We start from the raw sequence: 72,089 nt of genomic DNA on the forward strand, positions 1-72,089 counted from the left end.
TGTTTTGCTGCCTCTCTGGATCGCCAAGTTCCACAAGACACGAGTACCACGAGGACCGTTGTTCGCCAAGTACCATGACGACGAGGACCCCCAAGTTCGTCTATCGCCGTCAAGTGTACGACTACACAACGAACCGTGAAGTTCCACAAGATAACGTGTACCACTACCGTCGCCCCGAAGACGTTGGATTCGTCAAGTACCTCTCCGAAACAACGTGTACAACTACTTCCACTACCGTCGCGAGAACGACTACTTCCACTACGGCCCGTGTACCACTACTTTCTTCGTCGAACTCGACCCGCTCCGAAATGCACGCTTCGAAGGTATAACCCCGAGATGATCACTCGTGGACCGAATGCATGTGTTGAATGAGATGTCCGTGTTTGCACCGTGATCAAATTGTCGCTTGCGATGCCCCTCTTTTGCCATGCCACCAACATGTGGGACACCCGGTATCCGGGATCACTCCACCACATCCGCACACTTCTCGTTTGCATCGGTATCTCAATCAAGTTACTAGAACCGATATGTTGTCGTGGCATCATTTTCGGATTCGTTGCCGTGGCACCCATTTTGTTCCGCCATGGTGACCAAATGCTTCATAACATGCTCATGTCAACATTTTCATAAAATTGCTTAAGACTTGCATATGTCATCCGCATCATGATAACAACATTTAAAATGTTTAAAATTGTGTTTGCATTATATTGCTAAATGACATATGGGGATTTTCCGGAATTATCGTTTGTTGTTTCTGGCCTCACTTAAACTTGCCTAGATAGTTAGTTTATTTATGCTTCACCTCTTGCCATGTTTATAACAACATGTAATATTGTTGTGTTCCTAAACAAGAGAGAACTAAATAATTGATGTGGTGTTTTGTCAATATGCAACTCGTTGCATATTGAGCTCCACTTAACTTGTAGTATTGTTTGTTGCACTTTGCCATGCCATGCCTCATTAAACCGGACATGCATCATGCTTGTTGTTCATCATGTCTTGTCTATGTGTGGTGTGTTTACTATGTTGTGTGCTTCTTCTTGATAGTTCCCGTTTTGTTGCGATCGTGAGGATTCGTTCGACTACGCTTGGTTCGGCTTTATCCGGTCTTCTTCTTCATGGACTCGTTCTTCTTCCTTGCGGGATTTCAGGCAAGATGACTGCTACCCTGGATCTCACTACTATCATTGCTATGCTAGTTGCTTCGTTCTATCGCTTTGCTGCGCTACCTATCTTTTGCTCTTCAAGCCTTCCCAAATTGCCATGTCAGCCTCTAACCTTTTCACCCTTCCTAGCAAACCGTTGCTTGGCTATGTTACCGTTTTGCTCAGCCCCTCTTATAGCGTTGTTAGTTGCAGGTGAAGTTGAAGATTGCTCCATGGTGGACAGGATTTTGTTGGGATATCACAATATCTCTTATTTAATTAATGCATCTATATATTTGGTAAAGGGTGGAAGGCTCGGCCTTATGCCTGGTGTTTTGTTCCACTCTTGCCGCCCTAGTTTCCGTCATACCGGTATTATGTTCCTTGATTTTGCGTTCCTTACGCGGTTGGGTGATTTATGGGACCCCCTTGACAGTTCGCTTTGAATAAAACTCCTCCATCAAGGCCCAACATTGGTTTTAACATTTGCCACCTAAGTCTTTTTCCCTTGGGTTCTGCAGACTCAAGGGTCATCTTTATTTTACCCCCCGGGCCAGTGCTCCTCCGAGTGTTGGTCCAAACTAGAGCACCGTGCGGGACCATTCCTTGGCAACTTGGATTACGTCGATACCTGTACGCTTCGCTTATCCGGTGTGCCCTGAGAACGAGATATGTGCAGCTCCTATCGGGATTTGTCGGCACAGTCGGGTGGTCTTGCTGGTCTTGTTTTACCATTGTCGAAATGTCTTGTAAACCAGGATTCCGAGTTTGATCGGGTCTTCCTGGGAGAAGGAATATCCTTCGTTGACCGTGAGAGCTTGTGATGGGCTAAGTTGGGACACCCCTGCAGGGTATAAACTTTCGAGAGCCGTGCCCGTGGTTATGTGGCAGATGGGAATTTGTTAATGTCCGGTTGTAGATAACTTGACACCAGATTCGAATTAAAACGCATCAACCGCGTGTGTAGCCGTGATGGTCTCTTTTCGGCGGAGTCCGGGAAGTGAACACGGTTTTGGGTTATGTTTGACGTAAGTAGGAGTTCAGGATCACTTCTTGATCATTGCTAGCTTCACGACCGTTCCGTTGCTTCTCTTCTCGCTCTTATTTGCGTATGTTAGCCACCATATATGCTTAGTCGCTGCTGCAACCTCACCACTTTACCCCTTCCTTACCCATTAAGCTTTGCTAGTCTTGATACCCATGGTAATGGGATTGCTGAGTCCTCGTGGCTCACAGATTACTACAACAACAGTTGCAGGTACAGGTTATGCGATGATCATGACGCGAGAGTGATGTTTGCTTGTTTTGGAGTTCTTCTACTTCTTCTTCGATCAGGGGATAGGTTCCAGGTAGGCAGCCTAGGCTAGCAGGGTAGATATTGTTTGAGCTTCTGTTTGTGTTTCATCTGTAGCCGGATGTTGATCTTATGTATGTTGTATTGATGTACTCTTGTGGCATTTGTATGCCTTGTATGTATCCCCATCTATTATGTAATGTTGATGTAATGATATCCACCTTGCAAAAGCGTTTCAATATGTGGTTCTATCCTTGGTGGGACCTTCAAGTCTCTTTAGGATAGTATCGCATATTGGGCGTGACAAGTTGGTATCAGAGCCTCGACCGACCATAGGAGCCCCCTTGATTGTTGGCCGTTGTTGAGTCTAGAAAAAACTATTTTGAGTCTTAGGATTATATATATCGGAGAGTAGGATTCTTTTTACTCCTCAGCCCCCTTCATCGCTCTGGCGAGGACTCCTGACGTAGATGTTTTGTCTTTCCTCACCTCAGATTTCACTAAAAAAATTTAGGTTCACGCGGGTATCTTGGGATCGTTCCGATATTCTTATGACGAGAACATTGTTCTTGGTGCCTCCTGACATTTAGGGGTTGTGGCAGTGTCCCGGGGAGTTGAGCTCCGAGGTGTTGTCGTCATAATTTTATCGTTGCAGTTCTGGAATACCTGAGTTTTGCCGACGTCGAAAATCTCTTTTATGCAGTTGTTGGTGAGATAACCTCGACGCAACCCAGTACTGGGGAGTTCGGGAGTATTGCCATAGCTCGTATAACGGATGCTTTTAGAAGGTTGAGGTACACGATTTCCGGAGTTTTCTTGGTTATGTGTTGAAGGATGGATACAGCTGGATGTAGGAATTGTTAGTTTGGGTGAGATATATTGCTTCCCTTGTATCCCCAAAACCAGATTGCATAACCAGAAAGTTTCGGGAGTTTATAGGTGGGAGTTCAAGTAGCTCTTAGAATATCTTTCCGACAGATGCATGATATGGGATTGGGTAAATCTCTATCATTGGTATTTGTTCCGGCTTATTTTACAAGCCAATCCTTGTTTTGTTTTGTTGTGGTATTCAAGTTGCTTCAATGTCAAGTGTTGATTCCATACCTTTTAAGCGGTGTTCTCATATTTCTATGGGAGTACTAATCCTTTTGATCATCGAGATTGTCATGTCAATTCTTTCCAACCGGTGTGCTTCTTTTCAAGTGGATCCGATCATTTTCAGCATCCGCAAGATCAATTCTAAATTTTCTCAACGGTGTTTGTTTCATTCGTCCAAGTTGTCTTTGTTTTCCCGCCCTCCCACCCTTTTTCTTCAAAGACTCAGATTTCTTAATCGGGTATCCATTTTATTGATGGCAAGACTCTCCATTCTTTTCCGTCAATGTTCTTATCTGGTGATCCCTCCTGAAGATGCTCACGAGCTTCAAGTTCATCATCCTTCGTTTTTTTTCTTCTCCGGTGGATCCAATTCAAGCTTTTAGTGTTGATCATATTCCTTTCCTCGTGTCAAATGCTTTCTCATGCCGGTGCACCTCTCAATAACTTACCTCTTGCTATTCATTTGTTCCAGAGTGTTGAAGATATCTCAGAAGATTTGTGTTTCCATTCTTAATCCGTTCAAGCCATTTGGAGATCGTTATCTCATTCAAGCTATTTAATTCTACCGGTGCAATCTCTATTTCAAGCAATACTTCAACGATGTTTCTTTCGAGTGGGCCCTAACCCACAGGTCTTTTTCCAGGATCTTACCTGACTCTTCTAATTTTCCCGGAGCTATTCCCAAAATTCTTTTTGAAGTTTGACGTAGGAATGAATTTCGTCAGTCATATGTTTTTCAAGATCATTTTTAAATTCTTTTCATCTTTGGCTCAACCTTTTTCTTTTAATCCTTCCGGAGTGTCTCAACAACTCATGGTGGTGTTTCTCATCGTCTTTCTCAACACTTGAAGACCGAGGAAGAGATTTCTCCTAAAATCTTGGTCCATTCTCTTGAAGATTCATGGTTCTAGCTTCATGCCATAATTCTTCATTCTCAGCGTGTAGCTATCGTTCTCCAAATCTTATCAGTGAATCGTTCAAATATCCTCTAATCAGTTCATGATCTCTTCGTTCTCAGGTATCTAAATCCCCTCGAGTATCTTCATTCGTTTTCCAACTCTTCCCGGTGAATTGTGCCTTTGCTACTTTCATTTTGAATTCTTACGGTGGTTCATTCAAGATTTCACTTCCTTCGTTATCATATCAAATATTCGTTGTTCCCAAATCCCACCGGTGGTTCCATCAATACCTTCTGAAGTTTACACTATATCCCTCTTAATCCTTTCTACGAGAATAAGTAGTATGCCAAATCCGTTGCTTGTCATCAATTTAAATTGGTGAAGGATAGGCATAACGTAATTCTTATTATTGTTTCATCCAAGTGATTAATTGTTTCCTTTGGAGTTTGTTCTTGAGGAATAAATTCTCGGTTCTAAGATCATCTTTTCTTTTCGGAGTTCCAAGTTCTCTCGGTTATATCATCGCGAAGCTCCATCTAAATCATGGCAAGGCTTCACCTTGTGTTTTCAACTTCCCTTTATTTTTATCATCCTTTTATTACCGGAGTTCTTCATGGAGGCTCTACATGGTGTTTCGTCAAGGATTCTTTTCATTCTTCAATTATTCTTCAAGATTTCTCTTGAAGTTAAGATCAGCCAAGCTATACTGAAAATTAAACATGGTGCTCAACACATGTTTTGTTTTGAGGAGTTCAAGCATTCTTCATCGTGCATCCCAAAGTGCAATTCTTTCTACCTTTTGAGGTGGTCTTATGTCATTCTTGACAATTTCACTTCGTGTTTCATGATTCACAAGTTGTTAAGAATGAGATATTTAAATCCATCATTTTCTCCTTGTTCAAGAGATCTTTTCAACCATCAACCTCGTTGTTGGAGTTATCTTGTGTCATATTTCACCTAAAGCCTTCCCTAAGGAATGTTGCTTTTGTGGTGCTTATCAATGATCCAAGTTATCTCTCTATCATCTTGGTGGAAGAAATTTTTCATCTCGTCGGTGTTATCAATTATCTTATTTGTTTCCGTAGTGGCAGAATTTCGCCTCAATTTTGAGATGTTTTCCATGATCCCACTACAAGCTTATTCGTTTCGTTGTTGGTTTTCCAACAACCCCGTTTTAACCTTCTTGGAAGGGTGCTTTCCAAACTCATTTGTGGCAGAAGTTGGCATTTTCTTCTCCATTCTGTTATTCCAATGATCTATCTTCTATTCTTTCTTCCGGAGGCATTGTGATGTTGCTCTCGTTGACCCATCATCTCGTTTTGTCAAGATCATGTTATTTTCTTGCTTATCCATTTAACCGGAGTGTTGTCTTCTCATTCAAGTTCTTTCATCTTATCAAGTTTTGCCTCTCGTTTCAACCAGAGTGCTTCCAATTCCTTCTTGTCCATTGTACTCGTCATTCATAGCTTTACAACCTCCAAGGTTCACATGGTGTTCCTTGTTTCTATTTTCTACCGCAGTGCTCTCAATTATGTTCAACTTCGTTGTGTTCTTTCTTTCAACTTTTCAACCTCTCAAGGTTCTTTGGTTTCACTATTTTGTCGAAGAAGCAACTTAGTTCTACCTCCTCTCTTCCTCTTCCGTTTCTCTCCGGTGCCATCCTAGATCTCGGGACGAGATCCTCTTGTAGTGGTGGAGTGTTGCAACGCCCCGAGACCGACGCTTCAGAAGACTTCCATATTTTCGTGATCAACCGTGTGTTTCATTTATGCTTGCTCTTTTATTTTTGCATTGCATCATGTCATTAATCTTTGCATCTCAACTCAATTAAATAAATTGCATAGATCTTTTGATCTATTTAAATCGAGGGAATTCACATGGTGATTTCTCTTTACAACATATAAAAGTCTCTCAATATTGTTAGGGAGCTATATTAAATATTCCACTAATTTGGAAATCACCATAACACACTTGCAAATTATCCCAATGCCTTTGTTATCTTAATTCTTGGTTTCCAACCTTGCCATATATTCTTTCATCATATTCCGGAGCTCCACCAAAAATCCGAACATTTTTGGACCTTCCCAACCCTCACTTCTTATTCAAATCATTTGAATTTAAATCAAATGAGTTTGAATTTAAATCTTTCAACCAGGGCCTTTCTATTTTTCTTGGATCAAGCTCAATTTTGTGAGTCCGGGAAAATTATCTGCCTGCCCAAATTCTATCTCTACCTTCCGTTCTTCTTCTTTTTCTTCATTGACATTTTTCTGTTTTTTTGGGAAAAAGAAGAAGAAGGAGAGCAGCCACAGCTCGGCCTTCTCCCAGTAGTTGGCCCAAGGCCCAGCCGCAGCCTACCTAACCCAACCCTAGCGCTCGCCTCCTCTCCTCTCGATCCCTCGCTCTCTCCCTCGTTCCCCTCCCTGCGCCGTCACACGCACGAGAATAGCTCCCGCTCCCCTCCTCATCGCCCTCGCACCCCTCGCCCGTGTCCTCTCGCCTCTTCTGCTCACAGCCGCCTTGGCCGCAAGCACCAGCAGCTCCCCTCGCGCCCCTGCACTGAACTCCTCTCCTGTGCTCCTCCCATGGCACCCGTGCAGGAGCTTTTTCCTCGACCTCGCCACCTCACCAATAGCAGCAGCGTCGCCCCGTCCAGTTCCGCGTCGGTGACCTCCCGCTCCGGATCCGCCTCCCACGACCGCGACCAGTGCTGCGCCTCCACGCCGTCTTCCACGCCCGGCCTCTCCCTCGCCTCGCTAGTGCCCGTCTCCGGCCACCATGAGCGCCACCAGTAGCAGCTTCAGGACGTCCCCGCTGCCAAGTCCCTCGCTGCCTCTCTCTGCTACACCTTGTGCGACCTCCTACCTCGTTCCCACGCCGCTCGTCACCAAAAGCCAGCAGGAGGAGCCCGGCCCCGCGACATCCTCTGCTGCACCTCCACCGGCCGGCAACCTCACCTGAACCTCGACGGCGAGCAGCCCGCTAGGACATGCCAGTCCCGCTCGGAACCAGCCTCCTCCATGCGACAAGTCCCGCGGCCGTCACCCCTGCATCGCGCCAAGTCCTTGCATCGTGCCCCTGTTGCTGTTGATGCCAAGTCCAACGACCATCGAGCATGGAATTCGCCAAGTACCACTACCAATACCTCTGAATTCGCCAAGTACACCACCGGCAAGACTACAACACTGTAACGGCAAGGTCGACTATGTTTTGCTGCCTCTCTGGATCGCCAAGTTCCACAAGACACGAGTACCACAAGGACCGTTGTTCGCCAAGTACCATGACGACGAGGACCCCCAAGTTCGTCTATCGTCGTCAAGTGTACGACTACACAAGGAACCGTGAAGTTCCACAAGATAACGTGTACCACTACCGTCGCCCCAAAGACGTTGGATTCGTCAAGTACCTCTCCGAAACGAACGTGTACAACTACTTCCACTACCGTCGCGAGAACGACTACTTCCACTACGGCCCGTGTACCACTACTTTCTTCGTCGAACTCGACCCGCTCCGAAATGCATGCTTCGAAGGTATAACCCCGAGATGATCACCCGTGGACCGAATGCATGTGTTGAATGAGATGTCCGTGTTAGCACCGTGATCAAATTGTCGCTTGCGATGCCCCTCTTTTGCCATGCCACCGACATGTGGGACACCTGGTATCCGGGATCACTCCCCATCTCTTGCATGTTCCGCACATCCGCAGACTTCTCGTTTGCATCGGTATCTCAATCAAGTTACTGGAACCGATATGTTGTCGTGGCATCATTTTCGGATTCGTTTCCGTGGCACCCGTTTTGTTCCGCCATGGTGACCAAATGCTTCATAACATGCTCATGTCAACATTTTCATAAAATTGCTTAAGACTTGCATATGTCATCCGCATCATGATAACAACATTTAAAATGTTTAAAATTGTGTTTGCATTATATTGCTAAATGACATGTGGGGATTTTCTAGAATTATCGTTTGTTGTTTCCGGCCTCACTTAAACTTGCCTAGATAGTAAGTTTATTTATGCTTCACCTCTTGCCATGTTTATAACAACATGTAATATTGTTGTGTTCCTAAACGAGAGAGAACTAAATAATTGATGTGGTGTTTTGTCAATATGCAACTCGTTGCATATTGAGCTCCACTTAACTTGTAGTATTGTTTGTTGCACTTTGCCATGCCATGCCTCATTAAACCGGACATGCATCATGCTTGTTGTGCATCATGTCTTGTCTATGTGTGGTGTGTTTACTATGTTGTGTGCTTCTTCTCGATAGTTCCCGTTTCGTTGCGATCGTGAGGATTCGTTCGACTACGCTTGGTTCGGCTTTATCCGGTCTTCTTCTTCATGGACTCGTTCTTCTTCCTTGCGGGATTTCAGGCAAGATGACCGCTACCCTGGATCTCACTACTATCATTGCTATGCTAGTTGCTTCGTTCTATCGCTTTGTTGCGCTACCTATCTTTTGCTCTTCAAGCCTTCCCAAATTGCCATGTCAGCCTCTAACCTTTTCACCCTTCCTAGCAAACCGTTGCTTGGCTATGTTACCGCTTTGCTCAGCCCCTCTTATAGCGTTGTTAGTTGCATGTGAAGTTGAAGATTGCTCCATGGTGGACAGGATTTTGTTGGGATATCACAATATCTCTTATTTAATTAATGCATCTATATATTTGGTAAAGGGTGGAAGGCTCGGCCTTATGCCTGGTGTTTTGTTCCACTCTTGCCGCCCTAGTTTCCGTCATACCGGTATTATGTTCCTTGATTTTGCGTTCCTTACGCGGTTGGGTGATTTATGGGACCCCCTTGACAGTTCGCTTTGAATAAAACTCCTCCAGCAAGGCCCAACATTGGTTTTAACATTTGCCACCTAAGCCTTTTTCCCTTGGGTTCTGCAGACTCAAGGGTCATCTTTATTTTACCCCCCGGGCCAGTGCTCCTCCGAGTGTTGGTCCAAACTAGAGCACTGTGCGGGACCATTCCTTGGCAACTTGGATTACGTCGGTACATGTACGCTTCTCTTATCCGGTGTGCCCTGAGAACGAGATATGTGCAGCTCCTATCGGGATTTGTCGGCACAGTCGGGTGGTCTTGCTGGTCTTGTTTTACCATTGTCGAAATGTCTTGTAAACCGGGATTCCGAGTTTGATCGGGTCTTCCTGGGAGAAGGAATATCCTTCATTGACCGTGAGAGCTTGTGATGGGCTAAGTTGGGACACCCCTGCAGGGTATAAACTTTCAAGAGCCATGCCCGCGGTTATGTGGCAGATGGGAATTTGTTAATGTCCGGTTGTAGATAACTTGACACCAGATTCGAATTAAAACGCATCAACCGCGTGTGTAGCCGTGATGGTCTCTTTTCGGCGGAGTCCGGGAAGTGAACACGGTTTTGGGTTATGTTTGACGTAAGTAGGAGTTCAGGATCACTTCTTGATCATTGCTAGCTTCATGACCGTTCCGTTGCTTCTCTTCTCGCTCTTATTTGCGTATGTTAGCCACCATATATGCTTAGTCGCTGCTGCAACCTCACCACTTTATCCCTTCCTTACGTGTTAAGCTTTGCTAGTCTTGATACCCATGGTAATGGGATTGCTAAGTCCTCGTGGCTCACAGATTACTACAACAACAGTTGCAGGTACAGGTTATGCGATGATTATGACGCGAGAGCGATGTTTGCTTGTTTTGGAGTTCTTCTGCTTCTTCTTCGATCAGGGGATAGGTTCCAGGTCGGTAGCCTGGCCTAGTAGGGTGGATATTGTTTGAGCTTCTGTTTGTGTTTCATCCGTAGTCGGATGTTGATCTTATGTATGTTGTAATTATGTACTCTTGTGGCATTTGTATGCCTTGTATGTATCCCCATCTATTATGTAATGTTGATGTAATGATATCCACCTTGCAAAAGCATTTCAATATGCGGTTCTATCCTTGGTGGGACCTTCAAGTCTCTTTAGGATAGTATCGCATATCGGGCGTGACAGTAGGACTCCCCCTTGGCGTGCCCTCCTTGGCAGGCCGCCCCTCCCCTTGGCTCCTTTATATACAGGGGCAGGGGGGCACCTCTAAACACAACAATTGATCTCTTGATCTCTTAGCCGTGTGCGGTCCCCCCTCCACCATAGTCCTCGATAATATTGTAGCGGTGCTTAGGCGAAGCCCTGGGATGGTAGAACATCAAGATCGTCACCACGCCGTCGTGCTGACGGAACTCTTCCCTGATACCCTGCTGGATCGGAGTCCGGGGATCGTCATCGAGCTAACGTGTGCTAGAACTCGGAGGTGCCGTAGTTTCGGTGCTTGATCGGTCGGGCTGTGAAGACGTACGACTACATCAACCGCGTTGTTCTAACGCTTCCGCTTTCGGTCTACGAGGGTACGTGGACAACACTCTCCCCTCTCGTTGCTATGCATCACCATGATCTTGCGTGTGCGTAGGAATTTTTTTGAAATTACTACGTTCCCCAACAGTCGCATCCGAGCCAGGTTTTATACGTAGATGTCATATGCACGAGTAGAACACAAGTGAGTTGTGGGCGATACAAGTCATAATGCTTACCAACATGTCATACTTTGGTTCAGCGATATTGTGAGATGAAGCGGCCCGGACCGACATTACGTGTACGCTTACACGAGACTGGTTTCACCATTACGAGCACTCGTTGCTTAAAGGTGACTGGCGGGTGTCTGTCTCTCTCACTTTAGTTGAACCGAGTGTGGCTACGCCCGGTCCTTGCGAAGGTTAAAACATCACTAACTTGACGAACTATCGTTGTGGTTTTGATGCGTAGGTAAGAACGGTTCTTGCTCAGCCCGTAGCAGCCACGTAAAATTTGCAACAACAAAGTAGAGGACGTCTAACTTGTTTTTGCAGGGCATGTTGTGATGTGATATAGTCAAGACGTGATGCTATATTTTATTGTATGAGATGATCATGTTTTGTAACCAAGTTATCGGCAACTGGCAGGAGCCATATGGTTGTCGCTTTATTGTATGAAAAGCAAACGCCCTGTAATTGCTTTACTTTATCACTAAGCGGTAGCGATAGTCGTAGAAGCAATAGATGGCGTAACGACAATGATGCTACGATGGAGATCAAGGTGTCGCGCCGGTGACGATGCTGATCACGACGGTGCTTCGGAGATGGAGATCACAAGCACAAGATGATGATGGCCATATCATATCACTTATATTGATTGCATGTGATGTTTATCCTTTATGCATCTTATCTTGCTTTGATTGACGGTAGCATTTTAAGATGATCTCTCACTAATTATCAAAAGTGTTCTCCCTGAGTATGCACCGTTGCGAAAGTTCTTCGTGCTGAGACACCACGTGATGGTCGGGTGTGATAGGATCTACGTTCAAATACAACGGGTGCAAAACAATTGCACACGCGGAATACTCAGGTTAAACTTGACGAGCCTAGCATATACAGATATGGCCTCGGAACACGGAGACCGAAAGGTCGAACGTGAATCATATAGTAGATATGATCAACATAGTGATGTTCACCATTGAAACTACTCCATCTCATGTGATGATCGGACATGGTTTAGTTGATTTGGATCACGTGATCACTTAGATGACTAGAGAGATGTCTGTTTAAGTGGGAGTTCTTTAGTAATATGATTAATTGAACTTAAATTTATCATGAACTTAGTACCTGATAGTATTTTGCTTGTCTATGTTTGTTGTAGATAGATGGCTCGTGCTGTTGTTCCGTTGAATTTTAATGCGTTCCTTGAGAAAGCTAGGTTGAAAGATGATGGTAGCAATTACACGGACTGGGTCCATAACTTGAGGATTATCCTCATTGCTGCACATTAGAATTACGTCCTGGAAGCATCGCTGGGTGCCAGGCCTGCTGCAGATGCAACTGACGATGTTAAGAACATCTGGCGGAGCAAAGCTGATGACTACTCAATAGTTCAGTGTGCCATGCTTTACGGTTTGGAACCGGGTCTTCAACGACGTTTTGAACGTCATGGAGCATATGAGATGTTCCAGGAGTTGAAGTTAATAGTTCAAGAAAATGCCCGGATTGAGAGATATGAAGTCTCCAATAAGTTCTATAGCTGTAAGATGGACGAGAATAGTTCTGTCAGTGAACACATACTCAAAATGTCTGGGTATAATAATCACTTGATTCAACTAGGAGTTAATCTTCCTGATGATAGTGTCATTGACAGAATTCTTCAATCACTGCCACCAAGCTACAAGAGCTTCGTGATGAACTATAATATGCAAGGGATGGACAAGACTATTCCCGAGCTCTTTGCAATGCTAAAAGTTGCGAAGGTAGAAATCAAGAAGGAGCATTAAGTGTTGATGGTCAATAAGACCACCTGTTTCAAGAAAAAGGGCAAAGGGAAGAAGAAGGGGAACTTCAAGAAGAACAACAAACAAGTTGCTGCTCAAGAGAAGAAACCCAAGTCTGGACCTAAGCTTGAGACTGAGTGCTTCTACTGCAAGCAGACTGGACACTGGAAGCAGAACTGCCCCAAGTATTTGGCGGATAAGAAGGATGGCAAAGTGAACAAAGGTATATGTGATATACATGTTATTGATGTGTACCTTACTAATGCTCGCAATAGCACCTGGGTATTTGATACTGGTTTTGTTGCTAATATTTGCAACTCAAAACAGGGACTACGGATTAAGTGAAGATTGGCTAAGGACGAGGTGACGATGCGCGTGGGAAATGGTTCCAAATTCGATGTGGTCGCGGTCGGCACACTACCTCTACATCTACCATCGGGATTAGTTTTAGACCTAAATAATTATTATTTGGTGCCAGCGTTAAGCATGAACATTATATCTGGATCTTGTTTGATGCAAGACGGTTATTCATTTAAATCAGAGAATAATGGTTGTTCTATTTATATGAGTAATATCTTTTATGGTCATGCACCCTTGAAGAGTGGTCTATTTTTATTAAATCTTGATAGTAGTGATACACATATTCATAATGTTGAAGCCAAAAGATGCAGAGTTGATAATGATAGTGCAACTTATTTGTGGCACTGCCGTTTGGGTCATATTGGCGTAAAGCGCATGAAGAAACTCCATACTGATGGACTTCTGGAATCACTTGATTATGAATCACTTGGTACTTGCGAACCGTGCTTCATGGGCAAGATGACTAAAACGCCGTTCTCCGGAACTATGGAGCGAGCAACTAATTTGTTGGAAATCATACATACTGATGTGTGTGGTCCAATGAATATTGAGGCTCGCGGCGGGTATCGTTATTTTCTCACCTTCACAGATGATTTGAGCAGATATGGGTATATCTACTTGATGAAACACAAGTCTGAAACATTTGAAAAGTTCAAAGAATTTCAGAGTGAAGTGGAAAATCATCGTAACAAGAAAATAAAATTTCTATGATCTGATCGTGGAGGAGAATATTTGAGTTACGAGTTTGGTTTACATTTGAAACAATGCGGAATAGTTTCGCAACTCACGCCACCCGGAACACCACAACGAAATGGTGTGTCCGAACGTCGTAATCGTACTTTACTAGATATGGTGCGATCTATGATGTCTCTTATTGATTTACTGCTATTATTTTGGGGTTATGCTTTAGAGACGGCTGCATTCACATTAAATAGGGCACCATCAAAATCCGTTGAGACGACGCCTTATGAACTATGGTTTGGCAAGAAACCAAAGTTGTCGTTTCTTAAAGTTTGGGGCTGCGATGCTTATGTGAAGAAACTTCAGCCAGATAAGCTCGAACCCAAATCGGAGAAATGTGTCTTCATAGGATACCCAAAAGAAACTATTGGGTACACCTTCTATCACAAATCTGAGGGCAAGATTTTTGTTGCTAAATTCGGATCCTTTCTAGAGAAGGAGTTTCTCTCGAAAGAAGTGAGTGGGAGGAAGGTAGAACTTGATGAGGTAACTGTACATGCTCCCTTATTGGAAAGTAGTTCATCACAAGAACCTGTTCCTGTGACAACTACACCAATCAGTGAGGAAGCTAATTATATTGATCATGAAACTTCAGATCAAGTTACTACCGAACCTCGTAGGTCTACCAGAGTAAGATCCGCACCAGAGTGGTATGGTAATCCTATTCTGGAAGTCATGTTACTTGACCATGGCGAACCTACGAACTATGAGGAAGCGATGATGAGCCCAGATTCCGCAAAATGGCTTGAGGCCATGAAATCTGAGATGGGATCCATGTATGAGAACAAAGTATGGACTTTGGTTGACAGGCCCGATGATCGGCAAGCCATCGAGAATAAATGGATCTTCAAGAAGAAGACTGACGCTGATGGTAATATAACTATCTACAAAGCTCGACTTGTTGCGAAAGGTTTTCGACAAGTTCAAGGGGTTGACTACGATGAGACTTTCTCACCCGTAGCGATGCTTAAGTCTGTCCGAATCATGTTAGCAATTGCCGCATTTTATGATTGTGAAATTTGGCAAATGGATGTCAAAACTGCATTCCTGAATGGATTTCTGGAAGAAGAGTTGTATATGATGCAGCCGGAAGGTTTTGTCGATCCAAAAGGTGCTAACAAAGTGTGCAAGCTCCAGCGATCCATTTATGGACTGGTGCAAGGATCTCGGAGTTGGAATAAACGCTTTGATAGTGTGATCAAAGCATATGGTTTTATACAGACTTTTGGAGAAGTCTGTATTTACAAGAAAGTGAGTGGGAGCTCTGTAGCATTTTTGATATTATATGTGGATGACATATTGTTAATTGGAAATGATATAGAATTTCTGGATAGCATAAATGGATACTTGAATAAAAGTTTTTCGATGAAAGACCTCGGTGAAGCTGCTTACATATTGGGCATCAAGATCTATAGAGATAGATCAAGACGCTTAATTGGACTTTCACAAAGCACATACCTTGATAAAAGTTTTGAAAAAGTTCAAAATGGATCAGGCAAAGAAAGGGTTCTTACCTGTATTACAAGGTGTGAAGTTGAGTCAGACTCAATGCCCGACCACAATAGAAGATAGAGAGAAAATGAAAGATGTTCCCTATGCTTCAGCCATAGGCTCTATCATGTATGCAATGCTGTGTACCAGACCTAACGTATGCTTAGCAATAAACTTGGCAGGTAGGTACCAAAGTAATCCAGGAGTGGATCACTGGACAGCGATCAAGAATATCCTGAAATACCTGAAAAGGACTAAGGATATGTTTCTCGTTTATGGAGGTGACAAAGAGCTAGTCGTAAATGGTTACGTCGATGCAAGCTTTGACACTGATCCGGACGATTCTAAATCGCAAACCGGATACGTGTTTATATTGAACGGTGGAGCTGTCAGTTGGTGCAGTTCTATACAAAGCGTCGTGGCGGGATCTACATGCGAAGTGGAGTATATAGCTGCTTCGGAAGCAGCAAATGAAGGAGTCTGGATGAAAGAGTTCATTTCCGATCTAGGTGTCATACCTAGTGCATCGGGACCAACAAAGATCTTCTGTGACAATACTGGTGCAATTGCCTTGGCAAAGGAATCCAGATTTCACAAGAGGACCAAGCACATCAAGAGACGCTTCAATTCCATCCGGGACCAAGTCCAGGTGGGAGACATAGAGATTTGCAAGATACATACGGATCTGAATGTCGCAGACCCGTTGACTAAGCCTCTTCCACGAGCAAAACATGATCAGCACCAAGACTCCATGGGTGTTAGAATCATTACTGTGTAATCAAGATTATTGACTCTAGTGCAAGTGGGAGACTGAAGGAAATATGCCCTAGAGGCAATAATAAAGTTATTATTTATTTCTTCATATCATGATAAATGTTTATTATTCATGCTATAATTGTATTAACCGGAAACATGATACATGTGTGAATACATAGACAAACTTAATGTCACTAGTATGCCTCTACTTGACTAGCTCATTAATCAAAGATGGTTATGTTTCCTAACCATAGACATGTGTTGTCATTTGATTAACGGGATCACATCATTAGGAGAATGATGTGATTGACTTGACCCATTCCGTTAGCTTAGCACTTGATCGTTTAGTATGTTGCTATTGTTTTCTTCATGACTTATACAAGTTCCTATAACTATGAGATTATGCAACTCACGTTTACCGGAGGAACACTTTGTGTGCTACCAAACGTCACAACGTAACTGGGTGATTATAAAGGGGCTCTACAGGTGTCTCCAAAGGTACATGTTGAGTTGGCGTATTTCGAGATTAGGTTTTGTCACTCCGATTGTCGGAGAGGTATCTCTGGGCCCTCTCGGTAATGCACATCACTATAAGCCTTGCAAGCAATGTATCTAATGAGTTAGTTACGGAATGATGCATTACGTAACGAGTAAAGAGACTTGTCGGTAACGAGATTGAACTAGGTATTGGATACTGACGATCGAATCTCGGGCAAGTAACATACCGATGACAAAGGGAACAACGTATGTTGTTATGCGGTTTGACCGATAAAGATCTTCGTAGAATATGTAGGAGCTAATATGAGCATCCAGGTTCCGCTATTGGTTATTGACCGAAAACAGTTCTAGGTCATGTCTACATAGTTCTCGAACCCATAGGGTCCGCACGCTTAAGGTTTCGATGACAGTTATATTATGAGTTTATGAGTTTTGATGTACCGAAGTTTGTTCGGAGTCCCAGATAAGATTACGGACATGAAGAGGAGTCTCGAAATGGTCGAGACATGAAGATTGATATATTGGAAGCCTATATTTGGATATCGGAAGTGTTTCGGGTGAAATCGGGATTTTACCGGATTACCGGGAGGTTACCGGAACCCCCCGGGGGCTTAATGGGCCTACATGGGCCCTAGTGGAGGGGAAGAGAGGAGGCAAGGGGTGGGCCGCGCCCCCTCCCCCCTAGTCCGAATAGGACAAGGAGAGGGGGGCGGCGCCCCCCCTTTCCTTCCTCTCTCCCTCCTCCTTCCCCCTTTCTCCTACTCCAACTAGGAAAGAAGGGAGTCCTAGCGCCCTCCTTGGCCGGCCGCCCCCTCCCCCTTGGCTCCTTTATATACGGCGGCAGGGGGCACCTCTAGACACAACAATTGATCTCTTGATCTCTTAGCCGTGTGCGATGCCCCCCTCCACCATAGTCCTCGATAATATTGTAGCGGTGCTTAGGCGAAGCCCTGCGACGGTAGAACATCAAGATCGTCACCACGCCGTCGTGCTGACGGAACTCTTCCCCGACACCCTGCTGGATCGGAGTCCGGGGATCGTCATCGAGCTGAACATGTGCTAGAACTCGGAGGTGTCGTAGTTTCGGTGCTTGATCGGTCGGGCCGTGAAGACGTACGACTACATCAACCGCATTGTTCTAACGCTTCCGCTTTCGGTCGACGAGGGTACGTGGACAACAGTCTCCCCTCTCGTTGCTATGCATCACCATGATCTTGCGTGTGCGTAGAATTTTTTTTGAAATTACTATGTTCCCCAACAGTACCTACACAAATCTGAAGGACATTTTGTTGCCTGATTTCTTTTAGATTTTTCATATCTGCGAGGAGGACGAATGGGCCCATCCTTGCTCTCTGCTCGTGGTGGCTTACGAGGAGTAGGAGAAGCAGATTCATATTTGTGTCGTTCCTCTTCCTCCGAGGTTCATCATGCAACTATAAGTTTTCTGTCCATAAATTTTTGTTGTTCTATTCGACAGACTGCATTTGATCTTTATTCGGATTTTTCTATTATTTCCTCATCGGATCAGTTATCCATGGCACTGAAGGTACAAATGATCTAATTGTCCCTGCTGCCATCCACCGAGTCGTTGATGCCTATGCTGGAACTGTAACTGCATCGGCCTGGCTCTGTCATTCCGCCTAAGGGTGGAGTGGTGGACACTGGCCCGCCGGTGAATGGATTTTAGAGGCCGCACTCTAGCCCGGGCTGGACCTAGAGGACCGGCCAACCATCACCGGCGACGACGTTCGCCAGCGCCGCGGCGAGGTGGGCGACGTGCGCGGACGCTGGCGGCGAGGTGGGTGTGCCCTGCTGCTACTGCTGGTCGTGCGCGTGCACGTGGTCGTGGCTGGTCGTGCCCTATTGCTGTCGGCCGTGCCCTGCTACTGTTGGCCATGGACGTGCATGTGGACGTGCTGGCCGTGCGCTGCCGCTGCCGGCCATGCCCTGCTGCTGCTGGCCATGCATGCCATGGCGTCGTGCCCTGCTATTGCCGACGTCCACCGCGTGCGTGGGGCCTACTACGTTACACAATACAGATATATGTGCCTACTCTCGAGTCTCGACTCCGCAGGTTTGTTCTCCTGGGAGCATGCGGCTGCTAAAATCGCCCTACATGCACTACATATTGGCTTGTTGTCATGGCCTTGCCTTCGACTTCACAGTTTCCACATCATGTTGGTAACCTTGATGAAGTGGTTAAATGGTTATGAACCGAAATATTTGAAGAATTTCGAGTTAAAACATTTATTTATTTTTTCTCGAATACGCAAAGCTTCATTCCATTGATAGAAGAAGAAGAAAATTCAGTACAGGGGTACAACACATGACACGAACGCAGACAGGCGTGAACATGGTGCCCGGAGCAGAGAGACAAGGGATGCTCGGCCCAAACAGAAGATACATCACAGCTAAACCCACCAGACCCGAGCCAATAGCGGCGCTACCAAAACCAACGAGAACTACAACATCGTCCGAGCCAGAACCGGGGGACACCGCGAGGGAGCAAGATAGTGCCTTCAAGGAGAACGATGCCGAGACTCCGTCATTATCCGGTCCGAGAGACCCGGACCTAGGATTTCCCCCGAGCTCGAAGAGGGGCCCAACTAAAGAAGGCCTTGGCAGCGCCTCCAAGGAGGAAAACGACACCCGCGGGCACCATCGCTGCCAGCACCGGCGAGCCGAGCAGGGTGTCCCCCTGGCCTGAAGTTGAGCGATCCCATAGCCGCCGAATCCGGGATCGAAGATGGGAGGCCAACGCTGGTTGGAATCACCGAGTCATGGGGGGTTGGTGGGGCTGCACCTGCCGTCGGAGGGTGGCACCACCTCCACACCCAAGGGCACAGGATCTGGCAAAAGGGGAGTCTTTGAGGCGTAAATGGTAGGGCAGGCGACGAGGCGAACCACGCGGGAGGGTCTTGCCGCGACGGCGTCCAGCAACGCCGACAAGCACAGACTGGAAGCACGCAGATCCGAGCTGTCGTGGCCTTGACCGTTGGGATCTCGGCGAGCCAAGTAGGTTGGAAGGGACGCAGCTACCCGGTCGTCGGGCCGGAGCAGCCCAGTGGAGAACGCCAGCAGCGAGGGACACCGGAGAGACGCGGGCCTGTAGCCGCCGGGGCCAGAACAGCACCAGCAAAGACCCGCCGCGAGGGGTCCCGAGCCAGCCACAACCACGTACACGTCACCACCTCCATGCGAGAGCCGTCACCGTTGCTTGGGAGGAAGGGCCGCACGAGAGGGCAGGCCGCGAACGCCCCGCAACCGGCCGTCGCCGTAGACTGCAGGCTCTAGCAGCAGCTGGAGGGGGAGGCCCAAGAATCGCCGAAAAAAGACCAGGTCGTGGCCAGAGAGGGAGGCGCGAGGGGAGGGGCACCGCGCCGGCCGAGGATGGCGAGGCACGGGGACCGCGGCCGGCCAGCGACGGGCGGGGCCAGGCCGCCCCGGGGGTGGCCGGATCCACCCCCGCCAGACCAGCAGGGGAGGGTGCCGCCGGGGCTGGACGGGGTGGCGGGCGGAGTGTCGGGGGGCGTTGGGGGCGCGAGGGCCCAGATCCGCCCCGCCGCCACCTTCCTGGGGCCCGGCCCGGCTTCGCCGGCGGGCCCTCCGGTGGCGGCTAGGGTTCCTCCCGTGCCTCCAGAGGAGGGCGACGCGGGGGGCAGGGGGGCGATGGGTCAATCTAGTTAAAACATTTATATCTCCATGATTTGGTGTATTAACTTTTATTTTTGCAGAGTGATGGTTAAAAAAATGAGATTAAGATTATGCCTTTTTTGCAGATTGCTTTATTAATTCGTTGCATTTGTGAAGGTTCTATTGCAGCTCATACCTAATAAAGTTAACATGAAGATCTCCTTTCCAGTTGTGTTGTGTTGGTATATCCCTTATCTTTTTTACTTTTCGAGTCTACTCTTATCTCATTTCAATTTCAAGGTGCAGCAACATTTTCTCCAAGAGTGTCGAACACATCCCAAGTACATAGCAGGAGTGTTAGCCCCATGTTGTCATCATAATCATAGATGGGCTAACTGGATTAGAATACATACCATGTTCTACTGGTTATGGTTTCTAATAATCGATTTCTATAGAATAAATCAGATAAGTATCTGAGTCGGCAGATTATGTAGGTTTCAAATCAGCTTCCTTTTGCAGCTTTAAGAGGTAAATAGCTCAGCTATATATTGATGATTCCTTTGTCTGTTTAAATGATATCGTGTGGCTGCGCATGCCTCTCTCTCGGTGGCTTCATTCCCAACTTTCTGGTGTGCTTTTTCTTTCCTATCATTTCTCATTCTCAAATAATCATATGTGGTACTTCTAGCACCGCATATTTTCTAAGCAAAATAATACATGTTACAGTTTTAGTTAAATATGCATTCATTTTATTTTTGTGGAAAGTATGTATTCATCTGTGGGTTGTGAAAAAAATGGCAGCTAAATTCCAAATAGCAGTACACCAATTTGTTTGTCAAACCCCCAAAACATGTGTTATCATTACAGTTTGCTGTTGAATATAGTATTGCAATATTTGGGTGGTGAATTCTCCAGATTTTGTATGATTATTTCTTTTGACTTCAGAGCACACAATAGCGGAAAGCAATCTCTAATTCATATGGCCATATTTTATTCTCTAATTCAACAGGGTTAACTCTACAAGATTTTACATTTGGGTACAAGTGAATTTAAATGCCTTTTTTGAACATATATAGTCTAAACTAAAAATACCCGTGACAAACTTCAATTGTTTCAATGCTCTATTGCTCTTACAAAAGCTAGCTTGACTGCCGTGGACAGAAACACATAACTATGTCTTTTCGAGGGTACGCCAATGGCGTACCTTAGCTTTATAGAAGGGAGAGAGATATGTACAAGAGTTTACAAAGAGCCGGCTGGGCTACAACCAGCCCGACCGAGCCACCACTCCACGCACACACTACTCGACTACTCTAACATACATTGCTCTCCAAAAGCTCCTGCCGTGGCCCACATCCTCAACTCATCAAAGATCGTGTCCACCGTGCCTTGTTCACTTTTGATCTGGCCCGAACCAAACACCCTCGCATTCCTTTGTTTCCATAACGTCCAGCAGATGAGCATGACAAAAGAATCAAACTCCTTTCTAGCGTGCTTTAGAAACCGCTTTCTAGTGTCCGACCACCAATGCGCCAAACCGGAATCGTATGTTGGGCAAAGCTCCGTGTGCAATCCCATCCTAAGAATGCAAGTGAACCAAACTTGCCTCGAGAACACGCATTGCAGCAAAATGTGATCCACCGTGTCCTTCTCTTGATCACAAAGAAAGCATTGGGAAATTTGATCTTGTAGGTTATGCCTCACTCTTCTGTCGGAAGTCCATAGCCGGTATTGGACTGCTAGCCACATGAAGATTTTGCACGCCAGAGGGGCCCAGCACTTCCAAATAGCTCCAAAGGAGTGGAATCTAACTCCTCCCTCGCATAACATCTTGTACGCAGAGGATGCAGTGTACGTTCCCGACGCATTCCAAGCCCAAATCGGACTGTCCTCGGACTGCTCATCCAGATGCACCTCCTCAAGTATCTCCCAAAGGCCTATAAATTGGGTAAGGCCTTCCGTACATAAGTCACCGATCACATCATGCATCCATGAGTGCATGTCAAGTGCCTCTCGGACACATCTCCTGTTGGCCACTTGCGTACGAACCGACTTTGCCACCAACGGAGCGACCTCTGCAATGGTAGCACCCTGGATCCATCTATCCTTCCAGAACAATGTTTTGTCCCCATCACCAACTCTCCATTTCACCAAGCTACTGAACACTTGCGCAACCGACTTGTCCGCAACTAAAGAAAGCCCTTGCCACGGCCTGGAGGGGTCCGTGCGCCTGAGCCATTCCCACCTCAACCTTAGAGCAATGCCGTGTTTGTGTAGATCAATGACGCCTAGCCCTCCCATGAGCTTCGGCCTACATACTCTCGCCCAAGCTACAACACATTTACCTCCCTTGATTTCCTCGGTCCCGGCCCAGAAGAAGGCCCTACATCCTTTGTCCACTTTGTCAAGAGCCCATTTTGGCGCTTCCGCAACCATAAGGTGGTGGGTGGCCCGTGCTCTCATGACCTGGTTGACGAGAACCAGCCTGCCTGGTCTAGTCACCAAGCCCCTTTGCCATCCTGGCAACATGTGGAGGGCCGCGTCCACCATAGGCTGCCATTCCGATCTTTTCAACTGCCATATACTCAACTGCAACCCAAGGTACTTACAAGGGAAGGTGGCAAGCTTCCAGGGCAGCGCCGATTTCACAATATCCTCATCCTCCGGCTCTGCCCGAATCAAAATAGCCGCAGATTTAGCAAAATTTACTCTCAGTCCAGAGGCAACTCCAAAGATGGTAAGAGATTCTCTGACTAACGCCAGGTCCGGCCGTGTGGGTTTGATGAACATGACCACATCATCGGCATATAATGACAGCCTCTGCACCAGGCTGCATCCAAGAATGCGACTCATAACTCCAGCTTCATGCGCCTTGATAATAATATGTGTAAGGATATCCATGGCTATAACAAAGAGCAAAGGGGAAATCGAATCCCCTTGCCTCAAACCTTTAGCATGCATGAACTTATCTCCCGCTTGCCCATTCACGATCACTCTTGAGCTAGCCGTCGTAAGCATGGTGGCAATCCAAGAAATCCACCGCTCCGAAAAGCCCTTAGCTCGCAACACTTCAAACAAGAACGGCCATGACAAAGAGTCAAAGGCTTTAGTGATGTCAAGCTTGAGCAGAACACCTTTGGCTTTCCTTTTGTGCATCATCCTCGCCACTTGTCTCACGAGCAGAAAATTGTCGTGCAAGCATCTCCCTTTTATGAAAGTTGACTGATTCACCTGGACAAGTTCTCCCATACGCGGCCTAAGCCTCGAGGTAAGAAGCTTGGATGCGATCTTGGGCATGCTATGCACAAGGCTAATCGGGCGGAAATCAAAGACAGAAGAAGCATCCGGGGACTTCGGCAAGAGAGTGATGAGGGCTTGGTTAAGCCTCCCAAAGCCCCTCCCATTTCCAATGAACAGCTTATGAATAGCGGCCATCAGATCCTCCTTGATCACTTCCCAGGATTTTTGAAAGAACAAACCAATGAACCCATCCGGACCCGGTGCTTTATCGGAGGGGAGATCCTTAATGACAGCCCACACTTCCTCTTCAGTAAATATCCGGTCCTGCTCCGATAAATCCACATGCGGGACTCCAAGCCCCTCCAAATCTAGCGAGTACTCTCTAGCAACGTCCTTGCCCAACAATTCCTTGTAGGCATTGTAGAAGGCTTCCTCCTTGCCTTTCTGATCCGTGATGGTGCGCCCTTCCATGTTCAAGTACGGTATATAGTTTTTCATCCGCCTCCCATTCGCCACCAAGTGGAACAAGCGTGTGTTAGCATCCCCTTCTTGAAGCCAAATGATTCTAGACCTTTGTCTCGCAATGGTCCTTTCTAAAGATGCCAGCCCAAGCACCCGTTGCTTCAGAGTTCTTCTGAGCCATCTCTCCTCCTCCGTGAGCCTACGATTCTCCATGGCGCAGTCGAACCGCAAGATAACAATGTTTGCAATGGCGATCTGCAACTTGATATTACCGATCTCTCTTTGCCCCCAAGAGGCAAGGGCTCTAGCCGTGTTGCGAAGTAACACATCCAACCTCAAGAAAGGATCCGTAATATCGGGGTCGCAAACCCACGCCTCCTTTACGGTATCCAAAAAACCTTCCATTTTAACCCAAAACTTCTCAAAGCGGAACCTCTTTTTATAATGCATTGGCTCATGGAGTGTGAGATGTAAGGGGCAATGATCTGAATGCTCCGTGGACAGGGCTTGCAACAAGCAATCCGGGTGATCTATCTCCCAATCCACGGATACGAACGCGCGGTCGATCTTGGTAAGCGTGGGCGTCTCCCTTTCGTTGCTCCACGTGAACTTTCGCCCATGCAAAAATAGCTCCTTGAGCGCGTTGTTATCCACGAAACGCTTGAATTTCCCCATCATTCTCCGGCCTAAATTGGAATTATTCTTATCCGCCGCATATAGAATAAGGTTAAAGTCTCCAACCACGAGCCAAGGCCCTGGACAGAGCGATCTTCTTTCCGAGAGCTCATTCAGGAAATTGATTTTATGTTCATCCTCTTGCGGCCCATATACTACGGTAAGCCACCAAGGTGTCCCCTCCTTCGGCGAGACAAACCCCGTGATGCAATGAGAGTCATTGACAAAGTTAGTAACCAACACCCACGTGGTGTCCCAAGCAACAAAGATGCCTCCTCTCGTCTCCGACGCCGGTAGATAGGTGAAACCATCATAGTTAGGCCCCATGCATTGCAGGATTACATAGATGTTCACTACCTCTAGCTTGGTTTCTAAAATACATACAATCGCCGCGTTCACCGAGTCAACAAAACCTCTAAGGGCCTTCCTCTTGGCCGGGTTGTTAAGGCCTCTGACGTTCCAACACACCAACTCCATAGCGTTGACGGACATCAGAAAATTGATGACTCCAACACCGTCACCACCCTCGACGCTACTGCGCCATGACTGGCACCTCCATACCTGCCTCCCCTGCTAGATTGAGGGGTATAGCCTTCCATGCCATGTCCATGTCCATGCCATGTACTCCCTCCGTACCAAAATAGTTGTCGCTGGAGTAGCTACTCCAGCGACAACTATTTCGGTACAGAGGGAGTATTATTCACCATTGCAAAGGGAAATATAAATGTACCATCAGATCTTTATTTGATGTTAACTTTTCATCAAGTATTATAATGTGCTCCTTCCAAGCAACTTACGAAAAGTAGAATTTACATGTCCTGCAGCAACGCGCGGAGTATCATCTAGCGACAAATAAAACCAATGCCCTTTTCCTAGGTATACCCACACCGGTTTCCAGATCTTGCTTACACACACTTAATGATAACGACTGAATTAGAAAACCCCGCACACTGCACACACACGACACGCACACTTGTATTACAGGCACCACGAAATCTACAGTAAAGCAGTGTTGCAGAAATGGAAAAACTTCCAAAGCAGCTGAGGCTCTCCTTAGGGCAATGCCACCCGAGAGGCCTTGCAGTTCTCCACGATGACCTTGGACTTGGTGTACAGGGACGTCAGATGACCCTGCCTCTGTGAGAAGGCCTGGCTAAAGAGCCTGATATCCTGCTTGAGCTCCTCCATCTTGTACCTCTCGGTCTCCAGCTCCTTAAGCAGCCCCTCTTTCTCATGATTTGTGTCGTGCTTCGACTTGGCGAGCTCTTGTCGCAAGGATGAGTTTTCCACCTTGAGCAGCTCAAGCTCCTTCTCGAGAGTTGTGCATCTTGCTTTTGAATCCTCGAGCTGTTGCCCATCGGAGCTGCATGCAGTTTCTAGCCTAAGGCATCTCACGTCAATAGGCTCCTCTAATGGCACAACCTGTGCGGACAAGACAAGTATTGGCAGCGACAAAAGTGTTAGTCTGGTGGCCAAATTTAGCAGCTCAATGACAAATTATCATTTGCAATAAAAAAAAACTAGCAATGGCGAATGGAGTTTTTTTTTTTTTGGAAAGCGGCCATTTCTGGCTTTCATTTCATTAAGCAGGAGAGTGTGGGAAACAATGGTTGATCAAGCGATCAAAGGGGTGAAAAGAAGAGGTACACTGCCAGCTTAGCGGGCTCCTAAAGTAGCCCGTGGGACTAATCGCTATCTCTCATGGTACGTCCCCAAAGGGGTGCTCAATGCATTTGGCTACAGCGATCCTCCATTGCTCCATGTCCCGACGACAGGCTTCAGTGACGTTGTTGACACTTGGGGTCTTTCCTCTGAAGGTGCATGCATTGCGCTCGATCCAGATGTGCCAGATGACCAAGGAGAGCATCGACTGGTTCCCTTCTTTGTGCCTGGTGTTGCTCCGCCAACGATCAACTGAACCCGCTCAGCAGTGGATGCTCCACTGCTCCAGCTGTTGTGCCCCAGTGCACTGCACCCAGTCCAGGTAGCCACCGTGTTCCAAACTTGGGTGGCAAATGAGCATTCCCAGAAGAGGTGCGATGAGGTCTCGAGATGGCGCACACAGAGCTGACAGAAGTAGCGATTGTCCCAGCCGCGACGCTGCAGTCTGTCGTTGCACCATAATCTGTCCAAATGCAACAGCCAGAGCAGCATTTTCATCTTGCCCGGAGCCCATGCCTTCCATAGAGACGTCTTGAAGTTCAGTGCTGGGTTCTCCGCAAACTGGACGTCGTAGGCGGAGCGTGCTGAGTACTTGCCGGAGCTGCATGGGGTCCATCTGATCGTGTCCTCCCTTCCTTCATCAGAGTGTGATTCCAGCACTTCTTAATTCTCTGGCCAGCTGCAACACCATGTGGATGATGCTACCAAAGTTACCGTGGCGAAGGTCGAGGATCCATCTGTCCTGGAGCATCGCGTCTCGGACTGATCTGTTCTTGCGGATGGATTGAGCGAAGAGCGCAGGGTATGCCGTGCAGAGCGGCCTGCCGCCGAGCCAGTTGGAGGACCAGAAAGACGCCGTTGCGCCATTGCTGATGGTCACCACCGTGCAGGCCGCGAATAGCGCTTGATCAGCTGCATTGCAAGGGGTGCCCGAGCCAACTCAGGGGCGGCCCGGCTGCGTCCAGGCAAGCCAGAGCCAACGAGGCCGCAGCGCACGACTGAAGGCCGACAAGTCATGGATGCCCAGTCCGCCTGCGCGCTCCGGCCTGGTGACCACTTGCCAAGCCACCTTGCACTTCCCTCTAGTGAGCTCCTCGTCCTGAGCCCAGAAGAATCACCGCCGGACCTTGTCGATGTCCTTGAAAAACTTCTTCGGTGCCCGCAGGACAGGGATGGCGAAAGTAGGCATGGCCGAGAGCACGCATCGCACAAGTACGCGCCTGCCCGCGATGGGCATCAGCCTACCCTTCCAGCCCGCGAGCCGTGCCCGGATTCTATCTAAGATGAACTGCAGGTGGACTAGTTTAAGCTTGCCAATGGTGATCGGGAGACCTAGATATCTAGTGGGTAGAGCCGCCATGGTCCCTCCAAAATTTTGCAGCACGGTGACAAGATCGATTCCATCACAGGCGATCGGAATGGCCTAGGATTTTGCCAGGTTCACCTTGAGGCCCGTGGCCTCGCCGAAGCAGTGAAGAATGCGGAGGAGCTCGTCTATCTGGTGTCGCACCGGGTTGATGAAGATTACAGCGACGTCGGCATAAAGGCTAGTGCGCATGCGCGCGGCCCGCCCAGGGATGGATTGGAGGTGGCCGTCCCTAGTGGCGGCTTCAAGAAGGCGATGTAGAGGGTCGATGTAGAGGATCGCCCTGTCGAAGACCACGTCGATGCAGAATGTTGTCCCCTAGGATTCCATTGAGCAGGCATGACGACATGAGGTTGAGAGGAGAAGGGCCACCCAATCCCTCCATCGCGCCGGGAAGCCCATTTTTTGCAGAAGCTCAAAGATGTATTCCCAGGAAACACTGTCAAACGCTTTCGCTATATCTAGTTTCGGTAACAGAGCTGGGTCTTGCGGCGATGCGGAGCGCGGACGCTGTTTTGGACGAACAAGAAGCTATCATGTATGCATTTGGACCTCTGGAAAGTAGACTGCGCGGGGGAGATTATCATGCTGATGACAGCCGCCAGCCGCATCGAGAGCACCTTGGCAATCAACTTGGCAATGGAGTGAATGAGGCTGATAGGACGAAAATCTCCCATGCAGGTGGCGCCATCCTTTTTTGGCAGCAAGGCGATCATGGCTGAGTTCAGGTCCGAGAACATGCCCCCGGCAAGTCTGTAGAAGTGCTCAAACACCACCATGACGTCGTTTTTGATAGTGCTCCAGCATGTTCTGAAGAAGGCGCCCGGAAAACCATCCGGCCCTGGAGCCATGTCAGCCGGAGAAGCGAGGACCGCAGCCCCGACCTCGGCTTTAGAGAAGGGATTGTCGAGGTCTGCGATCTAGACAGACGACAGCTTGATCGCCTCCCAGTTAATGGAGCAGCCGCGGCTCTGTTTGGTGCCCGGCAGCTTGACAAAATGATCATGAGCGACAGCTGCTTTGTCTGCATGAGCGGTGGCCGTTCCAGACTATGAATGCAGAGAGTGGATGAAGTTCTTTCTTCTGCGGGAGTTGATCTTGGCTTGGAAGAAGGCGATCTTGGCGTCCCCAGCCTTTAGCCAAGTGATCCTTGACGCCTGCCGCTTGCGCGCACGCTCAATCGCAGCAAGGCCAATAATCCTCTGCTTGAGTTGCTTCCGCAGATGGAATTCTGCAGCTGTGAGCAGGCGCTTCTCCTGGGCGATGTCAAACCAGAGCACAATTTCTGTAGCTAGGTGAAACTGAACCTTGGCATCGCTGAATAACGATCTGGCCCAGATCCTGAGATCGTATGCAGTCCGCTTCATCTTCTGCTTGATCCGCGTGATCGGGCAGGCAAGCTCCGTCGGGTGTAGCCAGGCTCGTTGCACTGTCTCCTGGAAGTGGGGGAAGCGTGTCCAAAAGGATTCAAATTTGAATGGAGGTTTGCGCGTTGGTGCAGCCGTGTTTGCCAGTAGGAGAGGACAGTGGTCGAGCATACAGTCGAGGCTGCCATGAGCATGTAGTTGGGGAACAGATTATCCCATTCGAAGTTGCAGAAAACCTTGTCAATGCTGACGAGTGTTGGGTCCTCTTGTTCATTTGACCAGGTGAAACGCCTGTTTTTGCACGTCTTTGGTTGCGTGAGTGCTACACATGTTGAGTAAGAGATTCTTACTTAGAGCATCTCCACTCGCCCCCAGGCCCCTTTTTTATCGTCGGCTTAAAAAAAGGCCCGGTCGCGCCCCCAAGAGCCCAAATTTCGCCGGTTAGGCCCGAAATTGGCGCCGACGGACTCAGGCCGAACATAGCACGTTGGGGGCCGACCGGGGCGTCGGGGGAAAGAAAAATGGCGCCAAAACTTCACGCGCCATATTCCCACCCCATGGGCCCCATCGAGTCAGTGACTAGGCATCATCGTCCTCATCTCATCGCCTCGGCTCCCGCGCGAATTAATGCCAAGGCTGCCGCTGATCAGCCTTCCATTGATCACGGGCGGCGCATTGAAGGCGAGCCGCTGCCCGTCCCGCCCTTTCCCGCCACGCGTCCGCACTGCTGCCGCCCCCTCGGCGCTATAAAAGCCGCCTTCGGCCGCACACTCGCCATGCCACAACCATCTCTCTCTCGCCGCCGACCACCTTCTCTCCTTCGCCGTCCTTGCTCTCGCCCTCTCTCCTTCACTGTCAAGCCCGAGCCCATGGCGGAGAGGTTCCTCGACGACGGAGCGGCGGCCAACGCCTTCGGCCGCCGGCATCTGCACGAGTGGGAGGCATGCGTTCTCCACAAGGCCAACTACCCGGCGCCGCCCGACATGCGCGTGCCGGGCGCTTGGAGGCTCAACGCCGAAGGCGTCCCCGTGCCCCCGCCGCCCTCCGGGCGTCCTTGCCCGAGGAAGCGCAGCAGCAGACGAGGTATGCCGTCGACAACCCCCACTCTGTGGATGGCGTATTTCTAGCGCCACCACGCCGACCAGCTTCAGCACTTTGGCGCCAAGGGGGCACCACAACTGCGACAGCCGCTGTCAGTGGTGGGGCGTCCCCGGGCGCACGCTCCACACCGTCCTCGAGCACATCGAAGGCGGCAACGAGCCGCCGTTGGAGTACCCGGCACCGTCGTTCTCGCGTCGGAGCAGGAGCTCATGGCTGCCGAGGTGCATGGTGGGGTCATCCTCCAGCTCTCGCTCCTTCGGCACGACGCCGCTCCGTTGTCAAGCCCGAGCCCCAGGAGACGCCGGAGCACCGACGCAGCCGCGGCGGCAACCTCGTCATAAACGAGGGTCGCCGCCAACCTTCACCTCCCCGCGGCCATCTTCGCCTGGTCAGGCTGAAGGAGTCGGTGACGCCCGTGGTCATCAAACAAGAACACGTGGAGATGGCTGCCGACCTCGACACCGGCCTGAAATGGTCGTGCGACGACTACGTGTGGGAGGAGATGGAGCGTTAGTGCCGCGCTGGAGGAGATCGCCGAGCGACGCTGGGCCGCGAGGAGGATGGCGTCATCGTCCTCGACAGCGACGACGAGGCGCCGGCGCCGACCAACCCCGTCCGCAGCAGCGATCCAGGGCAGGGCTGCAGCAAGGATGGCGGCATGCAGGACGACGGCGATGACGATGACAGCGGCGACAACTACATCGCCTTCTACAAGCTCCTCAGCATGAACTAGGCTCGGGGCGGCGGCGGTGGCACAATTTTTTGTAAGTTTTTATGTATGTCTTTAAATTTGTACAAATATGAATGAAACCGCCTAAATCTCATCCAAAATCGAGTCATTTTCTATGAATGAGCCCAATTTGCATTTGAAAAACGGTGTCTGGGTGCCAACTTGGGGCGGCGGTTGGGAACCCAAGTGCCCCCATGGCGGAAATATCGCCGGTTAACCCCCAGGAGGCGCTATTTCAGTCCCTTGGGGGGCCGAACGGCTGGAGATGCTCTTATTACTATTCAAACATCAAACAGCCAGTCCAATCAAGTATGTGTGCTAATAGTTCCCTAAAAAAAGTTTTGAAGATTGTCCATGCTACGATGACACTCTCAAGACGCAGATTTTTTATCATTATTTTTTTCTCTAGTGTTACACTTCTTGAAATGCAATGTTATTGCATACACTTAGCATTTGAGGGGGCTGTTGAGGAGTATTATTATTGGTATAGGAGTCCGTATTAGTCTGTATTTCCTTTCTTATACCCCCAAGGCTTGTGTAAAATGCCCTTGGGCTATTCAATATAAAAATGTCGCACATACCTAACATTCTAATCTTACAAGTTTTTAAGCTCCCTAAGGATAGAACCCCATGGCAGCTTTGATGTATTTTAAGCCTTATAATTGTTGGTTATTCCACATCAGTTCCAAAAAATCATATGGATCTTCAAAAATTTACAAGAAAAATGATTTGGCGCAGCAAAGTGCATGTTTGCTTCTAGTCTATAAACACATACCGCCTAAAATACCTGTAGACAAACATGTTTGCAGGATCATCAAAGAAAAATAATTGAAACTGGACTTACCGCTGTCGTATCTTCTGGGGACGGAGGACATTTAAAATCAGATGTCATTTCAAGCATATCAAGATCAGTGATGCATTCTTTATTCAATTGCATCCAGAGATCCTCATCAGCCACAGAACCTAAATTTTCAGGTATTGGGCAGAACTCTGCATCCTTCAAATAGTGTGAGCGGCTAGCAATGAATCCATCCTGTGTCCGCTGAGAATCTGGAGTTTTTAATACGTCTAGCTGCAAAAGGTCAACCAATAGTTGTGAATTTCACCAACATCTGGGCTTGAGTATTAACAAGCAGGTTGAAAGGAAGAATGTGATGTGGTTCCAGAGGACCAGGACGAAGATGTGCAAAAATTGAAAATATGAAACTCGAATTGACTACACATTGAACTAACAAAAGTTTTACGTGTTGCTGCCTCACCAAGCATACCTGGCTAGAATCAGCAAATTGCTCTACTGATATGTCAGTATTGTTGTGGTTCTGTGACATCTTTTGCTCGGCCAACCGGTGCTCTAATATCTCCCTTAACCTCCTTTCGTCTTCAAGTTCCATTGCTAGACGATCACGCTCGAGTTCAGACTGCAAGAGATAATCAGCATAACTTCATATGTTAAAAACAGTTTAACAGTCGTACAATGCGCCATAAGAGGAAGTTCATAATGAATAGGAAACACCTGTTCTACTGGAAATGTTAGTCTTTACATACCTTATGCATGTCATTGCGTTGCTTTAGGATAACCTGCTCCAAGACTTCAGAATGGGAACCCTGAAATTTAAACAAAAAACTTTAAGTAACAGTAATGCACGTCACATACGGAGAGCAACATCAAGCAAGCAAGACAAACCTGCAGCTTTTTGCGAAGTTCCTCTATTTCCAGTTTTTGCCTCTTCAGCAGAGCAGCATCTGTTAGAATCTGATATACCAACATTCATAATTATGTTCTCAGATTATCGCTACTTACAGACAAACTGAGCTCAAACAAATGATACTTATGCTGAAGATGCAAGTACATATAAACACCAGACCATTGTCATAGACATATTCTAGCAATTTGTGCCGAATATTTTTCATGCATAAAGAAATAACAGAACGTGAATGCTGTTGCAGTAAAAACAACGGATCATTAAGGAGTGTCATTAGTAACGTGGTCAAGACAAAGCTTAGCGGGGGGGGGGGGGGTGCCTTGTCCGACAAAAGTGACACAAAGATATATTTTTGAATAGGTCCGGTCACCTTGAAAGGGCGCGACCCAGTCCTATGTTAGGAACGCATCAAAAGGGAGGTTTGGTCGCAGGCCCGAGTCGTTCACGTTTCCTGGGAACCCTCTCCAAACCTCTCCTCGATACATCAGAGCCATCCGTAACTCCTCAGACTCGACACTAGAGCTCCTCGGTCTTTACCTAGGAGATCAAGTGCCCTTCCTTTGAGTTTATTCAAATGAGAGTTAACGGACTACATGGCCATGGGGGGCTTATATAGGTGAGAGTCCTTAGAAATGAGGAAGGTTAACCATGGTGGTGGTAGGTAGGAGGGGTAGGATGGTAAAACTTGGTCCAAGGGTCCATGGTCCATACTCAATAGCCACCATTCCTTCTCTGTTGGAATTGGCCTTTAGCCCATTTATTTTATCCAGTAATTCCTAGGAAAATCCCAGAGGCCCATATGGCCCATCCATGCATGACAAGGGATGTGGAAAGTTTAGTCCCACCATGCTAGTGGAGGGTGTGGGAGACCAACTTATAAAGTGAGTTGTTCCACACACCACTAAGAGCTTGAGAAGAGAGCACATACGCGAGCGCTCCTCCTCCACTGCCTGCCTCGCCACGCCTCACACGCGTGTCGTGTTTTGTGATCGAGCCAATCCGAGCCATGCTAGGACCTTTGAAACGTGTCTGCTCTATCTTAACTTTTTGTTCATCTCCCTAGTGGGTCAGTTCAATGCTTATATAAGAGGTCGCTCCTCTTCCACCAAACAGAATACACAACTCCCTCGCCTCGTTCCAAAACCTTGCGCCTCCTACTGCTGCCTCTTGCGATCCTGTATGGGAGAGAGGCAATCAGGTTTTTGGGGAGCACTCTAGCACGACTGTTGGATCTTCATCGTGGCTGACAACGACAACTTCTTCCCCGACGTCGACCACCTCCTCGGTGACATGAAAAGCTTCGCACCTGCATCTTCTTCCACAGCACCGCACGTCTTCTTCTCTCTTCTGTTAGGGTTTGCGTCCGGTCTACTACTTTTACCTATCGATGTGGATATGATTTTTGTCTGTTATGTACCCAATTGCATGACAATTACATCACTTTGCTACTTGATTCATTATCATCTCTATTATGATTATCATGTTTTATCTACCATCTTTCTAGATTAAACTTAATGGAAATTGCTCAAATATTCAACAGTCCAAAAACCTGATATGTGTAGGCAATTTTCTCTAGTTGCTTTCGATATGACTCTCAAGCCCCCTCCGTTTGAGGATGTGAACTATAAGACGTGGCGTGCGAGTTCTTTTTGTTATGTCATGCTAAGGGCCAGTTCTTTTGGTTGCATGACGCGGCTAGCAAGTTTGAGTTTAATCCTGAAATTCACAATTGTCAAAGGTTCTAAGTGTGTGTCAAGCAAAGAAACCTCGCAAGTCTAATACGACAGCTGAGTCGAGATATTTGGCACCATTAAAACTCACACGTTCATATCTTCGTGAGATCAATGGTGTGTTGACAAAGGGTGGAAAAAGATATTTCATGACTTTGATCGATGACTACTAGATATTGCATGACACATCTGTTGAAAACAAAAGATGAGGCTTCACACTACTTTAAAATCTATAAAGCCGAAGCAAAGAATAAACTTGATCGAAAGATCAAGAGGCTTAGATCGGATCGTGGTGGAGAGTATTTTTTTCAACGAGTTCAATTTATTATGAGAGGAACATAGTATAATCCATGAGAGGACGCCTCCCTACTCGCCCCAATCAAACGGGTTGCCGAACGAAAAAATCCCACTAACTGATTTGGTTAACACCATGTTAGACACAGCGGGATTTTCCAATGAATGGTGGGGGGGGGGGGCTTTGATGACTGCAAGTCATGTCCTAAACAGAGTTCCCACAATGAATAAAGAGATTACCCCATTTGAGGAATGCAAAAGGAAAAGGCTTGAACTCTTTTATTTATGAACTTGAGGTTGCTTGGCAAAAATCAACGTGCCGATTCCCAAGCATCAACTTGGACCAAAGCCGTTGATTGTGTTTTTCTGGGCTATGCTTTCCATAGCATTGGCTACATATTTTTAGTGGTCAAATCTGAGATTCCCTAACATGAATGTTGGTACAATTATGGAGTCGAATGATGCAGGCTTCTTTGAGGATATTTTCCTATAAAAGATATGTGTAGCTCATCTAGTCAGAGGTTAGAGGCAACTCCTAAACGTTTTGTTCCATTGGAACATTCTAAGCGGAAACACACTGAGATTCCTAAGGAGGATGACAATGAAGCTCCTAGAAAGAGCAACAGACAAAGGACCGCAAAGTCATTTGGTGGAGATTTCATTGTGTACCTCATGAATGACACTCCCACTTCTATTTCAAAAGCTTATGCATCTCTTAATGTTGAATACTGAAAAGAAGTTCTATGTAGCGAAAGGGATTCCGTCATGCCTAACGGGACATGGGAGGTCACTGATCGTCCTTATTGGTGTAAACCTGTAGGATGTAATTGGATGCTTAAGAAAAAGTTTAGGCCTGATGGTACAATTGAAAAGTACAAGGCACGACTTATAGCCAAGGGTTAACCAAAAAAGAAGGTGAAGATTTCTTTGATACTTATGAGCATGTGGCCAAATTGACCACCATTCGAGTACTACTCTCATTGGCTGCCTCACACAATCTAATTGTTCATCAAATGGACAAGACAGTTTTCCTAAATGGAGAGTTGGAAGAGGAAATATAAATGGAACAGCCTGATGGTTTGTAGTAGATGGTCATGAAGGAGAGGTGTGTAAGTTGGCGAAATCTCCAAAAAAGAAGGTGAAGATTTCTTTGATACTTATGAGCATGTGGCCAAATTGACGACCATTCGAGTACTACTCTCATTGGCTGCCTCACACAATCTTCTCGTTCATCAAATGGACAAAACAGTTTTCCTAAATGGAGAGTTGGAAGAGGAAATATAAATGGAACAGCCTGATGGTTTGTAGTAGATGGTCATGAAGGAGAGGTGTGTAAGTTGGCGAAATCTTTGTATGGCTTGAAACAAGCACCTAAGCAATGGCACGAGAAGTTTGAAAGACCTTGGTGCAAATGAAGCCGACAAACGTTTGTACTATCGCCATGGTGGGGGCGAGGGAGTTATGTTGTGTTTGTATGTTGATGACATACTTATATTGGGACAAATTTCAAGGTCACTGAGGAAGTGAAATATTTTCTATCTCATAACTTTGAGATGTAAGACCTGGAGTAGCTGATGTTACATTGAACATCAAGCTTTTGAGAGGTGATGATGGTGGGATCACTTTGTTACAGTCCCACTATGTGGAGAAGGTTCTGGGTCTCTTTGGATATTCAGATTGTAAACCTTCTGGAACACCTTAAGATTCAAGTGTGTTGATTCGAAAGAATGAAGGAGAAACAAAGGATCAATTGAGATATTCTCAAATCATCAGCTCGCTTATGTATATAGCTAGCGCTATGAGGCCTGACATCTCGTTTGTTGTGAGCAACCTAAGCCGGTTTGTATCTAACCTGGGAGATGCTCATTGGCATGCTCAACAAAGGATAACGCGCCATCTCAAAGGTACTGTGAGTTATGGACTTCACTTGATGTGGCCGTTAGTGCAAGAGATAATCTTCCGAATGTGTTACAAGTTGGCTCTTTTAGCTTTGAGATTCCACCAACTGAACCGAAGAAAGATGAAGTTAAGCCAACCTTCAGAACTCCATGTGTTGACACATTATGGTAGGAAATATACCAGTCAATTTTGATTCGGTTTGGCAACCTACTGTGAACATAGTGTATCATGTTACATGAGTCAAGTATATTTCTTTTTGTCTAGTATACTAGTGACGTTGTCAAATAGTTTCCTAGGTGATCAAGGTGGCTAGATATTTAATTAGGTAAATCTAGCTTAGTTTGAATAGGAGAGAGAGAGTCCGTACCAACTATGTTTGCTTGTGAGTCGGTTCCGATCGAATGTGGATGCCTATATCTCTACTCCTAAGGGAGCAGTTGGTAGTCTCGCTTCTAGGTTTTTTTTAGTCCCACCTCCCACGGTTTATTTTCGTCCTAAAAAAATCTACGAAATTTCGTAGGTTAACCAGGGACAACTCCCACCTCCCAGATTTTTTTTCGTCCCACCTCCCATGGTTTTTGTTGGTACCTCGTCCCACCTCACACTAAGCCGCCACGAACCGCAGAAACCGCCTACATTAGCCAAATCAACAAATCTCTCTCATTAATGCAATTTTCTTTAGGAAACAAATAATAGATTCTTTCCTACCTTAGCCAAATCAACGGATCTCTCCCATTAACGCAATTTGCTTTAGTAAACAAATAATAGATTCTTTCCTACCTTAGCCAAATCAACGGATCTCTCTCATTAATGCAATTTGCTTTAGGAAACAAATAATAGATTTTCAGGAAACAAATAATCTCTAATCTCTAATCTCTAATCTCTATCTCTAATCTCTATCTCTAATCTCTAATCCCTAATCTCTAATCTCTAATCTCTAATCTCTAATAATAATAATAATCTCTATCTCTACTCCTAATGGACAAGTTGGTTGAATAGTCCGGTTTATTTTCGTCTCACATCCCACCACCATATCTACTCACGTTAATTTTTTTACCCTCACAATAAAAAGTTTCCTAACCTTTCCAAAGTTTCCTAACTAGACACGTTATAAACGGGCAGGAACTGATAGCACGTTACCAATCAATAAAATTTAGTTTCATGACAATCAATTCCAAATCCTAATTTTCCTAATATGTCGATCTTTCTCAAATCCTAATAAGCCCTCTTCCTCTTTCCTTTTTCACCGCTCCACCTAGAAAAAAAGACCCATCAATCACGCAGCCCCTCCCTGCCTCTCCCCAACTCCCCAAGCGACATCCTCTCTCCCCTCCCTGCCGTCCTCCAAGACGCCCTCGTCGGCGCACTCTTCATCGGAGCGCCGTCCGCTGGAAGCCGGAGTCGGGAAGGAGAGCAGCCACCAGCGGGGGAGACCACAAGGGGAGGTGTTGGTTCTTTCTCCGATTGATGCATCCGCTTGTGGGGGCATTGCTGGTGGGGGGCGAGGAGCGATGTTGGTGGCCGTGCTGGGGCCCGGCGGCGTGGGCGGGCGCGCTGGAACTGGTTGTGTCGATGGCGTCGTTACCGCCGGAGACCACATTCGTGTGGGCGCTGGCCAGCACCGGGTGCGTGGCCAGGTAGGTGCGCGTGCCTCTCGACGGTCTGCTCGACCCGGCCGGGTCGGCGGCTGTACGGCTTCGATGTGCTGCGCACTGCAAAGGGCTTCCGTCACTCGATGAGGTCATCCAGCGGTAAGGGGAAAACCCCCCTTCGATCCCAACACTACCCCACCACAACAATCCATTGCTAAATTTTCTATGACTGTTTGGTTAAATTTGCAGGTCGGACAAGCTCGTTGGCCACATTGGGTAGCTGCCGCCCTCTGCTGAGATTGTTCACACCATGGATGAGATCTCCAACACTGTAAGTTACTCTTCTTTGGTTACGTTTTATTTAATCTGTGTAGTTTGATGTGGGTTGGCTGATGATTGGCTAGGTTTGCTCGGTCATTGATTCGGCGGAGCTGTGCAGGGACACGCACTCAGATAGGTGATTGGATGACGTCTGCTTGCTTCTTGTGTAATAATTTGGAAGCTCTGCAGCAAAGTGTTTTCAGTTTTCTTTTACTGAATATAAATATGTATGTGAACTAGGGAGTTTATGGAGGAAGCAGATAAGGCATCAATGATGAATTATGAGCATCTTCAAGTAAGGTCTATAACATAAATGGCATCTGTGAAAAGGGAGAGAGCAGAGTGAAATGACCAAACCAGAACGGTAACATTCATTTTCTGTGATTTTCTGCAGTACCTGAACACATATACTACTTTATAAAACGCGGTACTAAACGCTGAGAGTGAAGGTGCCCTGCCTACCAGAGGAATATGGGAAGGCAGCAAATAACTTGCGTATCGACTTTGAGAAAGGAGGGATTCATCTTCGTAACAGTTGCCATAGTGATAGTTATATTCTGTTGTGATTGTTAGCTTTGAATTTGAATTAGAAAGATAATGCTCTACCATTGCAGATAAACTCAAGCATCTTAATCAGCTGAACCTTGCAATTGTGCATCTGGGCAGAAAGTAGGTATTGGGCAGGCCGTTGCGAAGCTTAGTACTATTTTCACTGTCGAACTTGCATATATTGAAGTCAGTTGTAGTTCCAGTTTGGAATTTAGTACCATGCATATCAGCATATTAAGAGAAGCCTGATTGGTTCCATTGATTTGCTATAGAACGTTTTATTAGACATGAAGGTGCCTGGCCTTTCTTTTATAAAAATAGGGTAAGACCTACTTTGAAGAAAAATTGCTTGTTATGTTTACGAGTGGAGCGAGAAAACAATTGCTAATCTCCTTTCATATACTCATTTTTGTAGCTCAGTTGTCCATCTACAGATATTGGTGGTCATGCCTTGCCCCTCACTTCCCTCCAAGCTTGTCGCCCTCGCCCCCCTCTTTGAGGCAGCCTTGTTAGACCAAAAGAAGCAATACTTTCATTGATAGACTAAACGACTCATGGCATGTGGACTAATGGACATGTCTTTTAATCCAAGGCATGGAGAACTCGGTACATGTCGAGGAAGAGGAACATAATGCCGGAGGAAGGCAATAACAAGTATCATCTCAAGGAGTTCTTGATGGAGACGATTGGCCAGATCTTACTTGTAGCTTTTTTTGTGGGAAAGTCTTTGACTCCACATTGTTGGGCTAAGTTATGTTCGCACTCCGTTTTGGATTAAATCAATTGAACCTACTGGAAAAAAAATCCTTTGGGAGTGTGACATTAGCAGGCGCGACAAGAACGATGATGGGATGCTCACTGGAGATGAGGTCAAAAAGATGAATACGCCAATGATGCATAGATATATGTATGAATTGTACATGTACACACAAAACATACTGTGACAAGTATCTCATGCCAAGCTTTAGTTTCGGTAAGAGGTTTTGTTGCCCGTAGCAACGCATGGCCATTTAACTAGGTGTAATCCAAAATAAATAAATTAAAAGCCCGTAGCAACGCACGGGCGTTCTACTAGTATGCCTATATAAAAGGCTAGCGGCCGATCTAAGTCAGATTGGTTTGATCGTGACTTCAATAAAATTACAAAAGCGTCCCTTGTCGGGAGACACCAAATATTGTCTTCGTTGCTAATCCATGGAGATTTTGTTGCAGTTGCGCGTGGAGTCGATCTAATCTACTCGATGCAAGTTTTTGATTTTACATTCTTGCATCTTTGCTAGATCGGAATTTCTTATTGTTGCTGCTAGTACCATGAAAGATTGGACAGCGACTCGCGCAATTTATCATCTCGCTATTTTGTGCCTCATCATCACTATCGGGTACCCAAGGGTACTGGAGGGATATAACGATGCAAATTGGATATATGATCCTGGTGACCTTAAAGCCACAAGTGGTTATGTGTTTACACTTGGTGGTGGTGTTGTTTCCTAGAAGTCTTGCAAGCAGACCATCTTAACAAGACACAACCACGATTGAAGCAGAGTGGCTTCCTGAGCTTTTGATGGACTTGTCGGTAGTTGAAAAAACAATACCGGCTATCCTATTGAAGTGTGATAATCCAACAGTGATCATCAAGGTAAAGAGTTCTAAGGATAATAAGAAGTCATCAAGACATGTGAGGAGACTGAAATCTATCAGATTTAAGGGAAACTCTAGAGTTGTAGCATTGGACTATATAAACACATCGAAGAATCTGGCTGATCCCTTCACAAAGGGTTTATCATGAAATGTGATAGACAATGCATCAAGGGAGATGGGATTGAGACCCACTACATAAGTTACCCATGGTGATAACCCATTCTATGACCCATGGTGATAACCCATTCTATGTGATCAGAGATCACGTTAATTAGAATTGGCAAGACTATTGGGTAATTGAAAGGAGAATGTTTAATTTGTAAAGATCCACTCCGTTATGATGCAATTCCCTCCTAATCTATAAGGTAGGTTGATATTTATCTTAATGTGTTTTGAGTGGCTTGGGTAGGCAAAGATGTTGTCCTACAGAACATCTTGAAGGGACAGACCTATATGAGTTAAGACTGTTAAACTTGCACTCTGTAGTAAACTCATGAAAAGGTCCCCGGAGTATGAAATATACGCTCCCTACCTGCGAGAAAGCTTTTCAGCGGTCCAGTATCGGTCAAGGCTTTACGTAAAACTTTTTGCACAAAACTTGCAGCTCAATGTCCACTGTCCAAGTTGTGAATGGGTGCAGTGTGGAGTTCTAGGTGGAAGTTCAACTTAACTGTTTCCAACTAAATACTGGTATATAAACAATGGTTTGGAACCATAGGCAAATTCTATGTGCCTCTGTGATCTGGTGGGATCTGGAGGGGGATTGTTGGAATTATTGGGCTTTAGCCCATTTATTTTATCCAATAATTCCTCGGAAAATCCCATAGGCCCATATGACCCATTCATGCATGACAAGGGGTGTGGAAAGTTTAGTTCCACCACGCAAGTGAAGGGTCTGGGTACCAACTTATAAGGTGAGTTGTTCCACACACCACTAAGAGCTTGAGAATAGAGCACATACATGCGCGCTCCGCCCGCCGCGCCATGCCTCACCTCACACGCGATCGTGTTTCGTGATCAAGCCGAGCCGCACTAGGATCTATGGAACACGTGCTTGTTGCCTTAATTTTTGCCATGCAAGAAAAGGTTGAAACTTTTTGCCTCCAGTGGGAGACGAATCTCAACAGCCGCACGGACTGTTTCTCTTCCTCTCCCTAGTGGATCAATTTGGGGCTTATATAAGAGGTCGCTCTTCTTCCACCAAACAGAATACACAAGTCCCTCACCTCGTCCAGAACCTTGTGCCACCTACTGCTTTTCCATCTCACTTCTCCGCGTGCACCGAGACGTGAGACAGCAGGCCTCTGAAGCCCTGCCTCTTGCAATCCTGTATGGGAGAGAGGCAATTAGGTTTTTGGTGAGCGCTCTAGCGCGACTGCTGGATCTTCCTCCATCGTGGCTAACAACGATGACTTCTTTTCCTACATTGACCACCTCCTCAGCGAAATGACGAACAACACACCTACATCTTCTTCCACCACACCGTATGTCTTCTTCTCTCTTTTGTTAGGGTTTGCGTCCGTTTTACGTCTTTTATCTATCAGTGTGGATATGATGTCCGTCTGTTATGTACCCAATTGCATGACTACTTACATCACTTTGCTACTTGTTTCGATTATCATCTCTATGATGGTTATCATGTTTTATCTATCATCTTTCTGGATTAAACTTAATGGAAAATTGCTCAAATATTCACAACACTCATCACTCCGTTAGGAAAGCAACTTAACTTTATTGAACGCCCAAGGGGCATATATATATTACACATGACTTGAAGTGCAAGGAAACTACATAGACTAATAAGGACTCCTAGACCAATACTAATACTCCTTAACACCCCCCCCCCCCCCCAAATGCAAAGCGTATGCAATAGCATTGCATTTGAAGAAGTGTAATACTAAAAAATTGATAATCCAAACCCGTGCCTTGAGAGTGTCGTCGTAGCATGAAGAGTCTTTAAAACATGTCGAGTCGCCAAAGGGGATAACGAAGAGATGGCACATCAGAGGTAGACACCGCATCGATAGAAGATACAAGAGAAGTATCAAGAGAAGATGGGTTGTCAAAAGATGATGGCACATCAAGAGTTTAAAGCATTGCTTAAAGAATCATGGCTCATGAAAACCAACGGCGAAAGAAGTTCGACGGCAAGAGAATGGGCTTAGATCAACAATGCAAAGAGAGGCCACAGAAATCCTATAGAGAGGACAATGACCAGAAGAAGGCTGACGGACAAAAGTTTGGTGGACTCGCATGACATGAAAAACACAAAGTATCAACGGATTTGGTGGACACAGCGGAAGACATAGAAAACTAGAAAGCACATACCAGACTGATGTAATGGCAGCCGAAGAAAAGTTATGGTGCCGTGCAGATGAGTTGCTGACAAGGAGCGGCATGAAGAGCGCGCAACAGATGCTAAGAGATACTCGTACACGCAACACCTTAGCAAGCAAGCAGCATGTAGCAGCTAACAACGGGAGGCAAGTGCATGCAGGTGGGAGCGGCTGGAACGATCAGGTGGGCAAGCCGCAGGCGCGTGGGCAGAGGAGCAGAGATCCGGGACGCGAGGCCAGCCGAGGACCCTGGAGCGAGCGGGCAGACGATCCTGCAGCAGCGGATGCGGGCAGCCGCTCCTGATCCAGCGGACGCATGCACCTGCAGCGGCCTGGAGGTTCTAGGCGACAGTGGATCGAGGCGAAGCGGCAGAGGATATCGATTGGGTCAGAGGCCACCCAGCGTGGTGGTGGACGTTAGCCAGCGCCGGTGGCAAAGAGGAAGGCAACAACGACCGGCAAGGAAAACAACGGCGCCGTAAGATTGGATCGGGAGGACGAGTTGCGGCACCGGAAAAAAAATAAACTAAGCTCTAATACTTCCTCCGTCTAGGTGTGTAAGTCATCTTACGAAAACCAAATAATCTCAAAATACTAAGGCATGGTGCATTAACTTCTACCTCGTTTCTTGTTTCTTCACATATCAACCAAGAAGAGACAAGGGGTGTGCATGCTTTAATGACTTGAGACTACCAAACACGACATGCAGTGGTTAGTTCATTGCATGCAATGCTATTAATTAGCAACTAAACATTAGTGTCTCTCGTTTTCCTCTCCTTCTTGGTCACGGTGCACAACCTAAGATGACTTACTCACCTAGACGAAGGGAGTACCATGTTAGGAAAGCAACTTAACTTTATTAAACGCCCAAGGGGCATATATATATTACACATGACTTGAGGTGCAAGGAAACTAAACATAGACTAATAAGGACTCCTAGACCAATACTAATACTCCTTAACACACTCCACCGTAATGGGCATCGGCTACTTGGGCCGTTGGGCCTCTTCTAGAGTTGGGCACTTGGGCTTGGGCTCCTTTGCTGATTGCCTTCTGTGTTGACTTTATCTTTTAATTTCCTTTTCCCCTTTGACTTGTTGACCATGACAATTTGTTTGGATTTTTGTTGACTCCCTTAGACCTTGTTTACTGCCTTGGACCGCCTTGGACTTTTCGTTGACCACCTCAGACTTTCATTGGCGTCCATGCAGTATTAGGTGGGTCCTCTGGGTATGATTATTTATTCCCAGTTTCCCACAACAGTAAATACAACAGAATAAGATAAACACATAGTTTCAGATGCACAATTTCATATTTCTGCTTCCAAAATTAATGTGTCAGAGGTACTAACATCTGAAACTAAAACTCATTTGTTGCAATATAAAAGTTTCAATACTCACCTCATTTACTTGAGCACAATTGCTGACACATTTTGCTCTACTTGCAAATTGAAGAGTTCCTCTAGTTTCCTCAATATGAACCTGTAGTTAATTTTTTAGAAGATGTGATAGCAATGGTGGTAAGTGCATGAGGGTTTAAAACCATATAATTTACTTGGATGTAACAATGTAAACATAACACACCTCTTCAGGTGCAGCCGTGCAAATGATTGATGTCTTTGCATTGCCTCCAAGTGCAAACTGGAGGATGCGAGTCAACTTACTATCACGATAAGGGATGTGCCCTCTGCATCAAAATAATTAACCACTTTAGTGCGTCAACCAATCCTGGATCTTAGGAAACTTTTCACATAATTCAATAAGTAGGCCCAAGGAGTTCGCAGTAGATTTTTCTTCCCTTGCATATGGTAACCTTTTTATTAGGGATGAGCCCATGATTTTATAGGTTAAGACTACAACATCTGTGGTGCCATAATCATTGGGCCTACCAAATTAGCCAAATAGAGAATAACAGGGTGATTCCATGATTGAATAAAATAAAATAATTTGGTTGTAGACTCAGATATTTCTTTCGCTCGAGTAAGTGCCTTTCTTTTCATTTGGTATATTACCATGACTTGGAACACTTGAAAGGATGAAAAGGGAAGCTCAAATAACTTCTGGGTGCCATATTCTTGCATAATAGATTAGCTATTATAACCTAGTGATAGGATAAATGGTGATAAAGTATGAATGAAACCCATGTTTAATTTTCCATTAAAATTGGTGCTTTTTTTAGAAAAGGAGGATGACCCCCGGCCTCTGCATCTGGGCGATGCATACGGCCACTTTATTATTCTCACAAGACCTTACAAAATCAATACAACAGTAAGACTAAAGCCGCCGTCTAAGCAACAAACTGTCGCTACACCTATCCAGTTGATGAAGGGGCGCAGATAGCCTGGGCCTAATACCAAACAGACATCGCAGCCAAACCTAACATCTAAGACCTGAGACCCCAACCTAGCCACTTGCTGGGTCTGGGGCACACACTGGTCCGGCGTGCTCTCAGAGGCCGCCGCCGCCAACTGCCACCGCTCCATCTTCAGAACTGTACTGATGCATCAATCTTGCTCGGTCCAGCTATCGTCGACACCACCACGGCGCCCAACGGCACCTCCTCCCTGCGCGCAAACAGCTGAACACGTCGCGGTCGCCACTGATACACCTCAGCGCCATGCTGCCAAGTATCACCAGCCGACACAGCTACCTCTCGAGGCGGTCTCTCAGAGGCGGTCTCCTGAAGCTACCTCTCGAGGTCCCTCGCGGGGCGGATATGTCTAGGCTTGCCAAGCTCCGCCTCGCGCTGCACGTGGGTGACGCGAGCAACAACGAGCAGAGCCAGGAGGGCGCTAGCGGGCGCGGATAAGGATGTTTTCCTCTTTCGTGCTAAGGGAGCAAGGACAACACGTCGGTTCCCAAAGCAATCCCCAGAGGTTGCCATTTTGGTGCAAGAAGACCAGGACAGCGGGCGCGCCAGGACGGAGTTCATTGTCGAGCCCACCAGCGCGTCATGGACAACATCTTTTGCAGGCGAAGACCACCTTTAGTCAGGATAAGTTGTACTCTTGTTCCCCTTCAAATTTGGCTGTTGTGGCAACCCTTCCCGCCTAATATTTTCGGGGGAAGAGGACCGGGGCCAGTATAAAGATAGGCTAGACGCCGCCGTAGGAGAGGGGTCGAACCCTTGGGATCCAAAGCCTCCGGAGAAAGTTCATCCTCTTTGTACTCTCATACTCATCCTCCCCCGTGAGGCAATCCACACAAAGCGGGAGTAGGGTCTTACACCGCAAGGTGGCCCGAACCTGGGTAAATTGCCGTGTCGTGTCCTTTCCCCTCGCTCGAGCACGCCGGAGCATCGCCATGAGGCAGTGGGCAGCTAGCTGGAGCTTAGTGGAGTTCTGTGAGCACACCCCAGAGTTCGAACCTTTTCTTGGGTCCCGGAAGACCTGATTCCGACATTTGGCGCGCCGGCTAGGGGTGTGCCGAAGTTCCTTCTCTTCGCTCCGTTCCCGCTCCATCATCCCCATGGCCGACGCTCATCGTGTTCGTGCAGCATGTCGCTCAGACGAAGCCTGTGGACCGTGGCAGCCGCCGCCACTCCACCTCGGTCGTGGCCAACGCCGCCACCGACCCTGCCGCTCACGAGCAGCAGGACTCCTCCCTGCCCTCCATGCAGCACGACGGCCGCACTGCTACGCCTTTGCTCACCCTGGCTACGACACATCCTCCCACGCTCGCTGCGGGCCGGCGAACACGCAAGCCGCGCTGCTCATGGCGCGCGAGCTGCTTCGCTACCGCCCTGCCAACGAAGGCTACGACGCCTAGCTAGGAAATTAAATTTCGTGCTCTTTCCCACCCAATTGGATTCACCTTCAAATTCTTCCGGAGCGTTGAGATATTGACGAAACAATCTGACATTGCAGTAGAATCCGAGCCAAACTACAAGTCCAAAGGTGTTGCATCACCTCCACTTGGGCTCATGGGCCTTGTACGACCTAGGGTTAGTTTTAGGCTGCCTTGGGACGTCCTCCCACCCCTTGGCCGCCACCCCTTGCTCCTATATAAGTAGATCAATCTAGTAGCTTTTTGCTTGGGTTTTGTTTAGATTAAAGTTCACCATAGCTGCAACTTCGCGTACTTCGTTTGTGTTCAACGACCAGACCAAGACGTCACAGAACCCCACTTTCATCAATAAAGCTTTCCTCTTATATTCGCAATATCCAGATTGCAATCTCGGTTTCTTGCTTGTTCTTCGTTTGCTCGCAGGAAATAGACCCTCGTGGTCAGGTTGATCGTGCTCCGGCGTGGTCAATAACCCTCGGAAGTTGGTTTAGCGATTGCCAAGGTGCGATGTCTCGCACATTCATAGTCGGATCGTCAAAGTCTACTCCTGCAAAAAACGATAATCACCTTCTCATCGGAAGACGGGAACCTTTGCCTCTATCATGCCGGCCCATTGTTCGGCAGGATTTCATTGCCGTCTTCCGACAACTATACGGGTTGAGAGGGCGCGGATTCAGCTGCCTCGACCAGGCGCTCCTCATGCTGCTCCCGAAGCGCGTGGATGCCAGGGCCCTCAGCGACTACAGGCCCATAAGCCTCATTCACCTTGTCGCCAAGATCTTTGCCAAGGTCCTCTCGCTCCGCCTCGCGCGCAAGCTAAACACCCTTGCCAGCACCAGCCAGAGTGTGTTCATTCCGGGACGAAGCCTGCACGACAACTTTGTCCTTGTAAGGCAGTCCGCGCGCCTACCGCATCAACTAGGCACGCCACGTGTACTGCTAAAGTTAGACCTGACTCGCGCATTTGACGCGATCAGCTGGCCATTCCTCTTCAATGTCCTGCGCCAATATGGTTTTGGTGCCAGATTCCTGGGTTGGCTAGCGATCTTGCTCTCGTCGACCAGCACCAAGGTGATCATGAACGGCGAGTCGGGCCCGCCCATTTGGCACCGTCAAGGACTATGGCAAGGTGACCCCATGTCACCCCAGCTCTTTGTTCTCGCAGTGGACACGCTAGGCCATCTGCTCCGTCACGCCACCGAGCTGGGCATCATGCAGCAGCTACACTCTTGGCGTTCGATCCCTTCCGTCCCGCTGTACGCGGATGATGTGGTCATGTTCTGCCACACCACGCCGAGCGACATATCCGCTGCCAGGAGCGTCCTGCAGCTCTTTGGGCACGCCTCAGTCCTTCACGTCAACTTTTCGAAGAGCTCCACCACCCTGATTCGAGGCGACGCGGTGGGTACCGCGCCGGCCCTCGACCTGCTGGGTTGCCCCGTTGTAGAGATGTTGATCACCTACCTAGGCATCCCGCTCACGTTGCGGCGGACCACTGGTGCCCAGCTTCAGCCCGTCGTTGACAAGGCCGCTGGCATGCTTCCCTGCTGGAAGGCGCATCTCATGAACAAGGTTGGCCGCCTCGCGTTTGTCAAGGCAGTCCTGACGGCGATCCCTATCCATCAACTGCTCGTGCTGCCCTCCCCCCAAAGAAGACCCTGAGGGCACTTGAGAAGATTCAGAGAGGCTTCCTCTGGGCTGGGCGCGTAGAGGCTAACGGTGGCGATTGCCACGTCAACTGGCAGCGCGTCTCCAGGCCGATCTCTCTTGGCGGTCTCGACGTACGCAATCTAGCGCGCACAGGCCTTGCGCTCCGCACACGGTGGCTATGGTTCAGCCGCACAGACCAAGGCAGGGCCTGGGCTGGTCTGGACATACAGTTCAGCAACGAGGAGCGTGCGTTCTTCTTCGCCTCTATCACCATCTCGGTTGGGAATGGAACGCGGGCCCTTTTCTGGGAGGATCGGTGGATCGATGGGTGCTCCGTCCGCGGGATCGTGCCCTGTCTGTACACGTGCATCCCCAAACGCCGCCGTAAGCTCCGAACCATGGCGGACGGCCTCCTCGCCAATCGGTGGGCGCAAGACATCCAAGGCTCCGTGGGAATCCATGAAATCGGGCAGTACCTGCAGCTATGGCATAGGATTGAGCACACTACTCTCTCCGCCGAGCCGGACCGCCTAACCTGGAAGTGGGGCGCGAACGGCATCTACTCCGCCAGATCAGCCTAACTTGCCACATTCCACGGCTCCATCTCGTGCGACGCATGGAAGCTCACCTGGAAGTGTTGGGCGCCCCCGCGTGTCAGGTTCTTCCACTGGCTTGCACATCTGCGTTGAGTTGGCTTAGGGTCCCATGCCCCCCACCTCCTCACGAGCCATCGCTCAACAATTGGTGGCAATCCACAAGGCTCGCCCCCAAGCCCATGCACAAAGGCCTCGCATCCGCGGTCCTGCTCGTCCCTTGCAATGACTACGTTTTCAACCAAGGCCGCCCTTCGGTTGCTGAACTGCTCGCGAAGATCAAGGAGGAGGCCGCCCTTTGGGCCGCCGCTGGCGCGTTAGGACTTAGAGCTATCATCCCGCAAACTTGGGATGTCCATTGACTACCGTCCAGAGTTCTAACCGCCTCCTAGGAGGCTTGTAACCATACCCCCCCCCCCACCCCACCCCCCTCAATGCAATGAAACGCAAGCTACTTTGCGTTTTCTCGAAAAACATAAGTTATGATGAAGGGTTAAGATTGGCTCACTAAAACAATTCCCTCCTAACTCCCACCCCCTCCCGGCTTCCCCTGCTAATAAAACCGTGGGAGTTGGAATCTCAAGTCTCATGCCTATTCCTTTAAAAATTCCCAATCCCCCTAACCAAACAATAGATTTGAAATCTCGTACCCCTTTAATTCTCATTCCTTGATTCCCCGGGAAGAAATAGGTGGGAATTGGCTTCCTCAACTCCCATTCCCCTTCCCACTTAAACTCCCATTCCCTCTAATCAAACAGTGGACTTTTAATCTCCTCACCCCTCAACTCCCATTCCCCATCTCTAATTCCCCCGAACCAAACGCATTGTAATTACTCCCAACCAAACACGCTGTAAGGACTCGACCAAATGAAAATCTTGTGCCCAAGTGGCTTGCCTCGGAAGTCAGAACACCTGATAAGGTACGGTCACCTTTGTGAATTTTTTCTACTAAAGCCTACTCCACCTCATGTACTTGTAGCCCAACCGGTCTTGGTGTTTGAGTGTTTTTCCATGATGTCAACATACATAGTAAGGTTGGAATTCAGACAACTGGAGCTCAAAAATGAAATTGATCTCGTCGAGTAAGCAATTACCTCGGCCGCCGTGTCAAAGATGTCGCGAACAGCGAGCGGGATGATCCCAGGGTCGGCACCGGAGCCGTTCACGGTAAACGTCTTGCCACTGCTGGTCTGGCCTTAGGCGAAGGCAGTGCCGTTGAAGCCATCTACGGCAGCACGGATGAGGGAGCGGACGAGCAGGCCGTAGATCCGCGCGTTGGTCACAGACTCGTTGAACACGTGGTCTTCGTGTGGGCAAAGAACCGACCAGCAAAAAAGAAGAGCGCGCGCGAGTTAGAAATGGAGGGACAGAAGGTGGGAGGAGAGTGAGATAGAGGAAGGATCCTGGTACCGAAGACGAAGGAGGTGCCGGGGACGGGGACGGCGCGGTGGAGGAGGGAGATTCCGGAGTCGTCGATGCGCCACTCGCGGTTCCCGACAGCGCCGCCGCCCGAGAAGGATGACGAGTCGGCGTCGGCGTCGACCGAAGGCTTGGGCGGGCGGAAGCGGACGGCGACGGAGATCTTCTCCATGAGCGGATGGACGGCGAGTCGGCCACTGCAATGGTTGGGGCAGAGAAGAGCGGATTTGAAATTTCGGCCTGAGGAGAGTTGTTTTCTTTCTTTTGAAATGAAAATGCGGCCTCAGGAGAAGTTCGTATGAGCTGAAGTAGATGGGACCACACGTCCTTTTACCGAAAAAGGCTTCCGTCCCGCTTTATAAATAAACCAAACTGCAGAGCACACATATAAGGACTAGTCCACACACACTTAAATCTCACAAATAAGTACAAAGGTTCTGCTGAGGGCACAGCTCAACAAGCCCAGGCAAAGAAAAAAGAAAACCGCCGGAGAGCGGAACAGGCGCCTAGTCCGGTTCCGGCGGGGGCGGCGGGGGTGGCGGCGACAGACGGACGGCCATCGAGCGAAGGTCGGCGATGAAGGCGGAGATGGCGTTACGGTCCTGAGGACGACTAAGCGGCCGCCAAAGCTGCAAGAAACCAGAGAGTTTGAAGATAGCGTCAGTAGCTTGTCGAAGATGAGTGCGCTAGATCACAAGCTTATTGCGGATCGTCCAGAGGGTCCAAGCAATGACCCCGATCTCAAGCCACCTAATGTGGCGAGACGTCAAGGGGGAGTTCTGAAGTTCGGCAAATAAGTCTGGAAAGTTGGTGGGGTACCGATTTCCACCGACCGCTTCGCGAAAGCAGCTCCAAACGAATTGAGCGGACACGCAGGAGAAGAAGATGTGATTCGAGTCTTCTGGGACACCGCAGAGCGGGCAGAGGCCAGAGCCCGGGCCATTTCGCTTGCGAACCTCGAGCCCGGACGGGGCCCGACCACGAATCCATTGCCACATGAAGATCCGAATCTTCAGAGGTAGGCGGATGGACCACACCGTCGTAAGGGGGAGAGGGGCGGAGGAAGGGCGATGGCCAGATAGAGAGGCTTGGTGGAGAACTGGCCAGAAGGCTCCAAGCGCCAACGCACCTGGTCGGGACCACCGTCCACCATCGGTTCATGGAGGACCACACAGTCCAGTAACTCACACCAAGCGGCGGACTCCGGGGGCCCAAATGGCCTCCGGAAGGCGAAGCGCCCTAAGTCAATAAGGGCCCTCTCGACAGAGATCACAGGATCGACGGAGATGGGGAAGAGGCCGGGAAAGCGCGCCGCGAAGGGGGCGTCTCCGGCCCAAAGATCAAACCAGAACAAAGTCGATGCTCCGGAGCCGATCGAGATGGAAGTCCTGATGCGGAAAACCGGAAGGAGCTGGACGACCGACTGCCAGAACTGGGAGCCGCCAGATCTCTGGCAAAAGGCGAGGGGCTGTCCGCGCAGGCATTTGTTCCGGATGATGTCGAGCCAGAGTCCATCGTGACCTTGAGAGATGCGCCAAAGCCAACGGGATAGGAGGGCGATATTCATGCGCTTAGAGCACATGATGCCAAGGCCTCCTTGATCCCTGGGCTTGCAAATGTTCGGCCAACTGGCCATATGGTACTTTTGCTTATTGTTGTCGCCAGCCCAGTAGAAGCGAGACTGGACTTTGGCAATCTCATGGTGCAGAGTCTCGTGGAGGCTGTAGAAACTCATGAGAAACAAGAGGAGGCTGGAGAGGGAAGAGTTGATGAGGATTGTCTAGGCTGCCTTCGATAACCACCTCCCCTGCCACGGTTCGATGCGCGTTTGAAGCTTGGCCATGGACGAGCGCAAGTCCATGACGGTGAGCCGGGAGTCACTAGTGGGCGTACCCAAGTAGGTCGTGGGAAAGGAGCCCAGGCGGCAATTAAGCCGGTTGGCAATGGCCAGACACTCTGCGGGAGAGTAGCCCATCACCATGACATCACTCTCGTTGAAGTTAATCTTCAGGCCAGACATTTGTTGGAAGCAGAGGAGGAGGAACTTGAGGTTGGAGATGTCCGTCTCCGAGCCTTTGACCATGATGATGGTGTCGTCGGCATACTGGAGGAGGGAGATCCCGGAACCTCCGGCAAGGTGGGGGGTGATCCCACGAATATGGCCAGCAGCCTTCGCCTTATCCAGGATGGCAGCAAGAGCGTCCACTACCATATTGAACAAGAACGGGGAGAAGGGGTCGCCTTGTCGAACCCCACAAAGAGTGGGGAAGAAAGGACCGATCTCTCCGTTGATGTTAACGGCCGTGCGACCGCAGGAGACCATCTGCATGACTCTGTGATCCAGCGGTTGTCGAAACCCTTCCGGAACAAAACTTCCTGAAGGAAGGACCAGCTAACAATGTCACCGGCCTTATGGAAATCAATCTTCAGGAAGACCGCCTTGAGGTGTTTGGCGCAGACCTCATGGAGGACTTCATGAAGAACAAGCATCCCATCCAGAATATACCAACCTTGGATGAAGGCGGACTGGTTGGGGTGGGTAATGCGGTCCGCAATAAGGGTCACCCTATTGGCGTACCCTTTTGCAAGAATCCGGAATATCACGTTAATGACCGTGATCGGGCGAAACTGGCGGATGTCGGAAGCGCCAGGCACCTTAGGAATGAGAGAGATGATCCCAAAGTTGAGGCGTCCGAGGTCGATAGATCCAACGTGGAACTCTTCGAAGATGGCCATGACCTCCGGTTTGATCACGTTCCAGAAGGACTGGAAGAATTTAACCGGGAGGCCGTCAGGGCCCGGAGCCGAGGTAGGAGTCATGCCCCTAATGGCAGCCCAGACCTCGCTCTCGGAGAGGGGGGCCGTAAGGGCCACGTTCTCGACATCAGAGACCAGCTGGGGGCCGGTCCAGCAATCCGGGGCCAGGGAGAGGCCGCTCCTAGGAGCGGCAGAGAACAAAGATCTATAGAACCCATTAACGTGGGTCCAGATGTCGCGGGGGTCTTGGAGGAGGGTCGCACCATCCCACAAGAGGGGGATGGTGTTGCGTTTACAGCGGCCATTCACGTAGCCTGAAAGTATGCCGTGTTCGCGTCGCCCTTCAAAACCCATTTCTAGGCACCACGGAGGCGCCAATAGGCCTCTTCATCGGTGTAGATGATGGAGAGTTGATCTTCTAAGTCATAGCGAGAGCTCGACTCATCGGGAGAGAGCCCAACCGCATCCGCACGCAGGTCTAGCGCCTGAATGGCGGTCAACATGGCCTTCTTGCGATCGCGGAGGTCTCTATGACGCCCCCGATTCAATCGTACACTAATCATGCACGCAAACGTGTACGATCAAGATCAGGGACTCACGGGAAGATATCACAACACAACTCTAAAAACATAAATAAGTCATACAAGCATCATATTACAAGCCAGGGGCCTCGAGGGCTCGAATACAAGTGCTCGATCATAGACGAGTCAGCGAAAGCAACAATATCTGAGTACAGACATAAGTTAAACAAGTTTGCCTTAAGAAGGCTAGCACAAACTGGGATACAGATCGAAAGAGGCGCAGGCCTCCTGCCTGGGATCCTCCTAAACTACTCCTGGTCATCGACAGCAGCATGCACGTAGTAGTAGGCACCTCCAGTGTAGTAGTTGTCGTCGACGGTGGCGTCTGGCTCCTGGGCTCCAACGTCTGGTTGCGGCATCCGAGAAGAAGAGGAAAACGGGGGAAAAGAAGGAGCAAAGCAACCGTGAGTACTCATCCAAAGTACTCGCAAGCAAGGATCTACACTAAATATGCATGGGTATATGTGTAAAGAGGCAATATCGGTGGACTGAACTGCAGAATGCCAGGATAAGAGGGGGATAGCTAGTCCTATCGAAGACTACGCTTCTGGCATCCTCCGTCTTGCAGCATGTAGAAGAGAGTAGACTGAAGTCCTCCAAGTAGCATCGCATAGCATAATCCTACTCGGCGATCCTCCCCTCGTCGCCCTGTGGAAAAGCGATCACCGGGTTGTCTGTGGAACTTGTCTGGGTGTGTTTTATTAAGTATCCGGTTCTAGTTGTCATAAGGTCAAGGTACAACTCCGGGTCGTCCTTTTACCGAGGGACACGGCTATTCGAATAGATTAACTTCCCTGCAGGGGTGCACCACATAACCCAACACGCTCGATCCCATTTGGCCGGACACACTTTCCTGGGTCATGCCCGGCCTCGGAAGATCAACACGTTGCAGCCCCACCTAGGCACAACAGAGAGGTCAGCACGCCGGTCTAAATCCTATGCGCGCAGGGGTCTGGGCCCATCGCCCATTGCACACCTACACGTTGCGTACGCGGCCGGTGAGCAGACCTAGCAACCTCCATTACAAAGGAAGTCACGTTACACAGTCCAACCCGGCGCGCGCCGCTCTGTCGCTGACGTCACGAAGGCTTCGGCTGATACCACGACGTCGAGTGCCCATATCTTTCCCGCGTAGTTGGTTAGTGCGTATAGGCCAGTGGCCAGACTCAGATCAAATACCAAGATCTTGTTAAGCGTGTTATTATGAAGCAACCGCGAACGTCGACCAGGGCCAAGCCCACCTCTCGCCTAGGCGGTCTCAACCTGCCCTGTCGCTCCGCCACAAAGATCCACACAGAGGGCCGTCGGGACAAAGGTCCTTTCAGCCCCCAATCCGTGAATCACTCGCGGGTACTCCTTGAGCCGACCCGACTTTAGCCACCATCTGTAGTATGTATATATGTATAGTATATACCCGTGATCACCTCCCGAGTGATCACGGCCCAATAGTATAGCAAGGCAGACTGACAAGAATGTAGGGCCAATGATGATAAACTAGCATCCTATAATAAGCATTTAGGATTGCGGGTATGGTATCAATGACTGTAGCAACAATGACAGGCTATGCAACAGAATAGGAGTAACCGAACAGTAACATGCTACACTACTCTAATGCAAGCAGTATAGAGAAGAATAGGCGATGTCTGGTGATCAAGGGGGGGGGGGGCTTGCCTGGTTGCTCTGGCAAGAAGGAGGGGTCATCTTCGGTGTAGTCGAACACATGAACATCGGCACCGGTCTTAGAGTCTACCGGAAAGAAGTAACGGAGGGGGAACACAATTAATAACAGAGCAATCAAATGTAACACAAAGCAAGACGCAGCAATATGCGGTGCTAGGGGTGACCTAACGTAGTGGTAGGTGATACCGGCGAGAGGGGGGGACATCCGGGAAAGTATTCCCGGTGTTTCGCGTTTTCGGACAGACGGACCGGAGGAGGAAAGTTCCATGTTTGCTATGCTAGGGATGTGTGGCAGATGAACGGGCTGCGTATCCGGATTCATCTCGTCGTTCTGAGCAACTTTCATGTACAAAGTTTTTTCATCCGAGCTACGGTTTATTTTATATTAATTTTTAAAGTTTTTAAATCATTTTCTAGAATTGACGGAATTAATTTAATACTAAAATACATTTCTGACATCAACATGATGTCAGCACGACATCAGCAGTCAACCAGTCAGTTGAGTGGGTCAAACTAACGCGTGGGTCCTACTGTCATTCACTAAGACTAATTAAACAGGTTAATTAGTTTCATTAGTAACTAGGTCAACCTAATTAAACAGACTAAGATTATTTAAGTTAATTAATTTGTTAATTAATTAATATTTTATTATTTATTTATTTATTCTTTTTTTAATTCTTTTTTTAAATCTCTCTTTTTTTATCGTTCTAGGGCTGGGCCCCACATGTCATTGGGCCAAGGGGGCCATAGTGGGTTCGGTGTTAGCGGGCGCCGGGCGCAGGCACAGCCCAAGCGGGCGCATGCCCAGGGGGGCGCGGGGCGGCGGACCCGGAAGGTCGCCAAGGCAAGGGGGGCCAGTGGCCACGGTGAGGCCGGTCGCCTGAGGCGGCAGCGGCGAGGCCACGTCGGGATGGCGCCGGGGCTGGGAGCGAAGGGGAGGCGCGCGGCGGCACGGGCAAACAGCGAGAGGCAGCAGGGACGTGCGTGAGGGAACGTGACCGTGCGCGGCCGTGCGTGGCCATGGCGAGGGCGCGCTCGTGCTAGCGCGCGGGGACGAACGGGAGGCGGCGCCGTACATAGAGGGAAGAGAGGGGAGGCGGGCCTCACGTTCGAGTAGAGACCAGGGGGCGGCGAGGCTCGAGGGTGACCGTTGTGGAGGAGGACGGGGACGAGGCGTCGTCGCGGCGTCAGGGAGGCGGGCGCAGTCCGGCGGTGAGGAGGACGGGGGCGCGGCGACGGCGGGGCAGCGTCAGGCGGCTTCGGGTCCTCGTGCGGCGGCGATGGTCGACGACGGTGCTGGGGACGGTGGTGGTCCACGACAGCGCTGGGGACGGCGGCAGGCGACGGTTCCTCGGGCGTGGTTGCACGGGCGAGGTGGGGCTCTGATGCGGCAAGGGATCGGGCGCGGGGTGCTCGGCGACGATGGAGAACGAGAGGGAGCGGGGGGTCGTTGCCTCGATCTAGAGGGAGTCGGGGGAAGGCAAAGTGATGGATCCTGATCCAGATCGGATCGGGAGGGGGGAGTGGCGATGCAGGGGGAAGTGGGCAGTTGGAGGCTAGGGTTACGGGGGAGAGGGGATAAGGGAGTGGGGGCGGGAGTGGCCGGCTAGGCCGGTGGGTTGGCCCAGTAGGGTTGTGGCCTGCTGGGCCGGAGCCCAGTGGGGGGTTTTTCTCTTTTTTTGTTTTCTGTTTGTTTTTCCCTTTTGTATTTTCTTTCTTTTATTTATTTTCTTTTCTGTTTTATTTCATTTTAAATCATTTAGGCATTTTATAAAAATGTGTTTGCTTTATTATATTTACCCTTGTAATATTCGGCACCCACCGAACATTTTTGTTTCAACTTTTAAAAACTTCTATTGTTGGCATTAATTTAAATTTGAATTTTGAAGCGGTTTCGAATTAACCCGAGATTAACTTCAGTGACAGAGGTGACGTGGCACCATTAGTAGAGGGTTACTGTAGCTTAACTATCAGGGCATCACAGTCTCGACCCAAGTTAGTGCCCCACCCCTTCATGAACTGCCGGCCACGCTTGGCACAGAAGTGCCACGAATCAATGGCTGATGGGGGCGGGGGTGAGGGTGAGCGCGGGCCTCCACCCAGTGGGCGCCAACTGCCTCCACAAACCCAGTTTGGGACAGCCAGAAGGTCTCAAACCAGAATCGTGGGGTAATCGACGGCCGCTCATCGGCAGAGGATAGAAGAAGTGGGACATGATCAGTGCCAATCCGGGTGATGGCGCGAAGGGAAGCTAGGGGACAACTGAGGTCCCAATCCGGGGAAACTAGGACCCTGTCAAGGATAGACTGGGTCGGGGAGGCCTGCCGATTGGTCCAGGTGAACCTGGCACCAATCCTATCAATCTCGAGGAGACCAAGATCCGCAATGAAGCCATTGAACATTTGCATCCGCGCAAAGTTGACATTAGCATTGCTCTTGTCCTCCGCAACGCGGAGGTGGTTAAAATCGCCTCCAACCACCACCGGAATGGAGGCCGCTGAGATCTTCCGGTGGAGCTCCTCGAGGAAGGCGGCACACCGGCTATGGTTTGACGGCGCGTAGACGATGATAACCTCCCACTTGAAGTTGAGCGCCCGCTCGAAAAGCTCCATGCTCACAAAGAATTCCCCCCAGTCCATGCTACCCACCTCAAAGGTGGCATCCTTAAACGCCTAAAAGAATGCCCCCCGAGTGGCTGACGCTCTCACTAGAAGGGAGCCAATGCCACACAAAGAGGTGGGAGCTCAGACGGTCAAGCTCAGGAAGCGAGAATTTAGGACGCATGGTTTCTTGGATGCCGACAATGTCAATGTGTTCATCACGCACGTATTCCACTATTCCACGAGTTGGCGGCGACGGCCATCATGGCCGAAACCGCGGATGTTCCAGAAAAGGGCACGCATTAAGGCGCCATTTGGGGGGCTGCTTGACCCTAGGACACGAGAGGCGCTTTGAGCGTGGAGGGCCGCGGTGCGGGAGCGAGTGCGTCCGCGGATTTCTGCCCCAGCAAGCGGGATGAGGCCACCGGTCTGCCTCGACGGCGCCGGGGATGGGTCCTCCTCAGCCGCGGGGGGGGGGACGGGAGGCAAAAGGAGAGTCACATGAGCCTCCGCAAGTCTCCCGTCAAGAATCTCCTGAGCCCTAATGGCCTCGATCTAGACTAAGGGGGGCCAGCTTCCCACCTAAAGATGATGGCGGATTCCGAGGCAACCTTCGCGAGGTTGCCGAGGGGAATCGACTTGAGAGCAGAGAAAGAACAAGACGAAGCCGAAGGAGGAACGGCAGGTGTACCTGGCTCCAGGTTCCGAGCAGCAGCGCGGAGCTCCGCCCGCTCGGGGATGGGCAGAGCCGGACTGCCCTCGGGGTGCGCAGTGTCAAGCCGTGCGCTCTGACGGGACGTGATCATCGTGCAGGAGGTCGACCGACCATGATGGGAGTAGGCCGCGGACCGCGGAGGGGAGGCTGGGCGGCCATGAGGGTGGTCACCCGGGCCCCCCCATCCACAGCGAAAACCGCCGTGGTCGAGGCCTGAAGAGCCGCCCAAGGGTAGCCGAGGAGCAGCGGAGTCGGAGTCGGAGTCGGAGACGAGCAAACCAGGGGTGGAGCAGGAGAGGCGTCGAACGTGGCCGGGACCACTAGGGGGAGCATCGGTGGTGGCGGGGACACGTCCGGAGGAGGCAGCACAACCGTAGGGAGGGGGCCAGAGTAGAGGAAGTGGCCTCGGGCGGCACGGCATCCTCGGGGTCCGCCACCGGGATCGCCAGGAGCAGGCCGGGATCCGGCACCTCAGCCGGAGGCGGTCCAGTCTCCAGGGCCAGCGAGGCAGAGCCGAGCAGGGCGGGAGAGCGTGGGGAGGAGGCTGGGCGGACGACCAGGCCGACATTGGAGATGTCGCTCGCCTCCGACGACGTAGCCACCGAGGCAGACGGGTCGTCGAGGAGCAAATCGCACGCGGCCTGGCGGCCCTTCCCCCGGCGGCAGGGGAGGCGGAGAGGGGGACGGAGAGCGGGCGTGCGAGTCCTCCGATCCCCCCTCCTCCTCCGAGCGGTGGGAGAGGGGGCAGTGGCGACCGTGGTAGTCCCCGTCCGTCCCTGCATTGCCACCGGAAGGACCAACGTCGAAGGAGCGGGGGTGGCCGACATGGTTGAGGGGCTCGGGAGTGATCATGAGGTCAAAGCCCTGGTCGTTGAAGAACACATGAATGGTTGCATGGAGCTTGGAGGAGTCGAGGCACTTGACCTTGACCGGGACCTCCTCCTCCTTGCGGAGGGAGAGCTCGTCGACCACCACCACCTTGCCCAAGATCCGGGACATCTGGCGGATGACGAGCTCGGACCGGGCAATATCGGGAAGGCCGGCTGTCGGTGTCACAACCGGCGGATCCGGGTAGGGGGTCCCGATATGTGCGTCTTAGGCTAATGGTAACAGGAGGCAAGGGACACAATGTTTACCCAGGTTCGGGCCCTCTTGATGGAGGTAAAACACTACTTCCTGCTTGATTGATATTGATGATATGAGTAGTACAAGAGTTGATCTACCACGAGATCATAGAGGCTAAACCCTAGAGGCTAGCCTATGATGATTATGATTGTGATCGTCCCTCTAAGGACTAAACTCTCCGGTTTATATAGACACCGGAGAGGGCTAGGGTTCACATGGAGTCGATTACAAGGAAGGAAATATAATATCTGGATCACCAAGCTTGTCTTCCACGCAAAGGAGAGTCCCATCCGGACACGGGTCAGAGTCTTGAGTCTTGTATCTTCACGCTCCAATAGTCCGGACAAAGTATATAGTCTGGCTGTCCGGATACCCCCTAATCCAGGACTCCCTCAGTAGCCCCTGAACCAGGCTTCAATGACGATGAGTCCGGTGCACAGTCTTGTCTTCGGCATTGCAAGGCGGCTTTGCTACCTCTTGAGCACTGTGTTGGATTTCCCCGAAGAGGAGAGGATGATGCAGCAAAGTAGCGTAAGTATTTCCCTCAGTTTTTGAGAACCAAGGTATCAATCCAGTAGGAGACCACACACAAGTCCCTCGTACCTACACAAAACGATAGCTACTCGCAACCAATGCGATTAGGGGTTGTCAGTCCCTTCACGGTCACTTACGAGAGTGAGATCTGATAGAGATGATAAATAATATTTTTGGTATTTTTGATAGATAGATGCAAAGTGAAAAGTAAAAGGCAAAGTAAAAACAAAGCAAGTAATAAAGTGATAGAGATTGATATGATGAGAATAGACCCGGGGGCCATAGGTTTCACTAGTGGCTTCTCTCAAGAGCATAAATATTCTACGGTGGGTGAACAAATTACTGTTGAGCAATTGACAGAATTGAGCATATCTAGGTAATGATCATGTATATAGGCATCACGTCCGAGACAAGTAGATCGAAACGATTCTGCATCTACTACTATTACTCCACTCATCGACCGCTATCCAGCATGCATCTAGAGTATTAAGTTAAAAATAGAGTAACGCCTTAAGCAAGATGACATGATGTAGAGGGATAAATTCATGCAATATGATAAAAAAAACCATCTTGTTATCCTCGATGGCAACAATACAATACATGCCTTGCTGCCCCTTCTGTCACTGGGAAAGGTCACCGCAAGATTGAACCCAAAGCTAAGCACTTCTCCCATTGCAAGAACTACCAATCTAGTTGGCCAAACCAAAAAGGATAATTCGAAGAGACTAGCAAAGATAACTCAATCGTACATAAAAGAATTCAGAGAAGATTCAAATACTTTCCATAGATAATACTGGATCATAAAACCACAATTCATCGGTCTCAACAAACACACCGCAAAAAGAAGATTACATCGAATAGATCTCCACGAGAGAGGGGGAGAACATTGTATTGAGATCCAAAAAGAGAGAAGAAGCCATCTAGCTACTAGCTATGGACCCGAAGGTCTGAAGTAAACTACTCACACTTCATCGGAGGGGCTATGGTGTTGATGTAGAAGCCCTTTGTGGTGGATGCCCCCTCCGGCGGAGCTCCGGAACAGGCCCCAAGATGGGATCTCATGGATACAGAAGGTTGCGATGGTGGAATTAGGTTTTTGGCTCCTGTTTTGATCGTTTGGGGATACGTAGGTATATATAGGAGGAAGGAGTACGTCGGTGGAGCAACAGGGGGGCCACGAGACAGGGGGGCGCGCCCCCACCCTCGTGACCGCCTCTTTTGTTCCTTGGAGCAGGGTCCAAGTCTCCTGGATCACGTTTGGTGAGAAAATCACGTTCCCGAAGGTTTCATTCCGTTTGGACTCCGTTTGATATTCCGTTTCTTTGAAACACTGAAATAGGCAAAAAAACAATTTTGGGTTGGGCCTCCGGTTAATAGGTTAGTCCCAAAAATAATATAAAAGTGGAAAATAAAGCCCAATATAGTCCAAAACAGTAGATAAAGTAGCATGGAGCAATAAAAAATTATAGATACGTTGGAGACATATCAGGCATCCCCAAGCTTAATTCCTTCTCGTCCTCGAGTAGGTAAATGATAAAAAGAGAATTTTTGATGCGGAGTGATACTTTGGCATAATTTCAGTGTAAATCTTCTTAATTGTGATATGAATATTCAGATCCGAAAGATTCAAGACAAAAGTTCATATTGACATAAAAATAATAATACTTCAAGCATACTAATCAAAGCAATCATGTCTTCTCAAAATAACATGGCAAAAGAAAGTTCATCCCTACAAAATCATATAGTTAGGCTATGCTTCATTTTCGTCACACAAAGATGTTCCCAACTTCTATACCCCCGATGACAAGCCAAGCAATTGTTTCATACTCAAATAATCTCAAACTTTTTCAACCTTCACGCAATACATGAGCACGAGCCATGGATATAGCACTATGGGTGGAATGGAATATGATGATGGGGATTGTGTGGAGAAGAGAAAAAAGGAGAAAGTCTCACATTGACGAGGATAATCAACGGGCTATGGAGATGCCCATCAATTGATGTCAACATGAGGAGTAGGGATTGCCATGCAACGGATGCACTAGAGCTATGAATGCTCAACAAAAGAAAACTAGTGGGTGTGCATCCAACTCGCTTGCTCATGAAGACCTAGGGCATTTGAGGAAGCCCATCATAGGAATATACAAGCCAAGTTCTATAATGAAAAACTTCCCACTAGTATGAAAAGACAACTTATGAGACTCACTACATGAAGAACAAGGTGCTACTTTGAAGCACAATATATAAGACTCACTACATGAAGGACAAGGTGCTACTTTGAAGCACAAGTGCGGAAAAAGAGATAGTAGCATAGCCCCTTTTTTTCTCCTTTTTTATTTTCTTTTTTTCCTTTTTTTCCTTTTGGGCCTTTCTCTTTTTTTGGCCTTTCTTCTTTTTTTATTTGGGCATTGCTCTAACAATGATGATCATCACACTTCTATTGATTACAACATAAGGATTACAACTCGAAACTTAGAACAAGATATGACTCTATATGAATGCCTCCGACGGTGTACTGGGGTGGTGCAATGAATTAAGAGTGATATATATGAAAAATAATGCATGGTGGCTTTGCCACAAATACGATGTCAACTACATGATCATGCAATGGCAATATGACAAAAGTAATGTATGTCATGATGATGATGATGGAAGTTGCATGGCAATATATCTTGGAATGGCTATGGAAATGCCATGATAGGTAGGTATGGTGGCTGTTTTGAGGAAGATATAAGGAGGTTTATGTGTGATAGAGCGTATCGTATCACGGGGTTTAGATGCACCGGCGAAGTTTGCACCAACTCTCAAGGTGAGAAAGGGCAATGCACGGTACCGAAGAGGCTAGCAAAGGCGGAAATGTGAGAGTGCGTATAATCCATGGACTCAACATTACTCAAAAGAACTCATATACTTATTGCAAAAATTTAGAAGCCATCAAAAATCAAGTACTACACGCATGCTCCTAGGGGGATAGATTGGTAGGAAAAGACCATCGCTCGTCCCCGACCGCCACTCATAAGGATGCACAAGCCAGGTACACTTCATGTTTCAAACTTGTTACACAACTTTAACCATACGTGCATGCTACGGGACTTGCAAACTTCAACACAAGCATTTCTCAAATTCACAATTATTCAACTAGCATGACTTTGATATTATCACCTCCATATCTCAAAACAATTATCAAGCATCAAACTTATCTTAGTATTCAATTCACTCAAAAGAAAGTTTCACATATCTTGAACACCAAGTATATTAACATTAAGCAAATTACCATGCTATTAATGACTCTCAAAATAATCTAAGTGAAGCACGAGAGATCAATAGTTTCTTTAAAACAAATCCACCACCGTGCTCTAAAAGATATAAGTGAAGCACTAGAGCAAAAATTATCACGCTCAAAAGATATAAGTGAAGCACTATGAGCAAAACTATCAAGCTCAAAAGATAGAAGTGAAGCACATAGAGTATTCTAACAAATTCCAATTCATGTATGGCTCTCTCAAAAGATGTGTACAGCAAGGATAATTGTGGTAAACTAACAAGCAAAGATGCAAATAATATAAGACGCTCCAAGCAAAACACATATCATGTGGTGAATAAAAATATAGCTCCAAGTAAATTACCAATGGAAGTGGACGAAAGAGGGGATGCCTTCCGGGGCATCCCCAAGCTTTAACTTTTTGGTGTACTTGGATTATCTTGGGGGTGCCATGGGCATCCCCAAGTTTAGGCTCTTGCCACTCCTTGTTCCATAATCCATCAAAAAAATTCACCCAAAACTTGAAAACTTCACAACACAAAACTCAATAGAAATCTCGTGAGCTCTGTTAGAGAAAGAAAACAAAAGACTACTTCAAAGTACTGTAATGAACTAATTCTTTATTTATATTGGTGTTAAACCTACTGTATTCCAACTTCTCTATGGATTATAAACTATTTTACTAGCCATAGATTCATCAAAATAAGCAAACAACACACGCAAAATAGAATCTGTCGAAAACAGAACAGTCTGTAGCAATCTGTAACTAACGCAAACTTATGGACCTCTAAAAATTCTACAAAAATACAAAGTCCTGGAAAATTTGTTTACTGAACAGACGCAAAAAGAATCAACACAAAAGCATGTTCCTGTGATTTAACAAAATTATATTCGTGCGTGCAAAGTTTCTGTTTTTCAGCAGAATCAAATCAACTATCATCGTAGGTTATCCTATAGGTTCTACTTGGCACAACACTAATTAAAACATAAAACCACATCCAAACAGAGGCTAGATGGATTATTTATTCCTAAACAGAAGCAAAAACAAAAAAACAAAAATAAAATCGGGTTGCCTCCCAACAAGCGCTATCGTTTAACGCCCCTAGCTAGGCATAAAAGCAAGGATAGATCTAGGTATTGCCATCTTTGGTAGGCAATCCATAAGTGACTCTCATGATAGATTCATATGGTAATTTTATTTTATTTATAGGGAAGTGTTCCATTCCCTTTTTTAAGGGAAATTGGAATCGAATATTCTCTTCCTTCATATCAACAATTGCACCAATCGTTCTAAGGAAAGGTCTACCAAGAATAATAGGACATGAAGGATTGCAATCTATATTAAGAACGATAAAATCTACGGGCACATAATTCCTATTTGCAACAATAAGAACATCATTAATTCTTCCCATAGGCTTTTTAAATAGTGGAATCCACAAGATGCAAGTTTAGAGAGCAATCACCAAAGTCACGGAAATCTAGCAAATCACACAAAGTTTTGGGAATAGTAGAGACACTAGCACCCAACTCACGCAAAGCATGAAACTCATAATCTTTAATTTTAATTTTAATAGTAGGTTCCCACTCATCATAGAGTTTTCTAGGGATAGAAACTTTCAACTCAAGTTTTTCTTCATAAGATTGCATCAAGGCATCAACAATGTGTTCGGTAAAGGCCTTATTTTGACTATAAGCATGAGGAGAATCTAGCACGGATTGCAACAAGGAAATACAACCAATTAAAGAGCAATTTTCATAATTAAATTCCTTGAGATCCGAAATAGTGGGTTTAGCAATATCTAGGTTTTTATTTCTTTCAATCCCACTTTCATCAATTTCATCATCAAGATCTAGAAACTCCGAATTCTTAAAACGCCTTCTAGGTAAAGGAAGATCATCTTCAGTTTCATCAAGATTCATATTGCAAAACAAAGATTTAATGGTGGACACATCAAGAACTTTTAGATCTTCATCTTGATTTTCATAGGAATTGGAAGAACACGCTTTAATAAAGGCATCTTTGGAAGCACGCATCCTAGCGGTTCTTTCCTTGCACTCATCAATGGAAATTCTCATGGCTTTGAGAGACTCATTGATATCATGCTTAGGAGGACTAGATCTAAGCTTTAAAGAATCAATTTCAAGAGAAATTCTATCAAAGTTCATAGCCAAAACATCAACTTTAAGCAATTTCTCTTCAAGCAAAGCATTAAAATTCTTTTGTGAATTCATAAACTCTTTAATACTACTCTCAAATTCAGAGGGCATCTTATTAAAATTTCCAAAAGAGTTGTTGTAGGAATTTCCATAATTATTAGAAGGATTACTAGGATAAGGCCTAGGATTAAAATTCCCTCTATAAGCGTTGTTTCCAAAACTATTCCTACCAACAAAATTCACATCCATAGATTCATTATTATTCTCAAGCAAAGTAGATAAAGGCATATCACTGGGATCAAGAGGAGTATTTTTATTAGCAAACATCTTCATAAGTTCATCCATCTTTTCACTCAAAACATTGATTTCTTCTATAGCATGCACTTTTTTACTAGAAGATCTTTCGGTGTGCCATTGAGAATAATTAGCCATAATATTATCAAGAAATTTGGTAGCATCTCCTAACGTAATTTCCATAAACGTGCCTCCCGCGGCCGAATCTAAAAGATTTCTAGAAGCAAAATTCAATCTGGCATAAAAAATTTGTATGATCATCCATAAATTCAAACCATGAGTAGGGCAATTGCGAAGCATCAATTTCATTCTTTCCCAAGATTGGGCAACATGCTCATGGTCAAGTTGTTTAAAATTCATAATATCGTTCCTAAGAGTGATGATCTTAGCGGGAGGAAAATACTTAGAGATAAAAACATCTTTGCACTTGTTCCAAGAATCAATACTATTTTTAGGAAAAGACAAAAACCAAACTTTAGCACGATCTCTAAGTGAAAACGGAAATAACTTCAATTTGACAATATTGTTATCCGTATCTTTCTTCTTTTGCATATCACACAAATCAACAAAATTGTTTAGATGAGTAGCGGCATCTTCACTAGGAAGGCCGGCGAATTGATCTTTCATAACAAGATTCAACAAAGCGGTATTGATTTCACAAGACTCATCATTATTAAGAGGAGCAATCGGAGTACTAAGGAAATCATTATTATTGGTATTCGAGAAATCACACAATTTGGTATTATCTTGTGCCATGGCAACAAGTAATCCAACACACAAGCAAACAGAAAGGCAACGGAAAAAAGGCAAACGGGAAAGAGAGGATGAGATTGGGAAAGAGAGGGCGAATAAAAGGGCAAGGGTGAAGTGGGGGAGAGGAAAACGAGAGGCAAATGGCAAATAATGTAATGCGAGAGATAGGGATTGTGATAGGTACTTGGTATGGTTGACTTGCTTGCATGAGCCTCCCCGGCAACGGCGCCAGAAATTCTTCTTGCTACCTCTTGAGCACTGCGTTGGATTTCCCCAAAGAGGAGAGGATGATGCAGCAAAGTAGCGTAAGTATTTCCCTCGGTTTTTGAGAACCAAGGTATCAATCCAGTAGGAGACCACGCACAAGTCCCTCGTACCTACACAAAACGATAGCTACTCGCAACCAACGCGATTAGGGGTTGTCAATCCCTTCACGGTCACTTACGAGAGTGAGATCTGATAGAGATGATAAATAATATTTTTGGTATTTTTGATAGATATACGCAAAGTGAAAAGTAAAAGGCAAAGTAAAAACAAAGAAAGTAATAAAGCGATAGAGATTGATATGATGAGAATAGACCCGGGGGCCATAGGTTTCACTAGTGGCTTCTCTCAAGAGCATAAATATTCTACGGTGGGTGAACAAATCACTGTTGAGCAATTGACAGAATTGAGCATAGTTATGAGCATATCTAGGTAACGATCATGTATATAGGCATCACGTCCGAGACAAGTTGATCGAAATGATTCTGCATCTACTACTATTACTCCACTAATCGACCGCTATCCAGCATGCATCTAGAGTATTAAGTTAAAAACAGAGTAACGCCTTAAGCAAGATGACATGATGTAGAGGGATAAATTCATGCAATATGATAAAAAAACATCTTGTTATCCTCGATGGCAATAATACAATACGTGCCTTGCTGCCCCTTCTGTCATTGGGAAAGGTCACCGCAAGATTGAACCCAAAGCTAAGCACTTCTCCCATTGCAAGAACTACCAATCTAGTTGGCCAAACCAAAAAGGATAATTCGAAGAGACTTGCAAAGATAACTCAATCATACATAAAAGAATTCAGAGAAGATTCAAATATTTTCCATAGATAATACTGGATCATAAACCCACAATTCATCGGTCTCAACAAACACACCGTAAAAAGAAGATTACATCGAATAGATCTCCACGAGAGAGGGGGAGAACATTATATTGAGATCCAAAGAGAGAGAAGAAGCCATCTAGCTACTAGCTATGGACCCGAAGGTCTGAAGTAAACTACTCACACTTCATCGGAGGGGCTATGGTGTAGATGTAGAAGCCCTACGTGGTGGATGCCCCCTCCGGCGGAGCTCCGGAACAGGCCCCAGGATGGGATCTCATGGATACAGAAGGTTGCGGTAGTGGAATTAGGTTTTTGGCTCCTATTTTGATCGTTTGGGGATACGTAGGTATATATAGGAGAAAGGAGTATGTCGGTGGAGCAATAGGGGAGCCACGAGGTAGGGGGCGTGCCAAGGGGGGCGCCCCCACCCTCGTGACCGCCTCTTTTGTTCCTTGGAGCAGGGTCCAAGTCTCTTGGATCACGTTCGGTGAGAAAATCACGTTCCCGAAGGTTTCATTCCGTTTGGACTCCGTTTGATATTCCGTTTCTTCGAAACACTGAAAATAGGCAAAAAGCAGCAATTCTGGGCTGGGCCTCCGGTTAATAGGTTAGTCCCAAAAATAACATAAAAGTGGAAAATAAAGCCCAATATAGTCCAAAACAGTAGATAAAGTAGCATGGAGCAATCAAAAATTATATATATGTTGGAGACGTATTAGGGTTCCATCGCCGAATACTCCAAAGTAATTATCGAACCCTTAAACCATGTCCGGATCTGCAAGATGATTTTCGCATACCACCGTAGGGAGCACAGCATAAATCTGATTTGCTGGCAATCTTTGTGCGTCGTGCCCTTGCATCATGGCCCGGCCCAACACGAACCGGTTTTTCTTAGCCCACCTCGATACACGTTGCGAGGCGGTTTTATTGGTACGCTCTGCCAAAGCAGAGACCGTGTTCCCCTTATTACGGGATCTTCCATCAATACGGGCGTGCGCAACCCCACGACGACTGTTGGTATGACTCCATGTTTTTAGATAAGTCTCAAGCGCACGCTGAGGACTCTTGATATTCACCCCCTTTATAAAGGGGCCGAGGCCTATACCTCTTTTCCACCACCCTTGCACCTTTTCGCATCTCGAGTTCTAACACCCGAGACCCAAGCTCAAACACCCCAGATCCTCCAATATGTCCGGATCCAACCTTCAAGGCCGGTGGGTGGCCTCCTCAATCAAAGAGGAGGACATTGTGAGGCTTAGGGAGGTCGGATATCTGACTGCCGACATCCAACACAGGCTTCCTGCTCCAGGGCAGGTCATCCCTACTCCCGAGCCTAATGAGAGCATCGTATTTGTTCCCCACTTCCTCCGCGGCTTGGGCCTCACCCTTGATCCCTTCGTGAGGGGGCTCATGTTCTATTACGGGTTAGATTTTCCCGATCTAGCTCCGGACGCTATCCTCCATATCTCGTCGTTCATCATTGTGTGCGAGGCTTTTCTCCACGTCACTCCACACTCTGGCTTATGGCTCAAGACCTTCAATGTGAAGCCGAAGATGATCGAGGGGCAACATGCAGAGTGCGGAGGTGCCATAATAAGCAAGAACGCCGATGCCCCATGACCAGAGGATTCTTTCCCAGAGGTATCCGATTTATGGTAGCGGAGGTGGTTTTATGTTATAGCTCCCAGAGGAACAAAGTGGGTGGCTGCCCCCGACTTCCGCTCGGGCCCTCCGTCACAACTGGCGTCATGGACCAACGTAGGACGGGATTGGGGTCTGCTAGTGATGTACCAATACCGCAGAGCCGTATCCGGGAGCTTCTTGAAAGGGACATTAACCTTTTCAGCATAATTCAGGTAATGTTAATCCGATGGATGTTGCCGTGCAAATGCCGGCCTCTCCGGATGTGGGAGTTCAATCCAGAGGGTCCATGGACTATTCAGCACTTCTTCGGCCTGATGCTCGAAGGGATGTGTAAGTTATTATTTGGACCACAAGTAAAGTGTCCGGACACCACCGAGGACGCGGGCCTAAGCTGTAATCGCCTAGATACCCAAGTAAGTAATCCCGAAACCGGACACTTCACTTATATTTATCATAATCATTATTCTAAAAAATCCTCCGTGGCCAGGAATGGCTCAGCAAGGCGGAGAGAATCAGGTGTCCGGTGCCACTTCCGGAAGGTTCGCCTAGTCCTACCATAGCCAAGATGCTTGGCCGGGTGCTTAGCAAAATGCCCTCAGGGAAAGACGAAGGGAAGAACAGAGAAGTCGAACTTCACACACTGCGCATCCGAACCGGGGGAATTGCTACCTCCCCTAAGGAGGATAGTCGGGGAGGGGAGTCTAAAGCCTCCTCCCCGCGCGGAAAGGAGAGGGCCGCCTCCGAAGACTTGGAGACGGAGGTGTCCAAGCAGGGGAAGCAAACGTCACTAGGGGGCCCTACCCCAAAGGGCGTCCTTACCGCGTCATGCCCGTCGACGGGCCAGCCCTCAACCGAGCTGTGAGTTAATCGTTAATTCGAAGGTACTGCATTTCTCCGAGAACAATAACCAGGATTCATTTTTTTGCAGTCTGGCTAGCAGCTCTTCTCAACAGAGTTCATCTTCGGGGGATCTCTCTCCGAAGATGATGGAGAGTGAGACCCCACCAACCTCTCCGCCTCATGAGGCGGGCGACACCGGGGTGTCGTCACGGAGGAGTCCGGATCTGCTGAAGCCAGAAGCTAATCCTTCAGCCGCCCTTAGCCCGGAGCGTTCGGCTCCCACGGGGGGCAATGAGAAGGGTCCGGCACAGATCGGTGTCCGGCCGGACATACTGACAAGCCTTCTGGAGCGAGCTGCACTCTCGGAGGAGCACTGCTCATTAATGAGCACGGTGCTCAAGAAGATTTCATCCGCCACAAGCGGTTTGAATGAAGCATTTACGAGCCTTCTCAGAGGCTTTGAGGTATGTAATGAAATATACATAATTTCTGGCTGTGAGGCACGCGCTAGGTGTGCTCCATATGGATAGTAGCCCCTGAGACTCTGGTTGCCCGCCCTAGGTGGCAAACGGAGGATCATATTGTGTAAGTAATGATTGCACTGTATATATGCGCAGGTATCTAAGGATCCGGCAGCCGACCAGTCCGTTGAAGTTGCCGAACTAAGGAGGCAGATTGGAGCTATTGATGTCGATATCACGCTGGTGAACGAGCGGCTGAACGAGTCACAAGGTATGTGCTCTGCTTTCCTTATTATGTTGTATAGGAAAATTTGAGAGGGGCATAATATTAATGCGACATGCTTGGGCTGCAGACGGTGCTGCTGCCGTGGAAGCCCTGCGGGCAGAACTTGCCCAGGACAAGGAACAATCTCGGGCTAGCAAAGCGGCTGCCCTAAAGGCGACCGAAGAGTTGAGAGCCGAACAGGATGCTCATCGCCGAAGCGAAGACAAGATAGCCGAAATGGCTGTGTAGTTGAAAAATGCCGCCGACCGGTATGAGCTCCTTGAAAAGGAGAATCAGGTTAATTCGGCTGACCTAAACAAGGCACTTAATGCGGCCAAGGAGATGCGGACCGAAATCAGGGATGTGCGGGAGGAGCTTCGACATGCCGGAAAAATTGCGGCTGGGAACCCCTACTTGTTGCGGATGTAGTTTTTGGATCCGAAGTATGCTCCCCTGGATCGACGCTGGGGTCCTGTAGACGCGTATTAGGACTTGGCGAAGAGTGTAGCTGATGCGGCCAAGTTTTCCAAGGATCAAGGTGATAAAGAAGTTGAGAAACTGTTCTGGTCCCAATTCAATGTTCCCGCGCGCCCATTGCCGTTGAGTGAGAAGATGGCTACTGTGGCGGAGCTTCATAGGCTGTCCGGGCTTGCCATGCGGTCTGTAATAGACCATCTTTGGCCGAAGGGGCCTAAGCCGGACAATTATTTTGGTTTGGTGCAACAATTCCTCGGTGCCGTATCTCATATCGATGCCATGAGGAGGTCGGCGTGTATAGAGGGTGCACAGATGGCACTTGCCCGTGTTAAAGCATATTGGACAAATATGGAGGCCACCATCATTGCGACCCAGAATCCGGCGGGAGGCCAGGATCCGGCCGAGCACTACTTGGAGCAGGTAACAGAAGGTGCTCGCTTAATAGAGGCTCAGTGCTCGAAGAGTGTCATGTTCGAGTGACAAATCACTTTATTGTAAAAACAATGT

The 72,089-nt window shown here is 48.0% G+C and overlaps 1 pseudogene; it reads right to left on the reverse strand.

The window, feature by feature from the left end:
* Window positions 1-25,334: 25,334 nt before the first annotated feature.
* LOC123090127 (kinesin-like protein KIN-7L) lies at window positions 25,335-50,599 on the reverse strand (annotated as a pseudogene).
* Between the last annotated feature and the right edge of the window lie 21,490 nt (window positions 50,600-72,089).

This window comes from Triticum aestivum, chromosome 4B (genome assembly GCF_018294505.1).
Source record: "Triticum aestivum cultivar Chinese Spring chromosome 4B, IWGSC CS RefSeq v2.1, whole genome shotgun sequence".
Taxonomy (NCBI): domain Eukaryota; kingdom Viridiplantae; phylum Streptophyta; class Magnoliopsida; order Poales; family Poaceae; genus Triticum; species Triticum aestivum.